Source organism: Balaenoptera borealis, assembly GCF_965194805.1.
Source record: "Balaenoptera borealis genome assembly, chromosome: 8".
Classification (NCBI taxonomy): Eukaryota; Metazoa; Chordata; class Mammalia; order Artiodactyla; family Balaenopteridae; genus Balaenoptera; species Balaenoptera borealis.
In genome coordinates this window covers 94,547,034-94,619,122 of record NC_138865.1, presented here as the reverse complement: position 1 = coordinate 94,619,122, position 72,089 = coordinate 94,547,034, and the positions used below count along the sequence as shown (strand labels likewise).

At 35.3% G+C, this 72,089-nt stretch overlaps 3 protein-coding genes and 2 pseudogenes across 5 annotated transcripts in view; 2 read left to right on the top strand and 3 right to left on the bottom strand.

The window, feature by feature from the left end:
- Window positions 1–698: 698 nt before the first annotated feature.
- Window positions 699–10,624, bottom strand: LOC309634231 (olfactory receptor 13D1-like; annotated as a pseudogene). The gene is made up of 2 exons (XR_014249594.1): window positions 6,963–10,624; window positions 699–6,635 (listed from the first exon to the last, which is right to left on the bottom strand). The product of XR_014249594.1 is annotated as an olfactory receptor 13D1-like (transcript).
- A 5,038-nt stretch (window positions 10,625–15,662) lies between these two features.
- On the bottom strand, window positions 15,663–30,117 carry LOC309634221 (olfactory receptor 13C8-like). Its single transcript, XM_082404176.1, is given in 2 exon segments — window positions 15,663–22,595; window positions 22,599–30,117. Coding segments are annotated over 2 exon segments (960 nt in total). The 5' UTR covers window positions 22,812–30,117; the 3' UTR covers window positions 15,663–21,848.
- Window positions 30,118–39,352: 9,235 nt separating this feature from the next.
- LOC309634227 (olfactory receptor 13C3-like) lies at window positions 39,353–42,612 on the top strand (annotated as a pseudogene). Its single transcript has one exon. The product of its transcript is annotated as an olfactory receptor 13C3-like (transcript).
- Window positions 42,613–53,619: 11,007 nt separating this feature from the next.
- Window positions 53,620–54,586, top strand: LOC309634222 (olfactory receptor 13C4-like; the record flags this gene model as incomplete). Its single annotated transcript, XM_082404177.1, is given in 2 exon segments — window positions 53,620–54,270; window positions 54,272–54,586. Coding segments are annotated over 2 exon segments (957 nt in total). The 5' UTR covers window positions 53,620–53,628.
- A 5,238-nt stretch (window positions 54,587–59,824) lies between these two features.
- Window positions 59,825–72,089, bottom strand: part of OR13F1 (olfactory receptor family 13 subfamily F member 1) — a 14,585-nt gene continuing 2,320 nt past the window's right edge. The window contains 3 exon segments of the mRNA XM_082404192.1: window positions 59,825–60,216; window positions 60,220–60,405; window positions 60,409–72,089. The exon segment at window positions 60,409–72,089 is cut by the window's right edge and continues 2,320 nt beyond it. Coding sequence (XP_082260318.1) covers window positions 59,830–60,216; window positions 60,220–60,405; window positions 60,409–60,672 — 837 coding nt within the window. The 5' untranslated portion in view covers window positions 60,673–72,089 and the 3' untranslated portion in view covers window positions 59,825–59,829.

Below are 72,089 nucleotides of genomic sequence, written 5' to 3'. Positions count from 1 at the left end.
GCTACTCCAGGTGAAAATGTGGACAAGTGTTGAGTTGGATGGTGGGTCATATCAGTGTGATTTAGAAGAAGCCAGTTTTCTTTGATATCCTGAGGAAATTCCAATACTTTTTCAAATCTTAGAATATCAAAGCTCTTGATTTCTAGTGTAGACCTGCATTTATGTCTTGTCTCTGTTACTGACTAGCTTTGTGACCCTAGTGATCTGAGGAAGCAGAGGATTGGGAGATGTCAGAAGGAGGTAACATTATCTTGATTTTCCTTGGCTTTCTCCCAAATTTTTACTCTTATCTGAAGAGAACACTTCTAATTTACAGCCCAAGATGAATGAGAAAGTGTGTTCAGGAGTGAGCCACATTCTAGGAAATCCAATTGGCTGGACACATTTTATATTGATGGATCTTTAAATTCAGAGGATGTTGGGGCTACAGATATTTTATGCAGGCGAGTAAGAATTAAATGTTCGTGGAATTGGGGGTATATTCATTTTATTTTTCCAAGCTTACTTTTTAATTTTAGTAGAAGGACTGTTAAACAGTCATGAACTCTATTTAGTTACCTCTAGCTTCTATCATCATTATGCACAGATTAAATCTGATGCAAAGGTTGAGACCATTGATGTATCAGATTCACACTCTGACAAAATAGGTTATAAGAACCTATTAGTTCCCATACAGCAGCTCATAGGACTTTCCCCCGCCCCCCCTAAGAATTCCAAGTAGGTGGAAAACGTCTGAAGTCAGGCATATTATGTTTGACCCACAGGCTATCCTGTATACTCAGACTCTAATTTTGTTTTTTCTCACAGCTTGAGTCCAACTGCTTCCATAAACTCTCTGGTAATACTGATCTAGGTCCTAGTCTTATATCACATTTATAAATTTCAGCTAGAAAATTAATTAAAGCAAATAGAAATTTTAATGTGCATATTTCTCCTCAGAGGAGAACACCAGAAGTGTTTTCCCGCCTCACAGGGTTGTAGAATCAAGGTCTGAAGGAAAGAAAGGCAAGTCCCCTGTTTTGATGTACCCACGTGTTCAAATTTGCTGGGCAAATACACTATCATTATAATATTGATATACTTATTTAATACTTGACCTCTAGAGGGTTTTCCTTCAGAAAGTTTATTTTGAAAGCTTTTACTGTTTTTCCAGTTTCTCAATTTTTCTTAGGATTGTGATTTGGAAAACATAAGTTTCTTGAGAAGGAATGATAACACCCCCGTGCTATCATTTAATAATAATAGTAAATGAAATAATTCCTTTCTGCTTAAATCATCCAGAAGATATTCTGTCATTTGTAACTAAGCCCTGATTGACACTTATGGCAAATGAGGCCCTCTTTGCTTTGGTTTGTTTAGTTTCATCTTCCGCTAACCTCCATATGCATCTTTAGTTAGGTTCTTGTGATGCTGAGTTATTTTCTTTTCCTGTGTTCATCATGCCGTTTCTTATCTTTCACCATTGATGTTATTTTCCTCTTCTTGGAATATCCTTCCCTATATTACTTCTCTCTCAAATTCTTACTCACAAATTAAGAATCAGTTTAGGTCTCACCTCTCCTGCAAATTATTCCTTGATTCTGAATTGCTTGTCATTTATACTTCTGTAGCACACCAAGACATCATTTTTTTTTAACATCTTTATTGGAGTGTAATTGCTTTACAATGGTGTGTTAGTTTCTGCTTTATAACAAGTCAAACAGCTATACATATACATATATCCCCATATCTCTTCCCTCTTCCGTCTCCCTCCCTCCCACCCTCCCTATCCCACCCCTCTAGGTAGTCACAAAGCACCGAGCTGATCTCCCTGTGCTATGTGGCTGCTTCTCACTAGCTATTTTACATTCGGTAGTGTATATATGTCCATGCCACTCTCTTACTTCGTCCCAGCTTACCCTTCCGGTGTGAGGTGGTACCTCATTGTAAATATAACTTTAAACATTTTTAGTATATTGTTAAGTACTCAAAATTGTATACATGTAATATACAAATGTAATAACTTTAGTAGATTTTTAGCTAATTTGTTATTGACCTCTGTTTTAGGCTGAATTGTGTCTCTTCAAAACTCTTATGCTGAAGGTATAACCCCCCATTCCTCCCTCCCCCCTATATACCTAGCACCTCAGAATGTGTCTGCATTTGGTGATATGACCTTTATAAAGGTGGTTAAATTAAAATGAGGCCGTTAGTGTAGGCCCTTATATAAGCTGAGTTGTATCATTATGAGAAGAGAAAATTTGGACACACATACATACACCAGCTGTGCTCACACACAGAGGAAAGGACATAATGAGAAGGTGACTACAAGCTAAGGAGAGGCCTCAGAAGAAATCAGACTTGCCGACATCCTTATTCTGGACTTCTAGCTTCCAGAACTGTGAGCAAATAAATTTCTATTTTGTAAGTCACCCAGTCTGTGATGTTTTGTTATGGCAGCCTTAGCAAACTAATATAACCACTTTTTCAGCATAGCTAAATTTAATGGAAACAGTTACGTATTCTGTAAATGTGTGGCTTTGTTTTAAATGTGTGGATATGTTTGTATGTGCAGATATGTGTGTATGATGTGAATGTCTATATACAAATGTAAAGATCTGTAGAAATATATCCTGATTAGAAGTGGAGTGGAGGAGTGCCAGTCATGAAAAAAAAAATATCAGAGAGTTTAGTGGTATGTTTTTGGTCTTAGGATGCTGCAATTTTTTTTGTACATTCCAAGAAGCTACAGGGTGCTTCAGTGAAACTACTCGTACCCTTTTTAATCCTTCTATTCCCTGACATGTGGTTCCTTAAATCCAAGGGTACAAATGAACTCATTAGCACTTAGAAAGAAAAGACATGATATTTATATTATATAATTTGTAATACCCAAAGCCCACTAAATGGGTGTAAGTGTTGAAATATGTGAAATATCTTATTATATAAACCATAATATACAAGGAATTAAAAATGTACACTCAGAATATTTCATAGCATTTGTATTCCCCCTCTGGACCAGATGGATAAATGTACAAAACTTATTTGCTTTTTTTCATGGAATTGTTAACAATGCCAGTAAAATTGTTGTGATGGCTTGGACCCAAGTTGAGGGCTGCCCATTTGTGTAGAAGAAAGAGATAGAAGATGTAATGGAATTAATTTTAGGGCATGTGAGGAAATCATAACAAAGGTTTATCTAGTCTGTCCAAAGAGTGACAACCTCATCAAGACAGGTATTTAGATTGGGGTCAATAGATTGACCAATCATTAATAATAATCTTTGAAGGCTATGGTCTGTGTCCATTGGAGGAGTAATAGAAGGGTGAGAGAATGGAAGAGAGTATCACAAGTATGCATAAGTAATAGCTAATACAGTGATGAGACTTAAGGCAATTATTAATTTCAGCTAGTCATATTCGCTCATCTGTCTTCATTCACTGTCTCCATAAGGCCAGGGTGAATCTGATCTATGGATGAAGAGATAGAAATTATCCAAGACTCAAAAGTTCTATTTCTATGTGGAACCCTTCTAAGTAAAGTTTGTATTCCTTTTAAAATTTTCTGTTATCTGGCCTTGGGTTTATTATCTCCAAGTGGATACTTTTCTGCAACAGACTTCACCAAATATCTATAAGCCTGTGATTATGCCTTCACTTTGTGAAGACCTCTTAAGGCTTTTGATAGGATTATGGGCATTAATATTGTGGTTTTGTTGGCCTGATTTGAGTAAACTTCAGTAGTACACATACTAGGTAACTGTGGTTTTCTCATTCTTTTATTGCCTATGACTAGTATTTCATAATTGGTTATTTTAATACATTTAATAGTAAGATGGAGTTAACATTACTTATTTCTTATTAAATGCAATAAAAAGGAGAGATTGGAAGTCAAGGTTAATGGTTTATTCCATATAGGAAATAATCAATTCCTTTTAAAGTCAACACATAGAATGCCTCTGTATTAAAGAAGCAATTGGAACATATTATGATAAATAAAAAGGTTTGTGAACAAAGTGAGAAGCAATGTTCAGATGGGAATGGGTATTAATTAAAAAATCCTATTCATTATCTCTTCCACTGAACCCTCATTAGCACAATAAAATAAAATAAATCACAACCTGATCCTCAATTAAAGTCATAAAGCATATTATTCTACCTAATATTCTACATACTCGTGTTGAAGAAATAAAGATTTGTGGAAAAATATTTTCATGTCTTATTTACTATATCACTACTTGTCAGTTTAGTTATTGCTGCAACAGGAGTGGTAATGTGGTATTATGGAAAATCATGGGCAGTACAACCAGGGAACTCAGGATTGAATTCCTGTTCTTTCACTCTGAGCTGTGTGACCTTGGAAAACTGAACTTGACCTCTGTGTGCTTTGAAGACGGATACAGCAATGTCTGCATTATGAAGTTGTTGTGACAATCAAATGAGAAAATAAATTCAAAACCAGCAACCGGGGGCTTCCCTGGTGGCGCAGTGGTTGAGAATCTGCCTGCCAATGCAGGGGACATGGGTTCGAGCCCTGGTCTGGGAAGATCCCACATGCCGCGGAGCAACTGGGCCCGTGAGCCACAATTACTGAGCCTGCGCGTCTGGAGCCTGTGCTCTGTAACAAGAGAGGCCGCGATAGTGAGAGGCCCACGCACCGCGATGAGGAGTGGCCCCCGCTTGCCGCAACTGGAGAAAGCCCTCGCACAGAAACAAAGACCCAACACAGCTAAAAATAAATAAATTAATTAATTTAAAAAAAAACAAAACAAAAAACTTTGCCTCCAATATAAGAGCTTATTTTGCGCATAAACTCAAAGATGTAAGTTCCTCATCCTTTCCTCCAGAACCAGTCTAGCTGCCAATTTTCTCATAGCTCAGTGGACCTCTGTATTCTTCAGTCTTTGAGCATGGTAGGATTGAGCATGAGTGTGACTACTCCATAGAACAGGGCAATCAGTTTGTCAGAAGCAGAGTCTTTGGAATTTGGCTTCATATACATTAAGAGGATTGACCCATAAAACACAGTCACCACTGTTATGTGGGCTGAGCAGGTGGAAAAAGCCTTTTTTCTTCCCCCAGCTGAATTGATTCTTAGTACAGTAGAAAGGATGAAAATGTAGGAGATACCAACAGTAATGGAGCAAACAAAAATATTACATCGCTCAACATTTTAGTAATCACATTCAAGGAAATATCTGTGCAAGCCAGCTTGACAAAAGCCAATATTTCACAAACAAAATGATTGATGACATTTTTTCCACAGAAGGGTGACCGTATTGCTACAATTGTTTCTGTCAATGAGTTGAGAAAGCCCAATCCCCAGGAGGGAGCTGCCATCTGAATACAAAGTGCCTTGCTCATGATGATGGTGTATCTCAAAGGGATGCAGATGCCTACATAATAGTTATATGCCATCACTGCTAGGAGCACACACTCTGTAGACCCCATAGTGTAAGAGACAGACATCTGAACAACACATCTAGTGAAGGAGATGGTTTTTTTCTCTGATAGAAAGTGTATCAGCGATGAGGGGATAAAGGAGGATGTGTACCAAATGTCAAGGAAGGAAAGATTACCAAGGAAGAAGTACATAGGGGTGTGAAGGCAGGAATCCAGGAGAGTGAGGATGATCTAGGTGCTGTTCCCCAGGAGGATTACCAGGTACATCACCAAGCACATCACAAAAAGGAGTTTTTCGGCTCTTGGGTACTCAGAAAGTCCCTGTAGAATGAACTCAGTCTCTGTCCGATTGGTCCTGTCCATTTTACTTTTTAATACCTGGAGTAATCCAGAAGAGATGTGGGTTTAAGGAGTCTATGTAGTATTATCATACAAAGTAAGAGATAATTAGAGGTAGGGCAACAAGTGTGTCAGTACTAGCTGGAGTGGGTTTACAATTGTGAGTTTAGCTTTTCAAATTCCTCTTCTAGCTCATAAGTTAGGGATAGAAGACATGCAATAATTACATTGGTAGTTTATTAAAAATACAGACTTCTGTATTCTATATCCTGAGATTGTGATGCACAAGTTCTGAGTCAGGGAAGAACTATTTGCATTTTAATAAACATTTGTTATTTCTGATTCAGTTGACCCACAGACTTACTTTGAATATCATTATTTTGGAGATAGCATGCTTAATCTCTTAAAAATATCGATTTATTTTATTTTATACCATGCCAGTCATTAACAGTAACATTGGTTTAGGGTTTTACAATTTATGAATATGCTCACATGTATTACTTATTTTATCATCACTATAATTTTTTGAGGAAAATAAAGTTCATAGAGGTAAAAGTATTTTAAAACACAGTAAGTGGACAAGCCACTATTCAAATCTACATTTTCTGATTTACATCCCCCCTTTTTTATTTGCATGGTTATTGCCCTCCCAAAATTATGCAAGTTTTCTAAGGAGTGGGAATAAGGCATCTTTTAAAATAATGCCCTCCAGATGTTTCTGTTGTGCAACTGAGGAAGAGAACCACCCATCTAGGGGAGTGTTTCCAAGTTTTAGTATACAGATGAGTCACATGGGAAATCTTTGAAAAAGATTCTCATTCAGTGGTTCTGAAGTCAGTTCTAAGATCTGAATTTATTAACATGTCTCCAGATGCTGCTGATGCTGCTTGTCTATAAGCACATGAATAGCAAGGCCTTTTATTTATTTATTTATTTATTTATTATTTATTTATTTATTTATTTATTTTTGGCGGTGTTGGGTCTTCGTTTCTGTGCGAGGGCTTTTTCTCTAGTTGCGACGAGCGGGGGCCACTCTTCATCGCGGTGCGCGGGCCTCTCACTGTCGCGGCCTCTTCCGTTGCAGAGCACAAGCTCCAGATGCGCAGGCTCAGTAGTTGTGGCTTATGGGCTTAGTTGCTCCGCGGCATGTGGGATCTTCCTGAACCAGGGCTCGAACCCGTGTCCCCTGTATTGGCAGGCAGATCCTTAACCACTGCGCCACCAGGGACGCCCCAGCAAGGCCTTTTAGACCATCTCTCTCTGATACCATTGGAGCATGCCATTGGTGTTTCAGTTGTATGTGGGATTGTAATTGAGTAGCAAACAATGCAAAACTAAACATTTTGGTGAGCTTTCGGGGTGAGACTTCTGTATAAGCGTATATTGCAATTAGCTTTGGTTTCTTTAGATTTTAGAAATACAAACAACCAAATTACACACAGACGATTTTGCCTTTTATCTGTCCCTATGAAAGTCATTCCTCTCCATTTGCTGAATTCGCAATTAGGCTCAATATTTTCCAAGAAAGGAATTTGATATCAGTTCAAGATCTGAGTTGTGCTCTGTAGAGTATGGAGAAAATGATTTTAATTTGAAAAAATTTAAAGAGTAGATATTAGTAGGTGACCTTCTTCTTTATAATAAATAAATAAAAGAGCATAATTTTGAAAACACCTCTTCATCCTCAAAATATTCTATCTAGCTTAAAAAATATCCCTAGAGGAAAAAAAATTGATCCAATGGATGGGTTTCTATTTAGGGTTTTACAACAGTAGCTATGTTTCTGGTATAGGATTGGCCATTTCTCTCTGTGATAGTCATTTGCCAACAGGTTATGCTGCTTTCTGTGAAAACTCCAGTTTACAATGGTGAGACAATTCAATCAGCATAATAGAATATTTATATATCTATTGGCTATGGAAAGGAGGACTCTCATCCAATTCAAGCTGTACCCTACTTTGTAGGTATACATTTCAAAGAGGGTAGGGAGTGTTGGGTAGGCTGGGATATACTTTTACTTGGTATTAAGATTGGAATTTGATTGACTGTAGGTGCACATATCAATCTACTCTTTCTCTGGGAATAAAATTCTGATAGAGGCTTTGAAGAAACTTAGTCATCTGGGGTCTGTATGTACTGAAGTTTTGAGAGGAAAGATGTGAATCAGGTCAAATGCCCTCTCTTTCTTTTCTAGGAACATCTTTTAAAAGCTGATTTCTCTTTGGAAATTACTTATAGAAAATAATTATGGTGTACATTTGGTATCCTAACAGCCCTTAGATAGTTGCTGCAAAAAATTTCACTTGCAAACTTTTTAAAGAGATACCACCAATCTGCTGTAATGCTTTCAAATGGCAGGGCGGGAGGTGGGCGGGGAGGAAAATGGATAGTAGAGAGGGGATTGTTTTCATTCCTCTTGCAATGCTAGTGTACCTTTTAAGAAGCAGTCGACAAACACTCTGTTTAATTGCATTGTGCCTGAAATGTTTTCCCCATTTAACTTTACTTCCCTAAATGGATTCCCAGAATCTGGGAAAAAGGGAATGAAGGTTTTTAAAAGATTTTTGGTAGTTTCTAATAAAATCGCTTTCCATGGTATCTGTATATTGGGTAATTCCATTTTTACTAGATCTTTAGCATTATTGGAAGTTGTCTTTTAAAAGAGTTTTTCATTCTTGTCTAATGCTAGGAGAATTGTTAAATAATTATAGTACATTCATTTGATGGGCCATTATGCACCTATTAATATGACATTTGTGAGAAATTTATACTAACCCAAGAATGATACTTAAATTATTTAAAATGATTAAGTGAAAACAGAAACAAAACAGTTACAGCACTGTTTGCAAAACCAAAATCTAAACCAAGATAACCTACACAGAATAGAAAGACTGGAAAGAAATATCCAAAACATTAATGGTTATTTTAGGGACCTTTCTTCTACTTTTCTGAATTACCCAAACTTCTAAAATAAATATACAGAAAGGAAAAATATAATTAAAAAAACGTTGAAGCAGGTGTCCAATAATGTTAGGAAGATTAATGCAGAGCAAAAAACTGTTAAAACAATTTAAACAGTGCAGTGATTGTCTTAGGTGTCTAGAGACTACACGTTGAGGCTGAGTTGTACTGGTGTGCCTTGTCCAGTTATGCATAGGAACCCCCTATTTCTGGTAGACCTAGAGCAATTATAATCCCTACTCTGAAAATCTTGCAGGTTAACAGTGTTTATTGTTTTCAGGAGGTAAACCAAGATAAAGAACTTGAGTTCTTGACTTAATCGTATAGTCTCAAAAGAGATAGCAGACCATCGGTGCCTAGAACAGAATTGTCACTAGAAGGTGAAATTCTTATTTGTTAAGGCTCTGAACTGGCCTGGATCCTAGCTGTCCTCTAATCCCTCTCACCCAACTCCTGTTCTTTTAGAAGTAATCACTCTGTGGTTCAGTGCTGTGGGACTTCATCCAGGCACCGTTTTGGTGTTGTAACAGACCTAAAGGAAAGTCTGTGACTTTTTTTTATCCAAGCCAGAAGTCAAGCTGTGTAATCTTCTAGAAAGCCTCTAACTTTCTAGAATTTTTTTTGCTTTGTTTTATTGACTCGGCTACTTAAAGATCTAATATTTAAAGTACTAAGATTTTTCAGTGAAAAACAGATACCATCTATACTCTAAATTCTCACTAGAGGAAATAATTTTGTTATCCTGTCCAGTTCTTCTAAAAAGATCAATTAAGACAATTGATATTTTGCCAAGATAAATGGATTTGCCAACTCTCAATTTATAGCTTTTATAAACTGTAATCTTCAATTAATATACCACAAGGAAAGATGTATTATTTTAGCTCACAAAGAGGAGAGTAAGTGACAACATGTGAGGTCCTCTTTATTAGGCACTTCATGTAATTTTTATCATTTAACTTTCAGAATAATCCAAGTATTATTATGAATTTTTTAACAGTGAAGAATTTATTTTGAGATTTTAAAGGTCAAGTACAACTTTCAATATCTTATCGTTGGTAAATACCAGAACTATTATTTAAACCCTTATCCTTATGATCCCCAAGCCCCCATTTTTACCACTAAGTCACAATGCTTACTTGTTTATAAATTTTTAAATAAAAATCACAATTTAATATGATGCACTCAAGGACCCATATGATATATATACACATTAAATATGTATTTGCCTCTTTTGAAAACATTGAAGACATTCATTGACTTCCACTTATGAAAACATTATCCCAATAATGAATTCAAATGAAAAACATGCCCAAAATTTCTTTCAGATTTAGTGTAGAGAATTAAGATCTAGGTTGTGGAATTTGATTAATTATATAAATGAGAGCTCAAAAAATTTTAATATTTTTTCTTTTGCTTTGGCCTTCTAGGGCTCAGACTAACACTCATAATTAATTCTGCCCTCTGTTACATATTTTTTGTTTCTAATCCTATTTTTACCATAAACATGTTTATCTAATGTATCCTCAAACTCTTACTGAGCATAGTTTATGTGTGAATAATGTATAAATCACCAGGGGCTCTTTCTCCAGATACTTTTTTCTTAAGATTTTAGTGAACTTGATACTTCTCAATACTCGAATACAGTAGCCATTAGCCTGTTATTTATAAGGGTCTGTTGCATTGCAAACAGCTTTCTTTTCCTCACTAGTCTCTTCCATGGAATATTTTGGGATTTAAAAAAAATTAAGTGGTATCCTGGTCTTGGAGATGTTGCCTGGGTTTTTATCTTTTTTTCCTTTACACATATATAAATATGTATATATGTATTTTCATAATCTCACTAGCAATGGTCACCTCAACTCAAAAGTTTTTGTATTTATTGATAGGATGTTTTTCTTGTGAAATAATTTAAATAAAAACTTCTCTATCTTACTTTCTGACTGAGTTTTAAAGTCATTTAAAGTCATTCACACCATTCCATTCTATTAAGTAATAGAAAAAATTCCCAAGAATTTGAATTTCATTTGCATTTTTCAAATAAGACCAGAAGATTCTCAACTTGAAAAACTGTTGCCCCTTCCTAAAAAGAAATGTGAGAAAGAACAGCCACAATCAGGCAATTTGTCTGTACATGAATATTCTTAAGAGGCATGAGGGAAATAAAAGATATTAAAAGAAGATCAATGATGCAACTCTAGTTTCCCAAGATTTGTCTTAAAGTTAACACTTACTCAAGAGACTCAGCTTCTTTTGGAAGCTAATTTAGCACTGATTTTTATAAACTTCTTTAGTCCCTAAGGTTGTGAGTCAGGAACTTAGGAGTCTCTAGAGATAAAGTTCCCTACTTCTGCTTGTTCCAAAAACCCAGTTATCCTGAGTTAACAAAAGCCTTCCCCAGCCATACACTTCTTGGAATAGTCCTTGAACTATTTGATGACCTCAACATATATTGGGGCTTAAATCAGAATATGTCCAATAGTTCTCAAAAAAGTTAAACTCTCCCCAAGAATTTGTTTTTCTTCTTATTCCACAAATAATACTAGTTCAATCCTAATAAAATCCTAAATAAGTCATTCTACCTCTTTAAACTATTTTTATCATCGATATTTTTGTTAATTCTCAATCACACACAAATAATTTTTCTTTATACCAGTATGGATAAATTTTAATTAGAATTTGCCATTTTAAATCAATAATTTTCTGTGACTTTTCAGTCTTTATTACTTTCCTTTTTAACATTTGAAGAATAATCAAGGCTTTAATTTTAATATTGTTGGATAATTTAATTTGTTTTTAATATTTTGAGATTTTGTTATAATGACCATTGCTATCTTTGTATCAGGCAGTCTAATCTGCTTTTCCTTCTACTGGAAATAACTTAATCTCTAGAGATGGGATTATAGAATGGAAAGATATGAATTGAGAGAATTCTTAGTACATATGAAAAATTATTTTTCCAAACTTTAACATTTTATCACCCTGCTACTGCAGTATTTGCACAGACCATTTTTTATATATTTTCTAGAACAAGAGAAGGTGTTTATTCTTTTCTATTTGTATAAAACATTACTTTGTTGTAATTTTGTTTTTATAAATTTATTTATTTATTTATTTTTGCTGTGTTGGGTCTTTGTTTCTGTGCGAGGGCTTTCTCTAGTTGCGGCAAGCGGGGCCACTCTTCGTCGCGGTGCGCGGGCCTCTCACTGTCGCGGCCTCTCCCGTTGCGGAGCACAGGCTCCAGACGCGCACGCTCAGTAGTTGTGGCTCACGGGCCCAGTTGCTCCGCGGCATGTGGGTCTTCCCAGACCAGGGCTCGAACCCGTGTCCCCTGCATTGGCAGGCAGATTCTCAACCACTGCGCCACCAGGGAAGCCCCTGTTTTACTTTTTATTCCTATGATTGGTAGTTAGATTGACTATTTCCCTTATGTTCATTTATTATATTTTCCCTTTTATTATGCATCTATACTGTTTGCTTAACTATCTCTTGGTATTTTGATAGTTTTCCTCTAAATTTGTATGAACTCTTAATAGAGTAACATTTTAAAAATTTTCTGCAAATTTCCAATTTGTGGTTTTCCTTCTTATTTTTGACATGCTATTTAAATTTTCATTAAGATTGTCATATTATCCCTGAAAAATATGAATGAAATTTTCTTCTATGGTTATATTTGGTTTTGTTTTACCATAACTATGTTGTTTTATGTCTAATGCATGGAACAGATTGATATTTTAAAAATATTAACTAATTTTTCCAAAATACTTTATTAAAAATATGTCATGCTCTTTTCCCATTATTCATTTACCAAGTACTTTTTGAGCACCTGTTATGGGGCAGGCAATATGATCAACATTGGGATGAACTTGGACGTAGTTGATAGAAAAAGACAGTTTCAAAAATTTTTAAGATAAACATGGGAAGCGTTATAGGTCATAAAATTTCTATGTTTATCTGTAATTTACACCCTCTTACATTTAACATTAAATCATAAGCATTTTTTCACGTATCATCAAATACTCAGGGAACATGATTATAATGCCTATATATTACAGAAGATGTTATGGAAAAACCCAAATGAACTTTTTGACCAACCCATAGTGTTCTATTATATTCATGTTTCAAGATTTATTTAATCTGTTTTCAAATAATGGACATCTACCTTGCTTTCATTTTTTTAAATATAAACAATGCTGCAATGACAATCCTAATTTATTCTTTAAGGGGAATGCTATATTTCATTTATTTTGGAATAATCTCAATCAAGGTAAAGATAATTTAATACATACTCTTATACAATCATACTAGTGGAATAGTCAAATTCTAAATGATTGCATCTCAGATCTGGAAGTCATCTTAAAATTAATCTAGTTCTAACCCTTATGAGGTTACAGAAACACACCTATAGTGTGGTTGATGTTCGTTTTACTTCTGCCCCCCAATTCAGTGATGGTTAGAGCACTTTATTCTCTCAATGAGCACTCATTATTAGAACGTTCTTTACATTTAACTATATATATAACTCTCTGTATGCAACTCTCACCTTTCCTTGTGGAACAAGAATAAGTATATGCTCCTTTTTCATGACAGCTTTTTGAGTACTTCCAGATTGCTGTTTCTGAGTCTTTCTTGTACCAAGCTACAGTATTTTAGTTTTCAGCCATTCCCCATGTGTTTTGTTAAAATATTTAAGAACATGTATTGCTGAAGAGAATATTTTAGGATTGTGAGATTCTCTGTGATAAATAAGGACCTCATGTATGCATTATACTTCTGGTTACTGGTTTTGCCTGATTCTACTATAGCAAAGCATTTTCTGTCATTTAGGAGACAGAAGAGTGAGATGGTTGAGAACATTGGATTCTGGAGTTAGACAGTTCAGCTTTGTCAGGCACTATCTCTACGACCTCAGTGAGGTCACTGCACCTCTCTAAGCCTCAGTTTCCATGTCTGTAAAATGAGGAACTTAAAAATACCTGATATTGTTATTCTGAGAATTAATGAGGCAGTACATATGAAGAATTTAACATAGTTATGGATGCATAGTAGGTATTCAATAAAGGTGTTTGCTATTCTAATTATACAGATGATATATATATGCATCTTGTAATTATAAAAAGAGAATGGCTATGGAGTTGGATACACTGGATCCCAGTTTCCTGACCTGTAGATTGGTGATCTTGAATAAGGTATTTAAGTTGCAGAATGAGTATTATAACTACCTTGTAGGGTTGGTATGTGATAGAGTACTTATGATTGTTTATATTTAATAGGCATTCCATAAAAGACAGTTGACATTATTATATTTGATTACTGGTCAGTGAGTCTGAGTATAGTTTGCCTACTGTTGATGTTAGAAATAATCACTTTCAATTGGTTTGGGTAAATAAAACAGACATATAATCATCCTGTTTCAGTAAGCTATAAAAATCAATAGAAAGAGTATCAAAATGAATCACTACTGCCAAAAAATGGAATCTATTCCTTAATGAATTGGGGAAAATATGAATTGCTTGTATAAGATAGAACTATATAACTTATTGAATTTAATTACACAAAGTTTTGTGAAGTCATTTAAGGTAATTGCATCAAAATTAGAGGAGGCTTATTTTTCTTGATAAGTATATTTAAGTCAGTTTACCTCAGCAGGTACATTGGCAGACCAAAAAGCTGTGGGAGAAACAAAAATGAGTAATGCATAGCTCTGATAAGCCATGAGCTCCTGAGTGAAGTGGCATTTCTGCAACAACTTCCTAACTGGTCTCTCAGGTTTCACTCTTGCCTTCCTTCAGTATATTCCCAGACAATGGTATGGTGGATGTTCTTAAAATGTGATACAGATAACACCATTACTCTGCTTACTACATAATATGTCATCCCAGCTGGGTTTCTATTCTGATTCATTGTTGCCTATGCCTTACTTGTCAAGTATTTTTTTAAATATCATCCCTTGTCAGAGCCCGGTTTCACATTCATACTAAACTGGGAAACGGCCATTACTGGATATCTTGTGAGGGCTATCTTGTAGACAGTGAAATTTATCTCAAGATGAGAGAAGATGCTGCTGCAATACAACTACGTGCTCTCTGCTTTCACGTGCAGCACAGGTTCTTATAAAACAAAGTGAAAAAATATTTGCAAGAAGCAGTGCTCATATTTTCAAGGGTTAGAGCTGTCACTCCCATGCTCATATTTGGGTGTTTCATTTGCATCCAGGGCTGAGGTAGCACATTCTACTTCTCCTGAGGCTTTGGGTAGAGTAGGGGTGAGTGAAGTACAGGGTATGGCAGGAATATAGGAGTTGGCAGGTCAGCATGGCCCAGTTCCCTTCCCGCTGCAGATGCGTGTGTTGAATGCCAGAGGGACAGTTATTGATCAATTTTTAGTTGTGATGAGTGATAGGTAATGTTAAAAATGATATATTTATTTAAGACTTTCAAATTTGAGTCCTCTAAAATTACTTGCAAATTGGAACAAAGCAAAGATAAAGTGGTTTGATCAACCCTAGTGCCCTTGCTTACATTTGCATTATATTTCATAAAAATAATTCTCTCAGTGGATCCTCTCATGGATATCTACCATGTAGCTACTGTTAGAAACCTTGGGCATCTATATATTAAAATTTCTGTAATAGATGCTTACATATCTAGGTAGTTTGTTCATCTGTATTTTCCAAAAAGGAATGCTGATTAGGTTGCACCCCTGTATTACTATTTTTATTTATTATTAAAATTTCATTTATTATTTTATTATTGTTTTTATTTACTTACCATTCGTTGTTTATTTGCCACTTATCTCTAATTTCCTTTCTTAGAGTTAGGATATTCCCTTTTAGGCATCATAAGGCTCTCCCTTTTGTGATGCTGGTGACTCTACAGAACCATGCCTCTCTTTCTACCTTTTGAATGGCTACTTGCCTCTGCTTTTAGTGGTTCTACTTCTTTCTTCCCTAAAAAAGTTGGGTGCAGTTAGTAATGGTTGTTCAGCTTTTCATATATACTGCATAGATATTACCTATAATATCCACATCAAAAATATCACCGTCCACAGCCTCACACTGAATGCTCATCAGTAGTGTTTAAATTTGTATCTTCGTATACTAGCTAGATGCTATCAACCTGGTGATCTACTGTCATCACAAAAAAACCTGGTTATAGTTGCACTCTTGCTATTCCTCCAGTTCCTTGATTTTTTAAAACTAAGACCCTTTCTCTAGAGTGAGAGAAGTGCTGTAAAATGTGGATAAATGAGCTAGTATATTTAATCTTCACAACAAATCAGAAAGCTGAGGTTCAGAGAAGTTATATTACTTGCATAGGCTATAGATTAGTAAGGTAGATATGGACATGAGAGTCCAATCCAAAAAGCTTGGCTGCACATGCAGTCTCATAACCAGTAATGTTTTCTGCCTCCCTTGATAAACTAAAAATTCTCACACCCTAAAAATTCCCCTTCCTTAAAGTTCATCACACTGACAACCCATGACCCTAGGTTTATTCAGCAGTTTTCTGGTTATTTAAAACCCTTTGTTCCTGGTGATTACTGTCTGTTACTTGTAAGTACAGGGGTATCAGCGAGTTTCCCAAGAGCCTGATGCTATACTGGGCTCAAGACAAAGTCAAGTATTATCCACACTTTTTCATGGCCTTTGCCATAATCACTGAGGACTTGGTCATCATTGTCTCCTGAAATCACCTATATATCCAGTTAACTGCTTTGGAGAAATTACAAGGTTAAATCCATTTAGAATATTTTAACTTTCTTGCCCTCTAATATGTTTAGATTAATTCTCCTGATTTAGATACAACTGGGCTTCAGAATATTTTCTTCTGACTAGTAGGCAATAGAGGAAATAATATGTCTCTATAGTAAAGACCATGGTTTGAAAACTAGCTTTCCCACTTAGAACCTGTATGATCTTATCTTCTCTGAATCTTAATCTCTTCAACTATAAATTAAGAGCAAGGAGATATACCTTTTAAGATTACTGTGAAGATTTAGTAAGAAGTAATAAGATGTGATATATAGCACAATACCTTGCATATTGGCATTGCATTCAAATTCTCTAGATAGTTCCTTATCTCTATCTTCCTTTTTGTTTTCTTCCTTTTCTCTTCCTTATGAAGCCAAGTTTCCTAAAGGAATTCTAGTAGGAACATCTCCCTCAAAAAACTGTTTTCTTTTCTGTATCTAGTAAATTTTAATTGCAGTGTTTAATTATATTTCATTTCTTAGGAAGGTTGATATTGAAAATATTTTACAAAGACTATGGAACAGCTACCAATTAATTAGAATGGATACTAACTATAAACAACCAGTGCAGTTATACCAGTGGGTATAAGCTCAGGTCTGGTTTTATGAGGTTTTAATTTTTTGGTTGTAATTTTTTCTCTGATCTATAAGCAAAGCTGAAATTTAGCTGGCACATTACTATGGCCACACTGATTATTTATGGTAGGCATTCATTCTGACTTAATGGAGCACTTGCCATAGACATTGTTAACTATTTTGAATTTCAGTGGTACTCATTAATCATTTAGAAGTGTGTTTTAATCATCTCAGGCTATGGAGCTTTTTAATTAATTAATTACTTTTAATTTAATTGAGAGAATATGGACTGTTTAATATAATTTCACTGAAATTTGCTGATTCTTGCTCTCAGCATAACAAAATATCAATTTTTATACCTGTTCCACATGTTATTTAGGGTAATGTGTATCCCATAATAGTTGGGTTGTTAAAGTTTGTTAATCATTTTATTCAAATCAAAAACTTTCCACATCCTGATTGTGACTTTAGATATTCTGCCTTTCTGGAATCAGGTATTCTGTAAAGTTGGGAAAATAGTAGCTCCTTGAAGAGTTTTCATGAGGATTCAATAATACGATCTTGGTGAATTGTTTTGGAAACTATGTACCTTTCTGAAGTTATTTCTTCCATTCATTTATTTATGCATTAATTCAACAAATTTATAAAAATAGCATACTATGGTGCCAGGTATGGAATTTAGGTGGGTGCTAGGTATGTGTTGGTAAAAGAAAAGAGTTATTTTTTTTTTTAATTTTTTTTAAATTTATTTTTATTTATTTATTTTATTTATGGCTGTGTTGGGTCTTCGTTTCTGTGCGAGGGCTTTCTCTAGTTGTGGCAAGTGGGGGCCACTCTTCATCGCGGTGCGCGGGCCTTTCACTGTCGCGGCCTCTCTTGTTGCGGAGCACAGGCTCCAGATGCGCAGGCTCAGTAGTTGTGGCTCACGGGCCTAGTTGCTCCGCGGCATGTGGGATCTTCCCAGACCAGAGCTCGAACCCGTGTACCCTGCATTGGCAGGCAGATTCTCAACCACTGCGCCACCAGGGAAGCCCAAGAGTTATTTTTTTTTTTTCTTTCTCTCAAGGTCCTAAGTTTATCCCTTCTCACATGTATTTCAGGATTTGGTGAACTACTCAATGTTTTCTTTTCATACAGTCATATGATAATCATTATTTGTCACTTTAGAGCATACTAAAGAGGTTTCTATAATCTACATTTTAGACACAAGGAAGGAACTGTAAAGGAAATGCAAATCTCTTGCCCAATACCTGTTATTCAATTGTGTATGGAAATGACAATCTGACCAAATCTATTGCTTATGCTCCATCTGATTCACTACGTTTCTCAAGCAGAGAATTGCGTATTTTATTGTTTTTAAAGATACCTCAAGACAAAGTAAATACTTAGCAGAAAGGGCTATTTATTTACCAGAAGTAAAAGCTGAGTGACAGATTCAAACCTCTGAGGAGGTGGCACTGGTAGGCTACTGGTTTTGGCTTATAGAAAAGAAGAAATAAAAACTGAAACCAATACTGGAAGCAACTAAGCATTTGCCATTGTTGTGGTGAAGAACCATAGCTGGAGTGATGCTGACATGAACAGAAAGCTAATAGGGAGGGTCAAATCCCTTAATCCTCATCCAACCTTCCATTCTCTTGCTAGCAACTCTTTGGGAAGAATTTAACAGAAGCTGGCTAGCAAAGAAGAAATGTGGTTTTCAGTGTCTCAACCCTAACTCACAAAGAAAAGCGAATTTGAAGCTGAGAGACAATAGTTTAATAGCATCAAAATTACTCTGTAAAAAAGTAAGGATGAAAATCTTGTGTCTACTCAAAGCTTTATGATCTATTAAAGTACACTGAGCATTAATAAAAAATCACCAATGTTTATTGGATATTTAGGGCGTTCTAGGCACTATTTAGTGCTGAGCATGAATTAACTTATTGAATATTACGAAGAAATAGTAATTACCTGTTAGCAAGAAAGGAAGATATTAAGGGCTTACTTTTACAATTTAGAAGTAGTTATAGTCTTTTACTTTAGATGTGTGTTCTATATTTCAACTCTCATTGACTCCTCAAAGGGCTAGAAGAAAGGAGTGCTTTCTTCTATTGACATATCTGACTCAATTCCTTCAATGGAAATGGGGTTTCCATTTCTCACTTTGGCACCAATACAATGTCTACACTCTTCAGACAATAGAGATTATCTCAATTTGGGGCTATCTTTCTCTTATCCTCCAATGCCCAAAACCCTGTAGCTCTTCAATTCATTGAACAACTTGACTCTCTTTTGCCACTTCTTATCCTCTTATTGAAATTGTTGTCAGTTACCAGTTCTATCTAGTTCTTCTTCCACTTAGAAGCTGTGTGATTCAATGCAGGGTAAGAAAAAAGTCCTTATTATGACCTGGTCTCTTCTCAAAATCCAAGAGGAATTCTCTGCTACCTTGTCACCTCTGTTTTATTGGGTTAAAACTTAGGGTGCATTACTAGGGGACTCTTTCAACTTAATCTCATTATGTACCAAATCCAGAAAAGTTATGGTATATGATAAATAAAACCTCTTCCTCTACATTATGATACACATTATATAAAAAATAAAAGGTAGTAATTTATGAAGGGAGATCGTATGACAAAATGTCAATATAGTTAACTTATAAAATATTATATTGAATTAGATATCTTTTTGAAGAGCCACTGTTACCTCAGATATGACAGATATACATTTATTTCTATGTTTATACATGATGTGGTTCATTTATTTATGAAAAATATTTATTGAGCACCTATTATATGTCAAGTCCTCCTCTATGTCTTTGAGGTGTTGTAGGGTAATAAACAAGTTCCTACTCACCATATAAGAGAGCTTTATGTCTTGGTGGACATAAATAGTAAATAAATGAACAAATTAAAAGTAAATATATGATATATGTGCTAGTTGATAATGACTCTGAATAATTAACAATGTACTTATTTTAGGTTACAAAGTGCCTTCTATTTTTTAATTTTTTATATATTTATTTATTTATTTTTGCCTGCGTTGGGTCTTCGTTGCTGCACGCGGGCTTTCTCTAGTTGCAGCGAGCGGGGGGCTGCTCTTCGTTGTGGTGCGTGGGCTTCTCATTGCGGTGGCTTCTCTTGTTGCGGAGCACAGTCTCTAGGCTCATGAGCTTCAATGGTTGTGGCACGCGAGCTCAATAGCTGTGGCTCATGGCTCTAGAGCACAGGCTCAGTAGTTGCTCCGTGGCATGTGGGATCTTCCTGGACCAGGGCTCGAACCCGTGTCTCCTGCATTGGCAGGCAGATTCTTAACCACTACGCCACCAGGGAAGTCCCAAAGTGCCTTTTAGAACACCTTTTGCCTTTATTATTTTCTAAAGGTTTAAGAGTGATTATGTTTTCCTAGGACTTCCTAAGTGATTTTCAACATATTCCATTTCCATAATAGTATTTTTTAAAACCACGAGCAGTGGTTTTAATTTCTGCAGTTAGAACAAAAACTCGTAGTAACAGCAGCAACCAAAATATTTTTATCATATAGTTTTTTTAAACTTTTAATTTTATATTGGAGTATAGTTGATTAACAATGTTGATTTAGCTTCAGGTGTACAGCAAAGTGATTCAGTTATACATATACATGTATCTATTCTTTTTCAAATTCATTTCCCATTTAGGTTGTTATATAATATTAAGTGGAGTTCCCTGTGCTACCTAGTAGGTCCCCGTTGGCTATCCATTTTAAATATAGTAGTGTGTACATGTCAATCCCAAACTCCCTATCTATCCCTTCCTCCCACCCTTACCCTTAGTAACCATAAGTTTTTCTCTATGTCTGTGAGTCTCTGTTTTGTAAATGAGTTCATTTGTATCATTTTCTTTTAGATTCTGCATATAAGTGATATCATATGATATTTCACTCTCTCTGTCTGACTTATTTCACTTAGTATGACAATCTCTATGTCCATCCATGTTGCTGCAAATGGCATTATTTCATTCTTTTTAATGACTGAGTTAATATTCCATTGTATATATGTAGCACATCTTCTTTATCCATTCGTCTGTCAATGGACAAAACTCTTAGAGGAAAACATAGGCAGAACATTCTCTGAAATATCTTTTTCAATCCATCTCCCAGAGTATTGGAAATAAATACAGAAATAAATGAATGGGACCTAATTAAACTCAAAAGCTTTTACACAGCAAAGGAAACCATAAACAAAATGAAAAGACAACCCACAGAATGGAAGAAAATATTTGCAAATGATATGACTGACAAGAGATTAGTCTCCCAAAATTACAAACAGCTCATGTGGCTTTAATATTATTGAAACAAACAACCCAATCAAAAAAATGGGCAGAAGACCTAAATAGACATTTCCCCAAAGAAGACATACAGATGGCCAAGAGGCACATGAAAAGATGTTCAACATCACTAATTATTAGAGAAATGCAAATCAAAACTACAATGAGATATCACCTCACACCAGTCAGAATGGTTATCATCAAAAAATCCACAATCAGTACATGCTGGAGAGAGTGTGGAGAGAAGGGAACCCTCCTACACTGTTGGTGGGAAGGTAAATTGGTGCAGCTACTATGGAGAACAGTATGGAGGTTCCTTAAAAAACTAAAAATAGAGCTACCATATGATCCTGCAATCCCAATACTGGGCATATACCCTGAGAAAAACATGGTCAGAAGGGATACATGCACCCCAGTGTTCACTGCAGCACTGTTTACAAGATCTTATAGTTTGGAATGACACGTGGTGAATTTGTTTTCACATGGTAATTTTCCCTATTTGAATTTTGTGTCTGTAGCAGCTTTGAATACTGAGTCTCATAGTGTAAATCAGTACTCATATTCCATCAGAGAAGTTTTTCCTACCCAGCATGCTCTTCACAGCAGCCTTTATATCCTTATTCCTCAGAGTGTAGCTGAGAAGATTGAGCATGGGGGTCATCACTCCATAGAAGAGGGAGATGAAGGCCTCAATGATGTCTTGATTATCTGTACCAGCAGAGCTTTTAGACTTGGGCTTTGCATACATGAAGAAGTAGGTTCCATAGAATATAATGACCACTGTGAGGTGGGCTGAACAGGTGGAAAAGGCCTTACGTTTTCCTTCCGTGGAAGGGATCCTTAGAATAGCAGCAACAATAAAAAAGTAAGAGATGGAAATTACTAGCAATGGAATAACTAGAACAATCAGATTTGAGCCTCCCATGCTGATCACATTAATTGAAATATCAGCACAGGTCAGTTTTAGGATAGCCAGAATTTCACAGGCAAAATGATTAATGACACTGTTAGCACAGAATGGTAATTGCTTTGCAAGAGATGTCTGCACCACTGAGTCAACAATCCCAGCGACCCAGGATCCAGCCGCCATGGGCACATAAGCACCTTTGCTCATGATGACAAGGTATCTCAGTGGGTAGCAGATGACCACGTAGCAGTCAAGTGCCATCATGCCTAGAAGCAGACACACTGTAGGCCCCATGGCAAAAGAGAGAAACATTTGTACCATGCATCCAGAGAAGGAAACCCTTTTCCTTACTGTCAGAAATCTGTCAAGAATTAATGGGACAGAGGAGCTTGTGTATCAAATGTCCAGAAAGGAAAGATTACAGAGGAAGAAATACAAGGGGGTGTGCAAATGAGAATCATAAATGATTACAGAGATAAGGACTCCATTTCCTAGCAGGATCATCAGGTACATCCACAGAACTAGCACAAAGAAAACTGTCTGGAGCTTTGGGTGGGCAGAAAGCCCAACCAGGACAAGTTCTGTCAACGTGGAATCATTGGTCTTTCCCATATTGCATGTATCCTTTCTCCAACAGCACTCTATGGATGATAGAACAGATATTAGTTAATACAGTGTCTGCAAGAGCTCCTCTTTCAATAATCATATTCTTTGTTACTATAGTTCTGTGTTTGGATGCAACAGCATAACTCTGGGACAAATTTCTTACTGTAAGCCCAGGCCACTAGAACAGGAATCCTAACCTGATTTTCTCAGGGTTAAGAGAGAACACATTTGATTATAGGATGTTTGGGTCCCAAAACAGTTTATTGCCGTTTCTACTTGTTCTACCTGTTAACACATTGACTGCAAATCAGTGATCTATAGTCTGGGTGCAGCAGGCAGATACGCTTTGTTTGGCAGTGATTCCTGCACTGTGTTTTAAATTTGAATTACGTTTTAAAAATGAACATTTTAAAAGTAGGAGATATGGCATAAAATCTATTTTCAGCTTGTCTTCAAAAAATTATAATATTTGAAAACATTGGACTGGTTTCCATTATGGAGCTCAGTTATAACTGACCCACTGGGTTTGAAGCATGTTCTCCATTCTACCAGAGAACCCTCCTCTCTCTCTTCTTTGCTTGTCACTGGAGATGACTATTAGTTGCCAGTTAGCATGTTATTCTCAGTTGATCTCAATTCTTTATATTAGCTGATAGGATTATATATGTATTTGAATTCTTGACCCATGGCTGCAGGGCCAACTTATCCACTAGGCACAGTAGGATCCTATGAAAATGTTTTGATTTTTTAAAAACATTCAAATTAAATAATGAATTTTAATGTTTTAACACATAATATTAGTATATTTATTTTTATACCAATATAGATGTAAGATGTAACTTTTAATATTATTTCATGGGAGAAAGGGCCCATGAATGCAAAAATGTCTAGGGCCCATCACAGTCATAATGCAGTCCTGTGTGGCTGAGTCTCTTTTTAGATCTCAGTATGGTCCTCTGGTGGTATAGGTAGTCATTGCTTCTTGCCTCATTGAGGGCAGTAGCCACACTGAAGGGGCATGTCATTGTATTAGTCCAGTATCTAACTACCTCAGTATGATGAGGAATTGTGTGTTCAAATAAATATTTTTTTTTAAAACAGAAATGAATTGAAAGTATTTAGAAAGCCAGTTTTATTGTGAATAGAGTTGTATTACTGTGTATTGTACGCGCCACATAATTTATTTTTACCTTATGCAAGAACTATCATTTAAGGAATCAACTGTAGTTAACAGTGCTTTTATTCAAAATACATACATTTAACTAAACCAGTGACATGCAACTATCATTTTTTTCACAAATAAAATTTATAAGAAGCATAATATACAAAACGAAAAAAAAAGAGAGTTTCTGTGGTTGAAGTTATACTGGTTTGGAGGGAAGGAAAAAGCACTATCCCTTTAGTATCTTACCCTTCCTCCTCCAATTTGATTTTTATAGGATTCCAAGGGCCATAGTTTGAAAACTACCAATGCAATAAGTTACAAGTAATATTAATAATCTGCATTTTAAATATTTTTATTAGCAACAGCAATTATAAAATAATAATATATGTATTGATTACTTTATTCCAGTTACATTTCTAAATGCTTGTATTCATAACAATCCAAGGAAGTGAGGACTATTATCGTATGACATATGGGTTATCCTTCCTTAAATATTTGGTAAACATCAGCAGTAAATCATGATATCAGTGGACTAAAGAAAATCAAAAGCAATTATTTCAAGATATGTTGGAAATAAATTTGGTGAAGATCAATTCATAATTTTTATATAAACTATTTGAAGTTCACAAACAGGAGGTAACTTCCTAATCTTGAAAGGAAACTTTCAATACCAATATACCAAAAATCTATAGGAAATTACTATTTATTAATAATTAATTGAGACAGTTTATACATTCTCATTAAGATCTGGATTAAGATAAGGATGCCTACTTTTACAGCTACTAGTTAACATAGACTTAGTAGTCCTGGTCAAAATCATAAGACAAGAAAAAGGCAGAAATAACAATAAAAAAAGATTTAAAGATTTATAAGACCTGATGAAAAAATTAGTAAGACATGTAGATATAAGATCAATGGAAAAATCAGTAGTTCTTTTTATATTAGTAATAAATGATTAGCAAACATAATAGAAATAAATATAATAAAAATAACAAAGTATAAAACATCTGAGTTTCATCCTAACAAAGCATGTACAAGACCTTTACAGAAACCATTTAAAAATTAAAATAAACAGCATATCAAAATATGAGTAATTCAAAGGTATAATATGTTAAGAGATGGGATAAAAATATAAGGCTGCCATTTTTCCCCCAAATTAGTCTATACATTCAGTTAAATACATTCAAAATTTTAGATGGATTTTTTTTGAGAAATATGGTTAACTGTTCTAAAACTTATATGGAGGAATAAAATTGTACAACTTGCACACAATTTTTTAAAAGAAAAGTAGGGGGAAAATCCATATTTGAAACGTACAACAAAGCCACTGTAATAAAAATATTATAATAATGCCTCAGGGACATTTAAATATTGCAATAGAAAAGAGATCTCATATATAGACACATGTTTATATGGGAATTTGAAATATCATAAAACTGTCACCCTAAACTAATGGGGAAGTGATAGCTTAGTAGGTCATGTTAGGAAAATGTCTTTATATATGAAAAATCTAGAATTTGATCTTTGGATTATCATACATACAGTTGGGAACCAGATATATTAACAATTTACATGTGAAAAATTATTAAATTAATAAAAGAAACAATATAGAAAATATTGGGAACTCTGAGGAAAAAAACTTTTAAAACATAAAGGCTTAAACTAATAGAAAATTGGTCAAAGGATATGAATCAGTGATTCATAGAAAGGTTTTCCTAAGTGGCTGACAAATACATGGAGAGATTCTAACACTTAGAAAATCTGAAAAATGCTCATTAAATGTTCAAAGTCAGAAAAATTATCATTAAGATAGCCATAAAATATTCATTTTCTTTAGAAAGTAGATATCAACTGTTGGCAAGCATGTGGGGAGGTAGAACTCTCATGGGAGTGTACACTGATATACTGGAAAAGTCTCTGGCTGTATTAAAATTGGGTGGGACCCAGTGATTCCAGTTCTGGGAATATGTCTCAGGTAAGGAGACTGTAAGGGGACAAGCATGAGGATGCTCATCATTGCATTGTTTGTGGCAAAAGGAGGTTGGAGGCAACCTTGATATCCATCATCAGAGGAATGGTTCTACCACACATGAGTAAGCATTATGGAACAGTTTGCAGAAGTGAGGAGAAAATGAACTAGATGTCCATATAGCAACATAAATAGATCCCTGAAAAAGTGTTGAAAAAAGTAGGCAATGTTGTGATTTATAGCACAGTAAAATTTATATACAAATTTAAATCCATATTTTACAAGGGTACATGCATTTTTAGGGACAAAGCAAAAACATAGTTGTGGGTTGGGAGGAAGTGTTAGTGGAATCAGTGACTATGGGAAAATATAGGTGGCTTTTTAAGGATTGAGGAAAATAATGTACAGAGGAATAGAAAATAAAATACAGAGGAGCATGATTAACTAAAGCCTAAGTATAAAAGGAAACAGACAAATAAAAACACATATAAAATCAGAGAGAGCAATATAAGGCATATGCTAATGAAGGAGCTCTGATCAGAAATGTAGTTTAATAGAAGAGACTATCATAAATGTAAAAGAAAAGGAAAATTGAGTTCTCATACCATAAAAACAACACATAATGGATTGGAAGAAAAAAAATGAAGGCACTTAAAAGAAAAATAAAATAGGTTAGAGCTTAGTTAGACAAGGCATTTTTAAAAAAATAGAGTTTTCAATCTAGTTAAAGAAAAAAAAATCAGTCATAAAGTGCTTGCTTAGCATGGAGAATGAAAGGAACCCTGGGAACTTCCTTTCATTCAATGCTCATCCAACAGATTTTAAGTCAAGTATAACCTTGGAGAGGTTATACTTAATGTAGAGATTGATGAATCTGGCATTCCTTTTAGCCTGATTCCAGTAAATATGCTATTCATAGAAGTAATCCCCTTGATTTGACCTAGTTTTCCCCTTCTGATGAGAAGCAGACATCCAGGTCACCTGTATAGAAGGAAAGAATGGACTGAGCAAAGGAACGAAGTGGCTCTTCCACTTTGGCCTATGTTTCTCATTGTAAAGGATGGCACTCTGCTTCATAGTAGTATCTGTGAGCTAGTGTGAATCAACCTTTGTGAACGAGATCTAGCTTCTTGTTTTAACAAATCAACTTTGAGTCTTGTAGGGCTAAGGAACAGAATGTGGACCTTGGTTAAAAAACAGCAGCAACAACAACAACAAAACACACAGTATTGCTGTCTGGTGAGGTCTGTTGGCAGGAAGCCCGACAGCTTCTCTTGGGGGAAGCCTCTGAATCACTGCACATGTTTTATTCAAACTCTAAGAGTAAGTACAATCAGACTTCAAAGAAGGGGAGATCCTGTGAGAGAGGGCTAAGGCAATATTTCATTGCATCAATTGAGTTTGACCTTGATCAGCTGAGGAGGAACAGTCTTAGGTAATGGGCTGAAACCAAAATGCATCAGTGGTGCTTCTGGACAAGAAAACAATGTACATGGCTGCAATAGACAGAACAAGAAAGAAAAAGAGGAACAAAGATTTGCCAGTTTGTGAGGTATATTAAGTGGAGTATTCAGGAATTATAATTTATTCTCCAGGCGACTTGGAACCTTTCGAATTTTGACCGAGGGAGTATAGAAGATGAAAACTCAGAAAAAAGGTTAATATAGAGGCATTCTTCAGGGTCATGTGCTTTTCTCACCAATATGGAACTGTGACCTGTGCTTGGTGGGTCTGTAAACATTGTTTTTCAGGACAATCATTGGCTCCTCCTCTAGCTTGTAGAGAACCTGAATCAAAATTCATCTTTGTATGGAACTAGACAAATAGTAGTTCATTTTAGGTCAAATTTGGTATCAAAAAGTTTTAATTCCCTTGGCAAAAACACAGTCCTCCCATTTCCTGTGGATTCTCAGCTCAGTCCTGTAACAATCTGTGAAAATTAAAGTGAATCCAGCATCAGTCTGAAGTGACACTAAAGCTCTGTTGGGTCCTTTGCAGCTAAGTCTTAACTGATTGCTTTAGTTATTAAAGTAACCAAAGTAATAATAACTGCTTCATTCTGCCTGGGTTTTTCAGTTTTGTTTTGTTTTGTTTTTTTTTCACTTCCAAGAACGAAGGGGACTTCAACAGATACCCAAAGAAAAAGAAAAACATCTCCATTTATAAGTTGAAAAATTGATGCCCTGGGGGCCATAGGAACCTAACCCTTCTACTATTCCTGCTTTTTTTTTTTTTATCTTTTACCCCCTACTCCTAGAAAACTTCTCTTCTAGAAGTAGTGAGTTTATGGAGGTATTGCTCACTGGGTGAAAAAAAACATGTTCATTTTGTGGTCAGTTTTCCTCCATACGCCCTAGGATATGTTGAACATTATAAGCAATAGTAGTCAAATGTACATGAGCTTAAAAAAATCTGGCTACATCTCTTAAGAGCTCTGTGACATTATGCTCACATTTTTAAGCTTTTCTCAGCAACTGTGGGCTCACCTATATAATGGAACAGCCTGTTCTGAATTTAACTGTTATCACATATACTAAGTTTATGGCTTAGATTAGGAACTTAAAACACATTTGACTCTTACTGGGGTCATAATTAGTTGTAATTAAAAGAGTATGAGGCCCAAAATTACATTCTTAAGAAACCTAATTTCAAATTCTAGATCTTTCTCATGCTAGGGAAGTGAGGGCTGCCTACTTTTCAGAGTCTAGGTTTACTCATCTGTAAAGTTACCAATAGCTTCTTCATAGATCCCATGAATGAATCCAATGATATCATACAATGAAAGTGCTTTGCAAGTGAAATGCAATATCCAAATGCTTGTTCATTAATTCATTCAACATATATATGGCAATGGCTTAGTGTGTGCCAGGCAATATAATTAGGGATGGTGGTGAGCAAATGAAGTCATTACAACATTTATTTTTCTCAAGACCAAAGGATTTTCTTTATACAAATATTTTAGTATATTTGTTAAACAACTTTCATATGACTTTACAGTTTGAAGCTTACAAGGAATTTTCCCAAGCTACTGCCTTATTTTAGAAACAAGGAAAGCAATTCTGCGAGAAGGTAAATTACTTGCTCAGTGTTCTGTGCCTAATTAATTGTGTATAGGAAGCAAGTGTTGACTGGCTCTAAAGCTCACACTCTTTCCAAAATGCTGTGTTATCTCAGACAGGAAAAGTTATGCTGTTAATCTTACTGGTTTTAATGGCAATTGGAGAGAGGCTAAATTAAGTAAACTTGGAATCCAAACAGAATGACAGATGTATGGAGAACGGGACAGCCACAAATTTGTTCCACTAAGCCGAATTTCTCCTACAAATTATATCACTTGGCACAATGTAGGAATAGATGCTCTTTTTTTTCTGGAACATTTCTGTCATACAAAGTTAGTAGATTAATCCAGGTCACAAATAATCAAAACAAGAGATAAAGGACCTATGGTGGATTTTTGCTTCTACATAATTTATTCTCTGGAGTCAAAGCTTACTCTGGAACTCAGGGGCACTAGGATAAAGAGGGACTGACTGATTACAGTGATCCTGGCCCAAGGAGCTTCCCGAAAGGGTTCATGGAAGAGGTGGTTTGTGTTTATTTGTATTTAGAGGGTTAGATATAGGGATCATATTTTTGTCTTAATTAATTTGAATTCAACAATTATTTTGAGTATAATCATTTAGGTGGTATGGTATCTCAGCTACGTTTAAAAACGTTTTAAAAATATATTTTTTATTACAGTGGTCATAGCAACTGCTGATGACGGTCAAATGATTGCATTGCAGTTCCATACATTTGGGACAGAATTAATTTTTTCAGCAGATTATAGGTCCAATAATAGCATTCAAATTGTTTAGATGCTAAAGAAAATAACAGATAACACGTCTGTTTTGCAATAATTTCTCTAAGATCACCAATTAAAGGAATCTAATGCTCTCATTCTATCTGCTCTGGGGAGGGGAGGAGAGACAGAATAAATGTTTCTGAAGAGGCAGATGTAGCAAAGAGCACTGAATTTTATTTTAGAGTGCCTAGATTTGAAACTGAAAGATTTGGAACTTCTTTTTTTCTCTTCTTTAAATGAAGCCAATTCCTACCTAAGATCTTTATTGTGAAAATTACCCAGTAAGGGTCTAAAATATAACACGAAGCTTTATGACACTAAATAATGAAAACTTGACAAAGTTAAAGCATATAAAAATTGATATCTTACCCTTAATTTGAAAAACCACATTTACAACAGAAGAATATGGAACATTATGACATTTATGTAAATCTGAGCCTGAGGAATGGTTTCCTTTCCTTGATTTGAGATCAATATTCCTTTGCTTTACAGCCTCAAGAAATGCTTTCCATTTTATGTAATAATTTTCAGGATAAAGAGAGGGGATATTAGTGAGCATTGGATAACAAGTAAGGTGCTGTAATTATTTTCTTCAAGTTTTGACTTATCATTAGTTTATTCCTCAGGTAAAACTGATAGATGAATCTATTTAAAATATTCTGACTCTCAGGTCCAGAGTTTCTAGTTCAATCTCAGAAAAGAAATATGTGAGATAACCCAGAGATTCTTGGGGCCTTTGGGTTTATCTAACTGCTCCTCTACATTTTGAGCTCCAGAAATGTCCTCCAAAAGACCAACCATTAGCATAGCAAGGCAGTTTAAATGCATTTTGGGGCAAGCCAGGGAAGGGTCCAATATTTGCAACAAACTAAAATTAGGAATGTAAACATGGAGGATTATAAACTTTCCAACACCCCAGGGGGAATGTAGTTAGACCCAATTATATAATTGGTATGTTCCTTTTGTAATACAACTCAAACATGAAACATATATCACTTTCTACCTTCTCACAACATTTGAAGATTTAAGACCCAAACAGAAAAAAGTCTTTAATAAGTATTGCTGTTTTTTTGGGAGAAATTATCTGAAAACTTTCCACAATTAATTGTGTAAATTGCCTTCATTTGCATAGTGCTTTCAAATATCTAATGTGTTTCTCAGAATACTACCATGAGTTAGTACAGTTATTCCTATTACACAAATTTAGAGCCTCAGACTTCGAAAGTTGAAATATTTTGCTGAAGTTTGTCCAGCCAGTGTATGAGAAGGTAAAAAAGATCTCAAATTCAGCTTTTGTGACTCTTGCCCCTGCAATCTATTTGCAGCACTGCCCCATCTAGCACTGATAAGAGCCTGAAATGAGCTGTTAGAATTTTGCATCCCCACCCTGCAATGGATGCAGGAAAGTTAGGTTAGAAGGATGTAAACAATTGAAAATGACAAATGTCAATAAAAAATTAAAACTGAACTTTATTTTCCCTCTAGGTCCAAGTCAGAGTTGAAGCATATGGAACAGAATGTAACCTTTTATGAAAAACAATTCCTCTTTGACTTTAGTAACAAAGATTTGCACTCAAACTCAACCTTTGCTCCCGAAATGAATCCTCCTTTCTCAATAACTTTCTGTTAAAGCTTTTTCAGATAAGCCTGCTTTTTTAAATTGGTAATTTCCTCTTAACCTACGTATTTTTTCTAAATTTAGTTCACTCTAAATGCTATAATTTATGCTGCACAGGCATCTGACATTTAAAACCAGAGAATAATAAATAATACTAATTGAGTTGGGAGCAAGGAGCATTTTTCTATGCACTTTTCATGTATTTCACATATCTGATCCTTATTACAATCTTATGAGATGTATGCTATTATTATCTTCATTTTAACAGTTGAGTAACTGAGGAACAAAAAGATATTATCATTGCCTGTGAGGTGTGTGTGTGTGTGTGTGTGTGTGTGTGTGTGTATACATACATATATATATATATCACATATATATCTATGCAACAAGTTTCCCTAAAGGGACTGAAAAATACTTAGGGCAGAAAACTTTCTATTTTACTTTTCTGTATCACAGCACTATCTGATGATGTGTCTTGAGAATGGTGGACACTCAGAGTATATACCTGTAAACAGATGGACAATTTTTCACTTAGTTCCTCAAATGCTGTCTATAGTTTGTATATTATGAAGTTATGTGTTGCTTTACTATTTATAGTTATTGCTTGCAGTAGTAATTTCTACTAAAAGACCACCACAGGAATAAAGGATGTTGAAAGGAGGCAGGACTTGATTCCTCTTTCCCGAACATCTTTCTCTCTGTTCAACCTGAAAAACTCAAAATCTATATATTTTATGTGCTAGTCTGCATTTTTATTGACATATAATTGACATGTAATATTGTGTAAGCTTGAGTATGTTGATTTGATACACTTATATATTGTAATAGCAATACCACTTAGCATTAGCTAACACCTTCATCACATCACATAATTTTTTTTTTGGTGGTAAGACATTTAAGATGTAGTCTTTTAGAAACTTTCAAGTATATAAGAAAATATTGTTAACTATAAACACAATGCTGTGTATTAGATTCCCAGAATGTGTTCATCTTCTAACTGTAAGTTTATATGCTTTGACCAACATCTCCCCAGTTCCCTCATTCCATAGCCTCTGGTAACCACCTTTCTACTTTCTGTTTCTATGAGTTCAGCATTTTTAGATTCCACATGTAAATGATATCAGACTATATTTGTTTTTCTCTGCCTGATATCTCACTTACCATAATGCTCTCAAGGTCTATCCATGTTGTCCCAAATGGCAGAATTTCCTTCTTTCTCATGGCCTGATATTATTCCATTTTCTATATGTACCACATCTTCTTTATCTGTTCACCCCTTGACAGACACTTAGGTTGTTACCATATCTCAGCTATTGTGAATAATGCTGTATTAAACATGCAAGTACAGATATCTTTTTGATATCTTGCTTACATTTTCTTTGGAGGTGTACCAAGGAGTGGGATTGCTGGATCAGATGGTAGTTTTATTTTTAATTTTTTAAGGGATCTTCATACTGTTTTCCTGGTGGCTGAAGCAATTTATATTTCCACCAGCAGTGCACAGGCCTTTCGTTTTCTCCACATCTAACACTTGTTCTCTCTTGTCTTTTTGATGGCGGCCATTCTGACCGGTGTGAGGTGCTATCTGATTTTGGTTTTGATTTGCATTTCCCTGATGATTAATGATGCTGAGCATCTTTTTGTGCACCTGTTGTCCAGTTGTATGTCTTCTTTGGAAAATATCAATTCAGTTCTTCTGCCCATTTTTTAATTGGACTGTTTACTTTTTGTTATTGAGTTGTATGACTTCTTTATATATTTTGGATAATAACCACTTATCTGATATATTGTTTGCATGTATTTTCTCCCATTACGTAGGTTGTATTTTATTATGTTATTTCTTTTGCTGTGGGGAAGCTTTTTTGTTTGATGTAGTCCCACTTGTTCATTTTTGTTTTTGTTGCTTGTGCTTTTGGTGTCATATGCAAAATATCATTGCCAAGACCAATGTCACAGAAATTTTTCCCTATGTTTTCTTCTAAGAGTTTTATAATTTCAGGTATTATGTTTAAGTCTTTAGTCTATTTCAAGTTAAGTTTGTGAGTGGTGTAAGATTGTGGTACAATTTCATTTTACTGAATATGGTTATCCAGTTTTCCCAGCACAATTTATTGAATAGAGTATACTTTCCTTATTGAGTATTCTTGGCTCCCTTGTCAAATATTTTTTGACTGTATATGTGGGGGTTTATTTCTGGGCTCTCTATTCTATACTATTGGTCTATGTGTCTATTTTTATGCCAGTACCATACTCTTTTGATTACTATAGTTTTGTAGTATAGTTTGAAATTGGGAAGTGTGATGCCTTCAGCTTTGTTATTCTTTCTCAGGATTCCTCTGTGTGTGGTCTTTTGCAGTTTCATACAGGTTTCATGATTTTTTTCTACTCCTGTGAAAAATGCAATTAGAATTTTTATAGGGATTGCATTGAATCTATAAATGACTTGGGTAGTATGGATATTTTAACAATGTTAATTCTTCTGATACATGAACTTGGAATATCTTTCCAATTGTATCTTCTTCAATTTCTTTGATTTCATCAAGGTCTTCTAGTTTCACTTTCTTGGTTAAATTAATTCCTAAGTATCAATATTTTATTGTTTTTGATGATACTGTAAATGGGATTGTTTCACTTATTTCTTTTTCAGATATTTTATTGTTAGTGTATAGAAATGCAACTGATTTCTGAATGTTAATTTTATATCATACAATCTTACTGAATTCATTGCTTAGTTCAGTTTTCCGGTTGAGTCTTTAAGATTTTTTTGTATATAGGATGATATCATCTGCAGATAGAGATAATTTTACTTCTTCCTTTTCAATTTGGATCTATTTCTTTACTTGCCTGATTGATCTAGATAGGACTTCCAGTACTGTGTTGAATAAGAGTGGCAAGAGTGCGTACCCTTGACTTGTTCCTGATCCTAGTTGAAACACTTTCCACCTTTAAATATTGAATATGATATCAGTTATGGTTCTGTCATGTATGGCCTTTATTAAGTTGAGATATGTTCCTCTATACCCAATTTACTGATGATTTTTTAATCATGAGACGATGTTGTACTTTGTCAAATTCTCTTTTCTGCTTCTATTGAGATTATCATGTGATTTTGCTCTTTTATTCTGTTAATGTGGTGTATTGCATTCATTGATTTGTATATGTTGAACCATCTTTGCACCCCAGTGATAAATCCCACTTGATCATGGCATATGATCCTAATGTGCTGTGGAACTTGGTTTGCTAATATTTGGTTGAGAATTTTTGCATCTATATTCACCAGGGATATTGGTCAGTAGTTTTTTTGTTTTTTTTTTTTTTCTTGTAGTGTCCTTATCTGGCTTTGGTGTGAGGATAATGTTGGCCTCCTAAAATAAGTTTGGGAATTCTCCTTCCCCTTTAATTTTTTGGATGAATTTGAGAAGGATTGATATTAATTCTTTAAATGTTTGGTATAATTTACCAGTAAAACCATCTGGTCCTGGGTCTGTCATAGTTGTGAGGTTTATAATATTGATTTAATTTTCTTACTCATTATTGGTCTGTTCAGATTTCCCATTCTTCATGATTCAGTCTTGGTAAGATATTTATTTCTAGGAATTCATCAATTACTTCTATGTATTTCTTTGCTATCATTTGTAATGTCTCTTCTTTTATTTCTGATTTTATGTATTTGAGTCTTCTCTCTTTTTTTCTTGGTTAGCCTAGCTAAAGGTTTTATAAATTTTATCTTTTCAAAAATCCACCTCTTAGTTTGTCAATCTTTTCTCTTGTTTTTCTGGTCTTTATTTCATTTATTTACACTCTGTTCTATGTGTTCCTTCCTACTGCTAACTTTGGGTTTAATTTGTTCTTTTTCTAGTTCCTTGCAGTTAAAGTTAGGTTATTTGAGAACTCTTTTTTCCCTTAATATATGCATTTATCACTATATACTTCTCTTTAAGAACTGCTTCTGCAGTACTTTATAGGTTTTGGTACATTGTGTTTCTATTTTCATTTATTTCAATATATTTTCACTTCCCTTTTGATTTTTTTCTTTGACACTTTGGTTACTCATGAGTGTGTTGTTTTGTTTCCACATGTTTGTAAATTACCCAGGTTTCCTCTTGTTGTTTTCTAATTTCATACCATTGGGGTATGAAAAAAAGATACTTGGTACCTTGGTATCTTTAAATATGCCAATAATTGTCTTGTAGCTTGTGCTCGAGTTGTTTTGTGATCTATCCTGGAGAATGTTCCATGTGCACTTGAGAAGAATGCATATTCTGCTGCTCTTGGATAGAATGTTCTCTATATGTCTGTTAGGTCCATTTAGTTGAAAGTATGATTTAAATCCAACCTTTCAATATTAATTTTCCATGTGTATGATCTATCCATTGCTGAAAGTGGGATATTGAAGCCCCCTACTATTTTTGTGCTACTCTCTATTTCTCCCATCAGATCTGTTAGAATTTACTTAATATATTTAGGTGTTTTTGATGTAGGGTGCATATATATAATTGTTATATTTTCTTGATGAGTCCACTCCTTTATCATTATATAATGATCTTCTTTGTCTCCCATGACAGTTACTGTCCTAAAGTCTATTTTATCTGATATAAGAATAGATGCCCCCAACCTTTTTTGGTTTGTATTTGCATGGAACATATTTTGCCATCCCTTTAGTTTCAGTTCATATGTGTCCTTAAAGCTGAAGTGAGTCTCTTGTGGGCAACATATTGTTAGGTGTTGTTGTTTTTTTTTTTAATTCATCCAGCCACCCTGGCCTTTTGATTGGAGATTTCAATCCATTTATTTAGAGTAATCTTTGATATGTAAGGACTTACTAATGCCATCTTATTAATTACATTATGGCTGTTATGTATTTCCACTCTTCTTTTTTCCCTCTTGCTGCCTACTTAAATGGATGGTGATTTTCCCTATGATATGCTCTGATTCCCTTCTCTTTATCTTTTGTGAATGATGATAGGTTTTTATTTTGTAGTTACCATGCAGGTCACATAAAACATATAACAGTCTGTTTTATGCTAATAGCAAATTAACTTCAGTTGCATACAAAACTCTACCCTTTAATTCCCCCCTTTTATGTTTTTAACATGACAATTTACCTATTTTTATGTCATGTATTCGTTAACAAATTATAGTAGCTATAGTTATTTTTAATGGTCTTTTCCTTTAGTCTTTATACTGTAGTTAATTGGCTAACATACCATCTTGTTATGGAATTAGAATTTTATGACTGACTATATATTTGCCTTACCAATGTGTTATCTGTTTTTATATGTTTTCATGTTACTAATTATCATTCTTTCATTTCATCTTGAAGAACACCTTTCAACATTTCTTGTAAGGTGAGTCTAGTGGGGTGAACTACTTCAGCTTTGTTTGACTGGGAAAGTCTTTATTTCTTTTTCATTTCTGAAGAATAACTTTGCCAAAGTTCAGTGTTAATATCTACAATATAACTCAATAGACTTTCCTAAAACACTTTAATTCGATGATGAATTATTACCTATCTGAATTCACGCCTTCTTCCCCTCCTCCTCTTCCTCTCCTTCCCTTTTATCCCTCCTCCTCCTCCTCTTCTTCTTTAATTTTGTGACCTTAACCATATGAATTCCCTTTTGTCCTGTGAATTTATTTATTTTATTGCTTATTGGTATCTCTTTTCATTCCAAAAAAGATGATGCCTTCCTGAACCAAATTAACTCATCTAAAAGGATGAATATAAAAAAAGCAAAAATGTTAAATGAATGCATTTAATTCACAGCAAATATCTGTTTTATTTCATTTATAATATCTAGATTATTTTCAATTCAAATATTTCATTTTGGTAATTATCATTTGAATAGTAATTCTTGACTTTGAATTAACTTCATTTTGGTAATCATAATTTGAACTAAAAAGCTCTCACATTTCATAAAGTTACTTTGGTGAACATTTGCCCCTGTTTTCATATGTTACATGAGTAGGAGAATGTCATTTCATTTTGGAGCTTTAGTTCAGCCACAGTTTGTTCCCATCACCATTCTTAATTGTGTCTGTGGGACGCTGTCCCTAATGTACCAGAAGTTTCTCCATTCCACAGGTCTCTCATTGCAAGTTTAAATTGCTTTGAGAACTGGGGAACAATGAAAACTGTTGCATAACAAATATTTATTCTTCCACATCTGTGGGATCTGGCATTGTTTGTTGAACCTGACCTTAATTAAGAATGCTGCCATAAGTACAAAAAAGGAAGTAATGAGTTCTTTTAGGAGGTGGAAATAATTTATCAGTGTAATGGTAAGTGTTGAATATCATGAAACTGTACCTTTTCAATCTATAGTTAAAGCTATTATTCAGTATTAATTTTTAATGTGAATAACCTGATGCAATATAGGTATCAATTTATTACCACCAAAATACAGCTGAGAATCATTATAATTATTATTATTTCATTATTATTTGTACAATGTCTGTTAATCCTTAATTTCCATATGGTATCACATAGTTTCTTTAAAATCTCCCTGCAAGGAAAGTAAGGCAAATATCTTTATCACTATCTTACAAATGAGAAGACTGAGGCTATAAATTAGAAGCATAGAACCTGAAACGAAAGACTTTGATTCTAGTCTGAGATACTTTTCCACTATGCTAAACCTGTATCAATAAATGTTAGATGATCCTCTGTACTTATAATGCATAAACTGGTAATTATTTGTATAAGATGGCAGCTTGTTAATACTGACTGAAAGATATTTTAAAAAATTAAAGCCTGCTACAGATGAACAAATGTGACATATTAAAGTTTTCCTGATAATTAATCCACAAATGCTGCACAGGGAAAATGCTTAAGAGTTTAGAAAATAAGCCTTCACCTATTCAGTCAGAACCCATCTATTATGTGCTACCACTGTATTAGGCTTAGGTGTAGAGGGATGAGCAAGACAGGCAAGCTCCTTCCCCCATGTCTCTTGCTACCTCACAGTATAACAACATAAACAGTTTAAAGCGCTGGGAGCAGAAGTAAACCAAAGGTAGCAAGACAAGCCTGGGTCAAGGTGGGTTTGACTTAGTGAGGGGATTCCTGCCTAGGAGGGAAAGGCTTGGAGCAGATGGCAGGGAGAAGCAATTCAGGTAGCCTCAGATGCATTGTCATTGCAGTTGTCTGGAAGAGGAAGCCAACAGGCTCTCTAGTCCTGGACCCAAAGGGCCTGGCTAGAACATCTTCATGTGTCCTGGTAAATCTTGCTGTCTTCTTCCATTTGCATTACTGACTGGCCTGATCAAGGGTGCTTATGTCCCTTATCTAGTACATCCTCTGACCAATTTCTGAGCCCTCTTGGGGAGAATTTTGATTTGTCATAAGAAGTAGTGTAGAGTAAGTATTGAATAATTGCCTCCTTTCTCTGGGCACTGTTGAATGAATGTAGTCTTTGTGACCCTTACTTCTCTAAGGTTCTCACTAACCATTCCCTGCTGTTGACACATGATTTCTATACAAATTTTAATGCTACCAGTTAGGCGGGGTAGTAATGTAAAGACAATGGACTTTGGATCTTTCCTCTTCCTGTTATTAGTCATGTGACACCAGCCAAGTGAGCTAATTTCAAGCCTAAAATATGACACATAAGATCCTAAAGTAAGATTTGGCAACAAAAATGAAGATTTCTCCTCCCTCTTTTCTTCTTTAAAGAAAGTTCTGTTCTTAAGAAGAATAAATAAAAATTTACAATCACATTTGCGCTAAAGTTTTCATCTCCAAAATTGTGATTTTATATTCCCTTATTGTCTTTCTCTTCAAAGTTGTGATATTTCTCTTGTGTATTCTTAATTAAATTATTCCTGTAGTGCGAATCCCTCCTTTGAGTTGGACTTTAGACTCTAAGTAATATCTGCTCTAAAGTAATTTCCCCAACTTCTATCACATGGCAAACTAAGTGGCAGAATGGGGGAAAATTGGCTGTAATGAAATTCTTAACACTATTAGCCCACGTGAGGGCTAAACTTGTGATTTTGACCAATGTCAAATGTGGTGGTGGTTATGGAAAGGTCAGTTTTCACATACAATCAGTAATGTGACAAACCCATTAATCTAAATATCTTAATTCCTTGTATTATGTTTCTGCTAAAAATCTCATAAAGTCCTACAGTGTGATGTCAAATTTGGTGGGTACTAACATCACAGGATCCAAGCGTTCAACCCACGTTCTGTGCTTTCTAATGATAGACTCCTTCCCCACCAAGAGATGTGCCAACATAGCACAGAGAGATCAGCTCAGTGCTTTGCGATGACCTAGAGGGGTGGGATAGGGAGGATGGGAGGGAGGCTCCAGAGGGAGGGGATATGGGGACATGGCGTATGCATATGGCTGATTCGCTTTGTTGTACAACAGAAACTAACACAGTATTGTGAAGCAATTATATTCCAATAAAGATCTATTAAAAAAAAAAAAAAAGGCGTGCCAAATTCTCTGACTTTAGAGCCTCTCTGTGCACCTGCCATACTTTCCTTCTGAGATGCGCTTGCCACCACTCCACCACGGAAACTCCCTTGTCCAAAAAAGATGTGCTGCCAATCCATTTACTCCTAACTTTTGCTCACCTTCTCACTTTTTGAATACTCCCCTTCTTTTCTTCCAAACTTGTCTAATTCTTTCCCAGCTTCCAGATCCAGCCCATTTCTGAAACTCTTCCTGAATTCTCCTTGGTGTGATTTATTTCTCATAAACTTCTTCCTTATGGGAAAATCTATAAATTTTACTCAAGCTACGTAATGTCATTATATTTATAATATATTTTATATGTACTTTTCCTATATCCCTAACTGAATTTTGCGCTCTGTAATGGGAGGCACTTTATTCTTTTATTTATCCTTACTGTGCTTGGAATATGACTGGGTTCAAGATAGACTGTCAGTAATATTCAAAAGCTATTGTAGTAGCCTGGCACACATTTAACCTGCTTTAAAAAATGCTTCCAATAATATTTTTTCCTTAAGACTATTTATTTAACTCTTTCAATAATATTTTTTTCTTAAGAGTATATGAATATTGAACTTTCTCTAAAACACAAAAGGAATATGTTCTTGTCATTTTCCAGTTTGGTATGCCAATCGACTTAATAAGGCAAAAGAAAATCCATTTGTATCAGAAATATCTGGATAATCTGCCAGCTCAGTGTAGATTAAAGGCTTGCTACTCAAGTGCTTTCAAGACCTGTTGCGTAAGTATAACCTGAGCTGTTATGAGAAATGAAGACTCTCAGGAGCTGCCCCCAAAACCAAAACAGAATCTAAAGCTTTTCAAGATACTCAGGTGATTCATGTGTATATAAAAATTAGCGATGCTGTGAACTACACTTGATCTGAGCTTTGAGCTCTACTTAACTGTTTACTATGAGGTTAACCTTGGAAAAATTTCATGTTTTAATATTTGAAAAAAATGGGAGTAATATAAACAATGATTGTATTTTGTTAAGCATAAAGTAGTAGTACATACACACATGTGTATACCTATTTATATAAAATATTTAAACCTTCTTGCTGATTTCTTAGGTTGACTTAAGTGAGTAAATTATGAAGATACACTCTGAAGCCACATAATGAAAATAAGTGAAGAGACTATGTAATACTCTCCAAAGACTGTGTGTGACATTCATGTGGACCTGATCTATGCAATGGTCTTGTCACAGGAACAGTCACACAAGATACTAAGAGGAGCTGGAATGAGATCAACAACTATCTACATTTAAACAGATGTTAAATTTCAGTTTATGCTATTCAATTTATTATTATTAATGTCTATTAAAAAATTAAAGTGCCTAATATAAAGTATGCAGTGTCAGGTGTAGAAAGAAATATGCACCAAAAAAATCAAAGTTGCTGTGAAATTTTGACCATCATGAATTGCAGAATCATATTTCCAGTCCTTGTTGAGTAGTCTCTTGCCATCTCCACTGCTTACTTTCTGGGGCAGATGAAGTCAGGCTTATAGTTGCTAATTAGGAGTTTTAGAAACCTCAACCCGGGAACAAGGCTTCAACAGCAGGAAAGGTTACTTCTGTATGTTTGCTTGATCATAGGTAGATCTTCACATATTGGCAATGGGCATAGGTACTTCCATCCTTCCCAGTTTTATTGTATTCTAGTCATACACATTGTTGAAGATAGCTGGATGTCAGAGTTTCAAGCAAACACTCCTTATAATACATTCTTAAAAAATCAATTGTTCAGGTAATATGTAACATGTAACATTTGTTCCTTGGCAGTGAATGTATTTTATATTAGATCTTCCTTTGACATACTGAAAGTGGATGACATGGATAAAATTAACCAGACATTTGTGCTAGGATTTCTTCTGGTCTTTCTGGATACCCAAAGATTGAGATAGTTGACTTTGTTCTAATTCTAATTATGTATCTTGTGATTCTAATTGGCAACGGTGTTCTGATAATAGCAAGCATCTTTGATTCCCATCTTCACACCCCAATATACTTCTTCCAGGGAAACCTCTCTTTTCTGGATGAGCTTAATCTCAAAGAAAAGGAACATTTCCTTCTCTGGATGTGCAGTGCAGATGTTCTTAGGATTTGCAATGGGGTCAACAGAATGTTGCTTCTTGGCATGATGGCTTTTGACTGCTATGTGGCCATCTGTAACCCTCTGAGATACCCCGTCATCATGAGCAAGGTGGTGTATGTACTGATAGCTTCTGTGTCATGGCTGTCCGGTGGAATCAACTCAGTTGTGCAAACATCTCTTGCCATGCGATTGCCTTTCTGTGAGAATAATGTTATCAATCATTTCCCATGTGAAATATTAGCTGTTCTCAAGCTTGCTTGTGCTGATATATCCCTCAGTATCATCACCATGACAATATCAAATATGGCATTTCTAATTCTTCCATTGCTGATCATTTTTTTCTCCTACATGTTCAGTCTCTACACCATCTTGAGAATGAACTCAGCCACAGGAAGACACAAGGCTTTTTCCACCTGTTCAGCATATCTGACTGTGGTAATTATATTTTATGATACCATTTTCTTTATGTATGCCAAACCCACGTCTCAAGAACTGCCTGGAGAAAACAATTGCAAACTTCTGACAAGCTCATTTCCCTGTTTTACGGTGTAGTGACACCTATGCTAAATCCTATGATCTATAGCTTGAGGAATAAGGATGTAAAAGCAGCTGTAAAATATTTGCTAAACCGAAAACCTATCCAATAAGTATTTCAGAAAATGCAGATCTTTGTGTAATAGGCACAAAGATGGACTTATAGCTAAATCAGTAAGAAGCTTTGAGGAAACCATGGTTAAGGAGAGATATTTTTATTTTTCCCTTCACTAACCTTACTCAGCTAGAATTACTGAGAACTGTAGTTTGCTATAAACTCAGCTTCCAGTGTTTTCAGATCTCACAAGTACAATGAATTTCATTAAAGTCTCATCCCAGGTGGTATCTGAAATGAGTGTTTCTGGTGTACTGTACAGAAATGTAATAGAAAACAGTTACACATAACTTTGGAGATAGAGGGGCAAGAGTACAAAATCTTCAATTCCACAAACTACCTAAATGACATTGGATAGTCTATTCTTTGTAAATCATAGACTTGTAATAAGGAAAGAGATAAAACCCGGTACCAGTGTCATTATAATTTCAATAAGTTGGAGAAAACACCTAGCATAGCACCAACTTCATAGTGTCCTAAAATTTCAGATTTAAAGTTGGCTCCAAATTGAGGACTAAAAGTTACTACTGAATACCTCTTTTACCCCGAGCTAATACTTATGAAAGCTAGATATCTCCCCCTAAAGGTCACTCTGTTAATATAAGTCACACCCTCCTTGCCCCTCCCCCCATATCACCATAAAGAGAAGTTCGGGCCAGAGGAAGAAATAATCAAGGGAGTGTTCTGCCTTATGTGGAGTGTACAGTGCTTGGTGGGAGGTGTTGCACTACAGTCCCTGGGGAAGAATGGGAACGTTTTTTGTTCTAATCCAAGCCAAGTGAGATGGTGCTGCAAAAGAGCTCTTAAGGCTTCGGGTGCTTGCAAAGAAAGAGAGTCTGGCTTCTGGCTTGATGAGTGGAGGCCTGCTGAGCTCTTGAGGCTGCAGACCAGAAGAGGAGCTAGTGTAGAAGAGGAAGGAAGGTGGATATTCTAAACCAAAAGATACACAAGAACATTTCAAATCTGCTTGAGATGTTCTTACAGGCTCAGAAGGAGTGATAAAGTCCATGACTGGGGAAATTAAATCAGTTCTTGTCATTCTCTAATGAGTTGAAACTCCTTAGTAAATCTATTTTTTTTCTTTTTCTGTAGAGTCCTCGTCTAGAAGGCCAGTGCCTAGCATAGGGTGTCTTTGGGCCACACCATCCAGCTTCCCCATGGTCTCTTAGCTCATTATGATAGCTGGGTTTTGACTTCATTTTCCTACCCAGTCTTCCTTTTTCCTACTTGTTTTAGAGCTACACGACCCCATATCTCCTACTCAGAGACTTCATTCTTTGCCAGTCTACTTCCTTCAGGTTGACCCAGGTTTCTGCCTAGATGATCTGGTCACTAAATTCTGCTTCTCTGCCACTGTCCCACCAGAATGAGTGCTGTCACTGCAAAAAACTTCCAGATGCTGTTCTCTCTCCTCTGGGTTGGATCACATTGGTGTTGCTTTTGGTTCAGAAAGGCATGTACCCGACCCTGTGGCTGACAGCTTTTGAACTTCTAGTGCTTCTCCTCTACCCTCTCACTAGAGGCCCTGCATTTGTATCTGATCCATGCTTAGTTCTCTTTAACTTTTGTTCTATGACAATGTTTTAGGCATATAAAAATATTATTTATATTGTTTTAACCAACTCCTTAGCACCTTAATTTTTAATTTTTTCCCGCAATACCAAGAGTGTCAACATCTAATATGCAGGCTTATATCAAGTTGAACTCTTCATCTGCTAAAATATTCCATAGGTATATAAAAGTGGATGCTATAGGGCTTTGATATAAACAAGCGTGCTCATGTTAATCAATGATCAGAAAATTGACAGATTTGATAATAAATATCTTTCCCTGGAAAAATCAGAAAATCTCCAATAGATTATTAGGTGTATTATTTTCTTATTAATAAATAAATTTTTAATTAAAAATATCAAAAAGTATTAAAAAAATTGTCATCTCCTAAAGCTACCATTTAAAATATTTCTTCTAGTAACTAGGAGTCATACATTCAACATGTTTGTATTTTGATTTATCACTTAATATGCTATGAACCCTTGAGGTTAAAGGGTTTTTTTGTGTGTGTGTGTACAACACCTATGGTTTCAGAGGATAAATTTTAAGAAGTGAAGTTAATAGAGAAGGGGGTATGAACATTTTCAATTTCTAGCTAAATTACCCTCTACCCACCCTTAATACCATCATAGGAGTTTTCCCAAATATGTTTACAGCTCTGTTTACATACATACATACATACATACATTTATATCTCTATTTATCTATATATACACACACGCTTATGTATTTTTTCTTTAAAGCCTACTTTTAGAAATACTTATTTTCAAATACTTAACAGAAGAGCAAGAGTAATTTAACAAAGTTCCATATACCATTCACATGGCTTAAAAAATTACCAACACATGGTCAGCCTTCTTTCATCATTATGTATCTTCCTCATCCAGATTATTTTGAAACAAATCCTAGGCATAATTACATCAGTTTATCTGTCTATCTATAAATACCTATATATCTAGTATATATTTATAGATATATATGTGTAATGTGTAGACATACACTAAGTGGCAAAAATCCAAGTGCCACTATTCACATGATAGTCTACAAGAATGCACCTCCTGGAGCGCATAAACTATAAAATAAATGATGCTGTCTCCAGTTTAGCAATAGGACGATGCTGGTGATGACTGTAAGCCACTAAAAGGGTGCATGAGCCATGTAAAATACATTATTTCTCGATCCAGTGGATTGTTGCCATGAGATAATACAGGCTGTATACTACCTGACTTTCTAAATTTCAAGGGAGCTCAGTTTTTAAAATTAAACACTGCAGCACTTACCCAGGGTTGGACATTTTACAGAACACATGAGGATTCAGTGTACACTCATGTAAGGCTAATGCTTCCTATAACAGTATAGGATATGGTCCTGCAGGAGGAAGGAATTTCAGGCCAAAAAGGAGAGTTCTGAAACTTCAGTTGTACCTGCTAGGCCAATTTTGAGGAACTGTCTCTTAGAATATTTCAGTCAATGTTGGTTTATATACCCAACATATTGCCATTAACTGCTTATTGAGTTTGAGTACATATTTTGAACCCAAAATGTTTATTTCTCCAGGATGCTATCATATAGATAGTAGTAACCTCCAAATATACGTTAGCTATAGCATGCCAAAGAACTTCCCATAGGCTCCCTTTTTATATCAGCAATCACTTTCCCTTCTTTCCACCTTTCATTAATTTTTACCCAGATTATCCTCTTTGGGGTAGAACTGTTAGCTTCAGCAAGAGGACTGATCCATAAAGCTAGCAGCAATTTAAATACAGTCAATGATTTCCCCCTTTATCTTGTGTATTATATAGAACAGGGTTGGATAAATACAAGCATATTGGCTTGCCTCATTAACAGGTAAGAGAGAAACAGAACCTATTAATCCCATTTTTAAAAGGGTAAATAAAGAATGATCTGTATTATTGTAGCAGTGTGGGCAGTAGTACCTAGATGTGTTGTCATGGTATCATGTTCAGCAACTGATCCATGTCCCATTAAAACAGGATCAGGCAAAGAAAAAGAAAATTTTTAGAAATATAGAAGTTTCTATAAAGCGCCTGTATCATTCGCACAATTTTCCCCATGTCTTCCCCCCAAAACATCTCAACAATATGGCCAATAGATCTTCCTTTAAGTCCACATATATCATGTCTTAACACACATTCATTCAGCCCTGAAAAACCTCTTTTTAGTCTCCTATCACCCTCCAGTTTTGTAAAAGCAGGGTTTAAATGATCCATTTCAATTTTCATTAGTCCACATTTTGTGGATAGGGATGTAGATGATGTCTAATGGTTTGTAACTTGTTGGATTTCACTTTGACTTCCTTAATTAGATGACCAACATTCAAATTCCTCTTGCTGTAGGCCTTAAGTAGTGGTTGAGGTATTTGCATCATTTGCCAGGTATGCAAATCCAAGAACAAACAAGAAGAAAATGTGTGTCTGTCTTAGTCAAGACTCATTGTTATTTACCCAGAAGGAAGGGTAATGGACCAATGTAATCCACTTGCAACTGAGACTAAAGGCAACCTTTTCTGCTGACAACCATAAAAATTGTTAGGTACATATCCAGGTCCCGAGGGAATCAATGAGATGCATATTTTTTGCACACATTACTGCGTTGCTTGAATGCCTCCATGCCTTCTCATCTCCTGTTCCCCAAAAGGCCACTTTCAAAAAGAGAATAAAGGCTTCCATTTGTTATTTCTAGTCCTTTTATGAATTCGTAAGGAAAATCCATATCTATGTCTATGTGATAGACATAGATATGCCGTGCTTTGATTATCCCTCAAGTCCATAAAGTGTCCCGTAACATACAACCCCATATAGGAGAGCTTTATCTTCCAGTCATGTAAAGCCTGTATTTTCAGACCATATTGCTAGTCCATTAGCTTCTGTCTGAAAATAGGTAAAAATTCATATTATGTCATTGTCACTATCTGGGTCCTCTGATGAATAAGGAAGACTGTTTTTAATTCTTCCTAATTAAATACTAACAGTGACTTTGGAATATTATTTCATCACTTTTACCTCAGTTTACTCATTCATAGAAAGGGAAGTCTTACTAAACAATATTGTACAGAGTTTTCCAGCTCTAAACTTCTGTGATCTTATTAAAAAACCCTAACATATTTCCATTTGAATTTAATGTACACATAGTATGGTTTGTGGTGTGAGTGTGTGTGAGTGGAGAGTTGTGTGTGTTTGTGTCTGTACACATGCATAAATACTGCTCTTTTTTTCTTAAGTAAATTTTTATTGCTCAGAATCCAAATATTTTATTAAATTTTTTTCAGCTTTATTGAAATATGATCGACAAGTAAAAATGTATATATATATTTAGGTTGTAAAATATGATTTTTATGGTGTGTAACATGAAGATTTAATATATGTATACATTGTGAAATGATTACCACAGTCAAGCAAATTTAAACATCCACCACCTCACATAGTTAACTTTTTGTGTGTATGTGGTGAGAACACTGAAGATCTACTCTCTTAGAAAAGTTCAAGTATACAATAGAGTATTCCTGACTGTAATCAGCATTCTGTAAAAGATCCCCATAACTTATTCACTTAATACCTGAAAGTTTGTACCCTTCGACCAACATCTCCCTATTTACCCCACTGCCCAAACTTTGGCAACCAACATTCTACTCCCTGGTCTTATCAGTTCTATTTTTTTTTTTTAGATTCCTATCAGTTCTTTTTTTTTTTTTTTTTTAAGATTCCACATGTAGGTGAAATCATACAGTGTTTGTTTTTCTGCGACTGATTTATTTCACTTAGCGTAATGTCTCCAGATTCATCCATACTATCATAAATGGCATGATTTCCTTCTTTTATATGGATGCATAATATTCCATTGTATATGTGTTTTTATATATACATATGTATATATATGTACATATATATCATATTTCTTCATCCATTCATCAATCAATAGACACTTAGATTGTTTTCCATATCTTTCCAATGGTGAATAATGCTGTAATGAATATGGGAATGCAGATACCTCTTCAAAATACTGATTTTATTTCCTTTGGGTAAATACCCAGAAGTGGGATTGCCAAATCATGAGGTAGTCCTAATTTTAATTTTTTGAGGAACATGCATATCATTTACCTTAATGGCTGTACCAATTTACATTCCTACTAGCAGTGTACAAGGGTTCCCTTTTCTCCACATCCTCTCCAACACTTGTTATCACTTGTCTTTTTGATAATAGCATTATAACAGATATGAGGAGCTATTGTGGTTTTGATTTGTATTTCCCTGATGATTAGTCATGTTGAGCACCTTTTCATGTACTTGTTGGCCACTTGCATATCTTCCTTGGAATAATGTCTATTCAGTTCCTTTTCCCATTTTTTAAATTAATTTTTTTTGCTATTCAGTTGTATGCATTTCTTATATATTTTAGATATTAACCCCTTATCAGATATATGGCTTGAAAATATTTTCTCCCTTTCCATAGGTTGCCTTTTCATTTTATTGATAGTTTTCTTTGCTCTGAAGAGCTTTTTAGTTTGATTTAGTCCCATTTATTTATTTTTTGCTTTTGTTGCTTGTGCTTTTGTTTCACATACAAAAACTCATTGCAAAGACCATTGTCAAGAAAATTTTTTCCTAAGTTTTCCTTTAGGAGTTTTATGGTTTCAGATCTTAAATATAAGTCTCTAATCCATTTCAAGTTATTTTTTATATATGGGGTAAGATAATGGCTCAGTTTTATTATTTGCACGTGAATATCCAGTTTTCCCAACACCATTTATTGAAGAGACTATCCTTTCCTCAAGCAATATTCTTGTTGTCCTTGTCAAATATTAGTTGACTGTATATACTTGGGTTTATTTCTGGACTTATTCTGTTTCATTGTCTGTGTGTCTGTTTTTATGCCAGTACAATACTGTTTTGATTACTGAAGCTTTGTTATATAGTTTGAAATCAGGAAGTGTGATGCCTCCAGCTTTGTTCTTCTTTCTCAAGATTGCTTTGGCTACTCAGGGTCCTTTGAGGTTCCTATGAATTTTGGATTGATTTTTCTGTTCCTGTGAGAAAACCATTGGAACTTTTATAGAGGTTACATTGAATCTGTAGATCGCTGTGGGTAGTATGGACAGTTTTAACAATATTAATTCTTCCAATCCATGAATATGGGATATTTTCCCATTTATCTTTCCAATTTCTTTCATCAATGTCTCATAGTTTCCAGGGTACAGATCTTTTACCTCCTTGGTTAAATTTATTCCAAAGTATTTTATTGTTTTTAATGCTATTATAAATGAGACTGTACTCTTAATTTCTGTTTCTGATAGTTCCTTCTAAGTGTACAGATATTCAATTGATTTTTCCTGAAACATGGCTGAATTAATATATTAATTATAACAGTTTTTGGTGGAGTCTTTAGGGTTTTCTATATATAAGAACATGTTATCTGCAAACAGGGATAATTTAACTTCTTCCTCTCCCCTGGAGAAGAAGCATTTTATTTCTTTTTCTTGCCTAATTGCTCTGGCTAGGACTTCTGGTACTATGGTGAATACAAGTGACAAGAGTGGGCACCCTTGTCTTATTCCTGATCTTAGAGGAAAAGCTTTTAGTTTTTCATTGTTGAGTATAATGTTAGCTATGGGTTTATCATATATCCCTTTATTACATTGAGTTTCCTTCTTTTTATACCTCATTAATTGAGAAAGTTTTTAATCATGAAAGGGTACTGAATTTTTCAAATGCTTTTTATGCATCTGTTAAGTTGACAGTAGAGTTTTTATCCTTCATTCTGTTAATGTGGAGTTTCACATTTATTGATTTGTGTGTGTTGAACCATCCTTGCATCCCAGGGATAAATCCCACTTGATCATGGTGTATGAGCCTTTTAATGTGCTGTTGAATTCAGTTTGCTAATATTTTGTTGAGGACTTTTGCATCTATATTCATCAGGGGTATTGGTCTGTAGTTTTCTTATAGTGTCCTTATCTGGCTTTGGTATCAGGGTCATGCTATCCTTTTAAAATGAGCTGGGAAATGTTTCCTCTTATTCAATTTTTTGGAAGAGTTTGAGAGGGACTGGCATTAATTCTTTTTTAAAATTTTGGTAGAATTCACTACTGAAGCCATCTGGTCTAGAGTCTTCTTTGTTGGGAGGTTTCTGATTATTGCTTTACTCTCCTTACTCATTGTTGGTCTGTTCAGATTAACTTACCACAATCAAATACAGAAATTTTACACTTTACCCTCCCTTCCCCCACTTTATGTAATTGATGTCAGGTTTTACTTGTTTCTCTTAGCAAATTTCTGTGGTATTACTTATTCTTACTAGTTCTGTCTTTTAATTTATATACTAGTATCAAAAGTGATTTACATGCCACCATTACAGTATACAATAGTCTTTGTTTGTATTTATATTTAACTTTAGCAGTGAGAGTTATATTTCATATACTTGTATGTCTCTGGGTGGTTATAACTGCCTCCAGGACCTTTGTCAATATTTCTGGTGCTAGGTCAAGGGTCAGCTTCATTGTTTGAAGACAGCTGGCCTATTATAAGGTGCATGGATGCATGTAGGTCTCTGTAGGTCCTTGGGGGTCTCCCATTAGATCACTGGGCTAGTCCCTGGATGGGGGATTGCTCCCAGACCATAGCTGTGAGAAGTGGAAGCCAGTTTATAGCGCCCTTTTGACATCTGCAGTTGGATCAATGTCAAGTGCCTACCTCCAGAGACACAGACATATGTGTCCCTTGGCAGGTACCTGCGTGAGCAGGAATACTCTCTGATTATGACTGTGAAGGGTTGGAGCTGGGTTACAGGACTGCTTCAAGACCTGTAGTCAGACTGAGGTTGGCAGGTACCTCCAGGAGCTCAGATGAGCATGTCTTCAGGCAGGTTCCTGGGTGGGCAGGGAGTTCCCAGCCTGAAGCTGCAAGAGACTGGAACAGAATTACAGGGCTGGTTAAGGATCTGCAGTCAGATGGAAGTTGGAGGGCTTGCAGTGGGGTACAAATGGGCGTGCCTCCTACCTGGTCCCTGGATGTCCAGGACTATTGGCCAAGAGCAGCTGGAGTCAGGTCATGGGTCACCTAAGGGTCCACAGCCGGGATTAAGGTGGGCAAGCCCTGTTACCTGGGGCTTGGAGTGGTGTGATTCCTTCTGGGTCCCTTGGCAGATGGTGCTGGTGGCTAGTTCAAGACCAAATAGGGCTGTAGCCAAGTCCAAAAGGGCATAGGGCTGTTTCTGGGTCAGTAGCTGGCACCACAGTCTGCCAGCAGCAAGTCTCCTACTTGAGCATGGGCCTGCCTTCTAAAAACAATCCTCCAGAATCCAAATATTTTACAGTAAACTGTAACATCTATTGGAAAGTTAAAGTCAGAATCTAAGTGTTAATATCTATAATGTAGCTTAATAGACTTTCTGAAACACTTTAATACAACAACATGCTATCTATGTGTCTGAATTCGTGCCCCAAACTATCCATTCAGGACTTTTAAAACTTCTTTCTGGCCTCGAACATATGAATTCACTTTTATCCTATAAATTTATTTATTTTATTTCTTATCTGTCTGTCTTTTCCTGTCAAAAAAGGTTGGTATTAATATTCTGTATGAAATTAGCTTATCTAAAAGAATGAAGATAAGTAAAAAAAATTAAATGACAATGCAATTAATTCACAGAAAATATCTATTTTATTTCATTCATAATATCTAGATCATTTTTAAGTCTAGCATTTCATTTTGGTAATTATCATTTCAATTAAGAACTTACTTTGAATTAACTTCATTTTGTAAATATATTTTAAACTAAAAAGGTCTCACATTTCATAAAGTTAGTTTGGTGAACATTTGACCCTGTTTCCAAAAGTTGCATGGGTGGGAGAATGTTATTTCATTTTTGAGCTTTAGTTCAGTCACATTATATTCCCAACACCACTCTTAATTGTGTATGTGGGACACTGTCCCTGATGCATAAAAAGTTTTTCCATTCCACAGATCTCTCATTCCAACTTTAAATTGCTTTGGGAATGGGGGAACACTTACAACTGTTGCATAACAAATATTTACTCTTTCACATCTACGGAATCTGACATTGTTGAACCTGACCTTAATTCAGAATGCTCACATCAATACTAAGAAGAAATTAACAGGTTCTTCTAGGAGGTGGAAATAATTTCAGTATAATGTAAGTCTTGAATATCATGACACTATATCTTTTCATTCCATAATTAAAACTATTATTAAATATGGATTTAAAATATGAACAGCATGAGGCAGTGCAGTTACTAATTTTTTATTACCAAATACAGCTGTGATTTGTTATTCAGCATACTTTGGGAGTTTATTAGAAATGTAGAGTCACAGGGCCTGCACCAGACTTAGTAAAAGAAAATCTACATTTTAACAAGATACCCAGGAAATTTATACATATGAAGAATTTGAAAAACTGAAATAATTGATTCTTCATAAATCCACCAAGGCCAAAAATTCTGGGTAGTTCTTGGTGGGAAAACATGATATAATAACTTTTGGTGTTGTAGCCCAAAGAGCTCTAGACTTCATTGGCAAAGATCTGAGCTTCAAGCTCCACTGTTTACTTATAGGCTGGATTACTTTGGCCATATTCTTTCACATTTGAGAAAAAAATAGAGATAATGAGATTAATTTTTTTGTAAAGTATAAAGTGCTACACACACATACACAGATATATATTTAAGCATTATTACTGTTTTCTCAGGTCCACTTAAATAAATAAATTACGAAGAATAACTTTGAAGCCACAGAATAAAACAAAAGAAGAGAGACTATTTTTCTTCAAAGATCTCCACTGTATACTTGCAGAGTTAGTTCACACACTGGTCTTGTAATGGGAAAGACTACGAGATCAACAACTAACTAGACCTTTGAACAAATGTTCAGTTGCTGTGTGTGTGGTTCTGTTTACTATGATCAAATGTCTGCCCTATAAAAATACGCAATTTAACAGACTGAATGGAGATCCAGGGTGTCAGGCAGACAAACAAAAATGCATAAAATCAAACTTGCTTTAAAATTTTCAAAATTTCTGTTAAACACTGAATCAAAATTCCAGTCCTTGTTGAGTTGTCTTTTGCCTTCCCCACCACTCTGTCACTGAGCCTAACTAAATGAAGTCAGGTTTGTCATCTGAAATATTCTAAGGCTTTTAAAAAACTCAACTTAGGGTGTCTTCAACAGTGGGGAAGGTTGCTTCTGAATTTGCTTCTGATCCTAGGTAGATCTTCAAACATTAGACACAGGGCATTGAAATCTCAATTTCCCAGTATCATTGTATTCTAGGTGCAGACGTTCTTGAAGATAACTGAATGAAAGAGCTTCAAAGAAAACATTCTTTCTATTTCACTCTAGAATAATGCCTATCCAAGAAATTTGTTACATTTGTTGTTATTTGGCAGTGAAAATGTTTTATGTTGGTATTCCTTTGACATCCTGAAAGCTGGGATATGGATAGAATAAATAAGACGTTTGTGAAAGAATTCATTCTTCTGGGACTCTCTGGTTACCCCGAACTTGAAATTATTTTCTTTGCTCTACTTCTAGCTTTGTACCTACTGATTCTAATTGGCAATCATGTTCTGATCATAGCAAGCATCTTTGATTCCCATCTTCACGCTCTCATATACTTCTTCCTGCGCAACCTCTCTTTTCTGGATGTCTGCTATACATCCTCCTCTGTTCCCTCAACTTTGGTGAGCTTAATCTCAAAGAAAAGGAATATTTCCTTCTCTGGATGTGTAGTGCAAATGTTCTTAGGATTTGCAATGGGGTCAACAGAGTGTTTCTTCCTTGGCATGATGGCTTTTGACTGCTACGTGGCCATCTGTAACCCTCAGAGATACCCCGTCATCATGAGCAAGGTGGTGTATGTACTGATGGCTTCTGTGTCATGGCTGTCTGGCAGAATCAACTCAATTGTGCAAACATCTCTTGCCATGAGATTGCCTTTCTGTGGTAATAATATTATCAGTCATTTCTTATGTGAGATACTGGCTGTTCTCAAGCTAGCTTATGCTGATATATCCCTCAATATTGTTACCCTAGCAGTGTCAAATATAGCTTTCCTGGTTCTTACCCTGCTGGCCATTTTTTTTCTCCTATATGTTCATCCTCTACACCATCTTGAGAATGAATTCAGCCACAGGGAGACACAAGGCCTTTTCCACCTGTTCAGTGCATTTGACTGTGGTAATTATGTTTTATGGTACCATCTTCTTTATGTATGCCAAACCCAAGTCTCAAGACTTTCTTGGACAAGACAATTTGCAAGCTAGAGACGGACTTGTTTCCATGTTTTATGGGGTAGTGACCCCAATGCTAAATCCTATAATCTATAGCTTGAGAAACAAGGATGTAAAAGCTGCTGTGAAATGTTTGCTGAGTCAGAAATCTGTTAACCAATAAGACCAAGGGGAAATGTGGGTGTTTAGTGTGTAAAGACTAGACATGGCATCATTGGGCAATCATTGACAACCTTCTTTGGGGAAAACAAAGTTATATAGAGAGATTTTTATTCTTTGTTCCACTGTCTCAGCTTAGCTACAATCCCTGAGAACAGTAGTCTGCTACAGACTCAGATTCTAATAGATTCTGATCCATATTTCACAAAAGCAGTCGCTTTAGAATCTTATCCCTGGTGATATCTGAAGTGAGTGTTTTTGGTGTACTGTCTGGCAACACAGTGGAAAATATCACACATACTCTTCAGAAATAGTGAGGCAGGAGTATAAATTCTGCTCCATCACAAACCAGTTAATATTGGGAAAGTTATTCACTTTTTCTAAAATGTAGTTCTCTTACTTGAAAAAAAAGAGTAATTAAACACTGCTCTCAGTGTTATTGTAAAGATTGAATAAGTTGTGCAAAACACCGGGCATAGTGGCAATTCATAGTAATTCCCTTTGTAGAGGATGTTGCTTGACTTTTTCTGTTGACCCAGAATTTAAGTATTGAAGTGGAGACTCCAAATTGAAGATAAATGACACCAAGTAGCACTTTTTATTTTTTAAGCTACCAATTGTTAGAGTCAGGCATCTCTCCCTTGTCTTCCTACTGGTATCAACCACCACTCTTCTTTGCCTCCTCTCCCCACATATCTATATAAAGTAAACATCAAGAAGGGGGAAGATAGAATCAAAGGAGATTTATACATCATGGGAAGTGCTCAGTGAATTGTGGGAGGTGTTTCACTACTGTTCCTATGAAAGAATGGGAAGACTGTTCTCATCCAAGACAAGTAAGGTAGTGCTGCAAAACCTATTGAGGTTTTGGGTGCCTACAAAGAAGAACTGACATTTGGCTTGATGAATGGAGACTTGCTGAGCTTTTTCTCTCTAGGCTGTAGACTAGCAGAAGAGCTGCTCTAGAAGAGGGCTGGGGGATGGGTGTCTTAGGGCTGAAAATAACCAGAAAGTTTTTAGTTTGCCTGAAATATTTCTTTCGACTCTGAAAATCTGAAATTTGTGACTGGGAAGAGAAATTCATTTCGTTTTATACTTCAGTGAGTTGAAACTCCTTAGGAAACCTATTATAGGCTTTTTGGATGGTTGGTTGGTGTTTTTTTTTCACTTTTTGTAGATTATTTTTCCATGGCTGAGCACAGCATATCATTGGTCCATATCACCAGCCATTGTGACAGCTGATTTCAGCCTTATGGTATTAACCTAAATTTTCTCTTCCCTATTGGTTTTGGAGCCATAGTATGACCCCAGACATCCTACCTGAGAACTGTACTCCCTGCTAATCTACATCCTTGGGTAAATCCATGTTTTTGATCTATGTGATCTGGTCACTAAAATCCTGCTGCCTGTCTTCTGTCTCACCTGGGTTGGAGCGTTGTCACTGCAGCAAACCTGTAACTGGGCGTCCTCTCCTCTGGCTTGTATCACAGTGGGTGCTACTTTTTTTTCTATTTAGACAGGCATGTACCAAACCCTTTAGGTGAGGCTTTTTAACTTCTCCCAACTCCACTGGGATGAGCCCTACATTTCAGTCTGATCCAAGTTTGTTTCTTTTCAAACTTTGACCTATGCTACCAAGGTTTTAGCACATGTCTGTATGTTCATGGTTCTACTTCTATTGTCCCAGCTAATTCATTAACACCTTAATTTTTTCCCCCACAAAGCAAAGGGTGCTAGCATCTCATATGTATGTTTATATCAAACTGAATGCTTTATTTACGAAAATTGATTAAAATTATTCTTTCTGTTGCTATGTAAAAAATTGGTGCTATGTTGCTTCAATTTTGACAAGTTCTGCTCATGTTGATGAATGCCCAGAAAATTAACAGTTTTAAAACTAATCTGCCCTCCCAAGAAATTGAGAGGTCTCAAAAAGATTGTTACATGTATTATTTTGTGATAAATAATAGATATTTTAGAAATTCAAAAAACTGTGGAAGACTATAAAGAAGAAAATATTGTTACTACTGTTGCTACCTCCTACAGGTGACCACCATTAACATTTTTATTATTTATCTTATTAATTTGGAGTTTAAAATTAATCATTTTAATGTTGACTTATTTTGGTGCACTGTGGTACATTTGAAGTTGCTATTTTGAAAGTTTTTTTAATGTGTGTACAACTCATTAGGTTCCACAGAATAAATTTACTACATAGAAAATGAATTTACTATAGCAGGTGATATGATTTTTTAATTTCTCTTGTTAAATTATATGCCCCTCCCCCCAAATCATATTACCTGCTGTCAGTGTCACTGTACATGTTTCCTCAAACTTTTGCAGCTCTGGTCTGTGTGTGCATGTGTGTGTATACAAATATAAACTTTTAATTTTGGAAAATTTCGAATAACCATAAAAAGAAAGCTATATAATGAAACCTCATATACCAGTCACTCTGTTTAAAGAATTGCTAGCTCATTGTTTCACCGATATCTATACCTACTCCCTCCCTTTGTCCAGATTTTTAAGCAAGTATTGGATATATATGTGTGTGTAAATAATTTTAATTTTGAAATAAGTTCAGACTTATAGAAAAGTTGCAAGAATCATAGAAAGAATTTTCTATAAGCCTTAACCCAGCATCTTCAGATATTATATCTTACCACATTTGCCTTATCATTCTTTATATATATATGTAAGTGTATAAATATATATATATAGAGAGAGAGCTGTTTGCAGTAAGGTACAGATATTATGTCTCTTTACCCCTAAATATTTCACTCTGTCTTTCTTAAAAGCATTCAAAGACATTTTTTTAACCATAAACAGAATATAATTATTGACATGGAGAAACAATACTATTTAATTTAGCAGTCAGCAAAAAATGACCCTGGGCCTTGGCTTGCTACCTATATTTGTGTGGTCCATGAGCTAGGAATGATGTCTACATTTTTAAACTGTTGAAAAGATTAAAAGAAAAATAATACTTCATGGCACCTGAAAATTATTGGAATATCGAACTTGAGTGTCCATAAAGTTTTTAAAGACCTTTTATTTGATGATAATTATAGACTCATAGAAAATTACAAAAATAGTATATAGAGTATCATGTACCCTTCACTCCACTTCCCCCAATTTTGATACCTTATATTATAGAAGTACAATATCAAAACCACAAAATTGACATTGGTTCAATACTATTAACTATACTACAAAACATATTCAGTTTTCACCGTTTTCCATGTATTCATATGTGTGTGTGTAGTTCTATGCAATTTTATCCTATGTACAGATTCTTGTAACCACCACCATAATCGAAATATATACCTTTTCCATAACTACCAGGAAACTCCCCTTTTGCTACCGTGTGATGGTTAATTTTATGTGTCAATTTTGCTAGGCTATGGTACCCCATTGTACATCAAACATCAGTCTAGATGTTGCTGTGAAGGTAGTTTTTAGATGTGATTGACATATAAATCAGTAGACTTTGAGTAGAACAGATCACCCTCCATAATGTGGGTGGACATCATCCAGTCAGTTGACAGCCTTAAGAGAAGACTGAATGGTAAGGAATGGAAGGAATTCTGCCTCCAGACTGTCTTCAGACTTAAGACTGCAACGTTGACTCTTGCCAGAATTTCCAGCCTGCCAGCCTTCCCTGTAGTGATTGTAGAGGTTAGGTGGGTAATAGGGTTAACAGTTCTTCATCCTCTTCAGCCAAATAACATCACACCATGGTCGTTGTTGTCTGGTAGTGAAATGGAAGTAAGGACACAAATCAGAATAACTGTTTTGCTTTTATTATGATACAAATCCCCAGTCTCTACCTTTGGAGAGATTCTGAATTAATAGAACTGTGCATCTAATACCTGAGAAAGAAAAAATTTTCTCATGTATACTAAGGGTACTTGGATTAAGAACACCAGCACAGTTCCTATACATTGAATTCTTTCCTCCGACATGGTTCCTTCATCAATCCATTCACCCTCAACTGACTAATTCCTTGAAAGTTCTGTCTTGTTCAGAATGGGACCTTCTGTTATAATTATCTATAATTGTCTCGCCTTCTCTAAGTCTAAAATTTAAGGGGATTATGTCAATGCTAGCAAGAGTCACCTTCTCCATAGAATAAAGCCATCATCCACATATACCCCAAAGACATCTCTCTGATAAAGAGGAAGTAATGTACATGCATTGGCCTCATAATTCCCCAGCTCCAGTGAGGGTGGAAAAGACAAGGAAAAACTGGTTAATATGCAATATTGGTGTAATTACAATTTATGTAATTTTGCTCACATATGTCAAATATATCCATGAATCTTTTTGCACAATATGTGTGTACATTAATAAATTGTTTCTTTTGCAGTGTAATCTCTACAGGGTAGAAATCTGTTGTTTCTTAGCCATAATTGCTCAATTCAGCATGCTCTAAGAAAAATAAGTAACATGGTGTGTGTTGTGTGTGTGTGTGTGTGTGTGTGTGTGTTGATGAATTCACTTAGACATTCAGAGTACAATATTAGAGTACTTTGACCTTATAACCATGGATACTTTAAGATCTCCTGAATGCTATTCCTTTACTCCACTTTATATACAGGATTACAATGCACAAATCCTTGTCATGATGTCTTTGAACATACACAGATATTTACTCATCCCCCACATATACATCCTAAATAAATACAGTCATTCATGTAGTAGTTTATCACATCTAACAGATTTCACATTTTAACATTTAGAGTAGGAAAATTTCTAAAATTAATGGTGTCTTGGTTTTATAAACTAATACACCTTGAACTATAGCCACACTTACATAAAAATACGATTTCTTCATAATTTCAGGCATAATTACAAATCATATGAGGATAAATTATTTCAAAATATACTAGGCTTAATATCTTCCACTCTTGGTATATTAGTTATTGTCATGGTGCTGCTAGAGTTGAACACTTAAATGATATAGCAAATTAAATATGAAAAAATCATCTAATTTTAATGTTATATTAATATTCAATGAATGCTAAATACTTCTCCAGAAACATGATTCATTCTACCTAAATTATTTATTAATATCAAAAGTTTTATTTGCAAGGTAAATCAAGATACTGGACTTAATGTTGAACTCCTATAGAAAATGAGTATTTTCCAGGGTTTGGTTTATTCCAACTACTTTGCAATTTTCTGGATAATGTTGGAGATTATCCAGATGAGTGTGCTTGCTCCCATATTTTCTGAAGATAGAAATTAAAACATTACCAAAGAATTTCTAAACAGCAATTTTTTCAAAGCTGCTTTCACCTCTTTGTTTCGTAGACTATAGATGATAGGATTCAATATGGGGGTTAACGCACCATACACCAAAGTCATAAATTTATCTATTTCCTGTGAATCTACAGATGAGGGCTTCAGGTACATGGAGAGAACTGTCCCATAGAACAAAACCACCACAGTCAGGTGGGCTGCACATGTTGAAAAGGCTTTGCTTTGACCATCCACTGAGCTGATTCTCAGGATGTTGGAGAGGATGAAAGCATAAGAGATACAAATTAAAAGCATCAGCATAGGAACAAGAAGTGCAGTGACCACCAGCATGATTAACTGCGCCATGGAGGTGTCCACACAAACAAGTTTTCAGACAGCCAGAATTTCACAAGCAAAATGATTGATGACACTATTACCACACAGAGACAGCTGCAATACAGACACTGGTTCCACCAGGGCAGTGAAGCAGCCTGCCACCCAGGAACCAGCTGCAATCTGCACACAAATCCTCTTGTTCATGATGATGGGGTATCTCAGGGGGTTGCAGATGCCCACATATCAGTCATACGCCATCATGGACAGGAGCACACACTCAGCGGAGCCCATGGCAAGAGAGAAGTACATCTGAGCGGCACACCCTGAGAATGAGGTAGTGTTTTTCCCTGAAACAAAGTTTATCAGCATTGGAGGAAAAGCAGAAGAGGTGTACCAGACATCTAAACAAGAGAGGTTGCTGAGGAAGAAGTACATGGGTGTGTATAGGCTGGAATCCAGGATGGTGATGGAGATCAGAATTATATTACCCAGCAAGGTGATCAGGTACATCAGCAAGCACAGCACAAATATGATGACCTCAACTTTGGGGTAGTGGGAAAATCCCAGGAAGAAAAAAATTGTTACAGATGTCAAATTTGCCTAGAACATTTTATTATGTCATGGTCATTTGCATATATGCATAGAATGATTAACATTACATATTATATATAAAACATAAGATCCTCTCCCTTTATATTTTCTGGTATTTTTTCTTCACATCAACTTGTAGTCTGTGCTTAAATGCTTCTCTAGCTTGGTGATAGCATTAGTAATATATATTTGAAGGAATTTGTCATCATCAATAAGGAAAATTTCAATCAGGAAGTCAACAAAGTATCTTCAAGGTGTTATTTTTGCTGCAAGACTTTTTAGGGCAATGTTGGGGAATGGCAAGGTTTATTTCATAAATATCATGAGAGACTGAGGAAAGAAACAATCTTATGGGGTCTTTCTTTTTCCAAAAGCACATTTGTAACTGATCTAGGGGAAGCCATTGGTTTACCTCTGAACCATTGGAATGGTTTTCTTCCCCTAGCTGGGTAACAGTCTTCTTACTTAGGAAACTTTTCTGCTTTCCAAGTTCAGTACCTTCCGCCATTTGTAGGGTTCTCTCCAAAATAATTTGGGAGATTCAGTTAGTAAAAAACAGATTTCTGCAACCACAGATTAATTAACTGAAAAGCTTGAAAATTTAGACAAAACCTAGACTTTCCATCTCAAACCCATAAAAATGCTGATTTACTCATGATGGGACATATAGCCGAGATTTCCTTCATATGGCCAGAATTGTCCTGACATATGTGCTCCAGAAACATCCTCCAAAGGACCAGCCATTCACACCGTAAGGCAATTTAAGTTTTTTGTTGCTTGTGAAAAGTTTCTAATTCATGCAGCAAATTAAATTTAGAAATCTATTTGTACAGTATTAAAAAGTCTGAAACTCCAGGGACAATCTCCCATAGATCCAATTATAGTCAGTAGCTGATCTGTTCTAATTGTTGTGTTATTCAAACAAGAAATTACCTTTTTCCTGTCTCTGCTGACTTTGGGAAGGGGAACTTTGCTCTGCTCCTAATTGTGTTATTAAATCAGTCAATCTGGTTTTTAATTCTCACTGTTTCCCTCTTTGTTTGACTATGGCAATGTCCTTGCTTTTCTTTCCTCATTTAGACAAGATTCACTGCAACCATAATAACAAATGGTTGACCAAAAGGGAGAAAAGAGGTTGACTGACATCTGGCCCAGAGTCCCATTTCCAACTCACTTGTTCAATTCCTGTAGACCAAGGCTTATATGGCTGGAAGTAAATCATTTAGGTTGACCTGATTGTGCCTAGGGGGAAGGGTCGGAAGATAACTGTACTTTAGAGATACACTCACAAAGTTAAGATGGAGGCAGTGGGACTTCCTTGGTGGCGCAGTGGTTAAGAATCCGCCTGCCAATGCAGGGGACATGGGTTCGATCCCTAGTCTGGGAAGATCCCACATGCTGCGGAGCAACTAAGCCGGTGCGCCACAACTACTGAGCCTGCACTCTAGAGCCTGTGAGCCACAACTACTGAAGCGCATGCACCTAGAGCCCGTGCTCTGCAACTAGAGCAGCCAATGCAATGAGAAGTCTGCGCACCGCAACAAAGAGTAGTGCCCGCTCGCGGCAACTAGAGAAAGTCCGTGCAGCAACAAAGACCCAACGCAATCAAAAATAAAAAATAAATTAATTAATGAATTAAAAAAAAAATGGAGACAGTGACTAAGACTGAGGAAGAAGGTTGCCGACCTGACTCCCTACTATGTATAAAGTACCAAACCATACTTCTGCTTTAGAATTACCTTGAAGCACACTGAAAAGAAGAGAAACTCAGAACCTCCATGATATTTTCTGTCTGAAAAAGAAATAGCCAAAATTTTAACAAGTTTCCTGATGCTTATGAGTCTGTATTCTTCCCTATCTCCAATAATAGCAATAGCATTTACTCACATACTTAGGCCAGTAATCTAGAAGTAATCCTTGATCCTTTTCCCCCCTCTTATTCCATACCCAGCTCAGAAGGAAGTCTGTCAGATCTTCCTGAAAAGTACATCTTAGATTTCCAACTTCTAGTAACGATGGAGTATCTTGTGGCAGAGTAGCTTAGATCAGACTAACTCTCCTGCTACTAACAATTATAAACTCTGAATCAAATATAAAAAACGACTGTTTTATGACACTGGAGAGTGATCAAAAGCAGGCAGAACAGGAGGGAATCCAACCCCTGAAAGATGTGAACCAGACTGGGTGATCAACAGGGCACTCCTGAGTCCATATAGCAGATGATACTCAAGCAGAAAGTAGCAGTCTTGATATGAGGAATCAGATGAGCATTTGGGGCTGCCAGAGCAGCTGGAAATTTAGGGATACATCCTGTAAAAGAGGGAGCCATAAAGGAGGAAACTAAACTCTATGTAAAATCTCTCGTCAAATCCTTGACTGACCACTGAATTGGGCATGTAGAGAGTGAGACTTCTTAGAACCCAAGGGGAAGTGACAATTGGAAGACTAAAGAGTTGAACAGAGATTTTAATAAAAAGCTCACATCTTGGGAGACTGAGTTTGGCATTCAAGTCCCACCAAAAAGAAGGGCTTGGTAAATACTTCTAGATTTCCATTGAAACCCAGGTTGTTTTTCCATGCATTAGACAGGCATATTGGCCCAAATAATGGGTGTGGTCTTAAGTGAGATTTGCAGTTACCTCACACAGAGCATTTAAGTTAAGAAGCATCTTAGTTTATACCCCAGCACATTGTGTAGCATAGGAAATATTCTTCAGGGAGTCATGTATTATAGAAGAATCTGTAACCACAGAAGGGTTTTTTACTATAAGTGATTTTTATCCAGGGACACTCTAGAAAGGGCATTGAGTAGATATGGTCAGTTCAGTCCCACAAACATCATTAGTCTCTGCTCAGAAATCCAGTTGATAAAGGGCCTATACCGGGAAACCTGTCTTTTTTTCTCTTTCTCCTAAGAGATTCCACCTGGTAAAGAAAGTGAATGGATCACAGCCTAGTTGCTTTAACTCCTTCATCCTTGGGCAGATAGAAAATTCCTGTCATAAGGTTTTTACACTTTACATTAAGTGATTTAATATTAATTCAACATAGAATGAAAGAAATTGAGGAACCATACTGTAAACCCAAGAGCAACCACTATAAATCCTAAAAATAAATTTAGCTTAAAAGCTAATAAAGGAGATACAATGAAATAATAATAATTTAAGACTTCATTAATCCAAAAATACAGAAATAAAAGAAAACAAGTAAGAAAAATGGAGGGGACAAATAGAAAGCAAATAGTAAGATAATGGATTTAAACCAAACATATTGATAATTACATTAAATATAAATACTAAAAACTCCAATTGAAAGACAGAGATTGACAGACTGGATATAAAAAAGGAAGATACAACTTTGTTGTTTTAAAAAATACACTTTGGACAAAGATACAGAGAAGTTGAAAGTAGAAGGATGGAGAAAGATATAACAATCAAAGACTAAATAAAAGCTGGAATGGCTACATTAATTGCAGGCAAATTCACTTCAAGAAATAGAATGTTGCCAGAGATAAATGATAAAAAGGTCAAAGCATCAAGAAGACATTAAAATAAAAGCTAAATGTATATGTAGCTAATAGCATAGCTTCAAATCTATGAAGCAAAAATCGACACAACTAAAGGGAAAATAGACAAATCTATAATTATATCGGGAAATTTTTAACACCCACCTTCAATAATTGGTAGAGTAAGTAAACAAGAATTCAGTATGGATTCAGAAAATTGAAAAATACTATCAAACAAATTGATTTGTTGACATTTGTAAAACACTATTCAACAGTTGCAGAATATACAGTTTTTTCAAGTGAGTATGGAACATTCACCAAGATAGAGATATGCTGGTTCATAAAACAAGTCTCAATAAATTTCAAAACACTGAAAACATACAGAAAATGTTCTCTGACCACAACAAAATGAAATTTTAAGCCAACATCAAAATAATAATTAGAAAATTCCAAAATGCTTGTAAATTAAGCATTTTATTTAGTGCACTCCTAAATAAACAGTGTGTCAAAGAAGAAATCACAAGGGAAACTAATATTTTGAGTTGAATGATCATGGAAATAGAATATGCCAAAATTTGTGGGATGCAGTAAAGCAGTGTTTAGACAGAAAGGAATAGTGTTAAATGATTATAGTAAGATAGAAGAAAAGTTCTTAGTCAGTTATGTAAGATTTCAACTAAGGCTGGAAAAAGAAGACCAAAGTAACTCAAAGTAAGTAGAAGGAAATAATGAAGAGCAGAAACAAATGAATTAGGAAACAACACACACACACATAAAAACAGAGAAATGAACAAAGCCAGAAGTTGGCTATTTGAAAAGATTAATGAAATTGATAAACCTTTAGCTAACTCATTAAGAAAAAAAGTGAAACAACAAACTAAACATTTCAGGAATGAAAGAGGGAATATTACTGCAAAAGAGACAGCTTTGCTAGTGAATTTTGTCAATTTAAAGAGTAAACAATATTAATCTTACAGAAACATTTATATGAACTCAGAAAAGAGGATAAACTTCCATATATCAGGAGAGAACACCTATGAACCTTTTTTATGAGGCCAACATAATCTGGTACTAGCAAAACCTGACAAGAATATTATGACAAAAGAAAATTATAGACCAATATCACTAGTGGATATAGACTCAATAATTATTAATAAAATCTTAGCAAATAATATCCACCATTATATCAAAAGGGTATTATATCATGAACAAGTGGGTGTCATACAAGAAAGGAAAGATCAGTTTAATATTTGAATATCAACCAATTAATTTCATCACATTAACAGAATAGAGGGAAAAAATTCTTATGACCATGTCTATAAATGCAAATTTAAAAATTTATGAAAATTCAAACCGTATTTATGATAAAATACTCTCTGTGAACTAGTAGTAGAAGGATACTTTCATAAGGACATCAGCAATATAGTAAACTAGGAGTTTCCAGAGCTTGTCGCCTCACAGAAACATCAGTTTGAACAACTATCCACAAATGAAAATACCTTCACAATAGCTAAGGATTCCAAGTGAGAGATTAAAGATGGGTAAAGACTTCTGGGTTTTCGTTGAAACCCAGCACAAAAATAAGAAAAGACCCATTAAAGAGGGTAAAACAATAGTTTTGCATTACCCATGTCATCCTTCTCCCAAGCCCGAGCAGTGCAGTTCATAGAGAGACTCCTACTTCATGGAGGAAGAAGAGTGTAGTGTGTACCCTACTTCGTCATGAACCCCAGCACCAGGCTCACCCCAGTGAACCCTGGCACCATGCTAGCACCTGTAATCCCAGGCTTGCCCTTCCATATCTAGGCTCCTGGCTGCCACAGTGCCAGTCCAGGACTGAAGGCCCCAGGCTTCAGGTCAGCCCCCGTGGACCCAGGCTCAGTGCCTGCCTTGGTGACCCAGCTTCCAGGCCTGCACCAGGGTTAGGTTGGCACCTGCAGCCCCAGGATCCAGACCAGCCCCTGCTAATAATTTCAATAGATGCAGAAACATGTATTTGACAAAATTCAACACACTTTTCTGATAAAACTTTTGACAAATTATAAGACATATACCTCAACATAGTGAAGGCCATATATGACAAACCCACAACTAACTTCATATTCACAGATGAAAAGCTGAAAGCTTTTCCTCCAAGATCAGAAACAAGACAAGGGTTCCCACTCTTGCCACTTCTATTCAATATAGTACTGGAAGTCTTAGCCAAAGTAATTAGACAAGAATAAGAAATAAAAGGCATCCAAATTGGAAAGGAAGAAGTAAAATTGTCTTTGTTTGCAGTTGACATTTTCTTATATATAGAAAACCCTAAAGCCTCCAGCAAAAAAGCAGAATTAATAAACAAATTCACTAAAGTTGCAAGATACAAAAATCGACATACAAAAATCAGTTGCATTTCTATACACTAACAATGATCATGAAAAGATATCAAGAAAGCCATCCAATGTATAATAGCATCAAAAATAATATAATACTCATGAATAAATTTAATCAAGAAGATGAAAGATATGTACACTAAAAATTACAAGACATTGATGAAAGAAATTGAAAAAGAAAAATAAATGGAAAGATATTCTGTGCTCACAGATTAGAAGAATTAATATTGTTAAAATGTCATACCACCCAAAGCAATCTACAGATTCAATGCAATCTCTATTAAAATTGCAATGGAATTTTCCGCAGAAATAGAAAAAGCAATCCTAAAACTTATGCAGAACCACAAAAGACCCCAAATAGCCAAAACAATCTTGAGAAAGAACAAATCTGGAAGCATCACACTTCCTGAATTCAAAATATACTACAAATCTGTAGCAATTAAAACAGTATAGCTGGCATAACTAGACATATAGACCAGTGGAACAGAACAGAGAGACCAGAAATAAATCCATACATTTACAATCAATTGATCTTTGACAAAAATGCCAAGATCATACAATAAGGAAACGATGGTCTCTTCAGTAATTGGTGTTTGTAAAACTGGATATCCACATGCAGAAGAATGAAATCGGACCCTTATACCATCTACTAATATCACCTCAAAATGGATTAAAGACTTAAATTAAGACTTGAAACTGTAGAACTACTAGTAGAAAACAGGGGAAAAGCTTTCTGACGTTGGTCTTAGCAAAGATTTTTGGTTATAACTCCAAAAGGACAGGCAACAAAAGCAAAAATGGACAATTGGGATTGCATCAAACTAAAAAGTTTCTGCACAGCAAATAAACGAATAGAGTGAAGAGTAAACCTATGGAATGGGAGAAAATATTTGTAAACCATACATATGATAAGGGGTTAATATAAAAAATCTAATAGGAACTCAAATAGCTCAATGGCAAGAAATCAAATTCCCTGTTTACAAAAATGGGCAAAGGACCTGAATAGATATTTTTCCAAAGAAGACATACAAATAGCCAACAGGTACCTGAAAAAAATGCTCAACATCACTAATCATCAGGGAAATGTATATCAAAACTATATTGAGATATCATCTAACATCTGTTAGAATGGCTATTATCAAAAAGATGAAGGATAAGTATTGGTGAGGATGTGGAGAAAAGGAAACCCTTGTGCACTGTTGGTGGGAATATAAATTAGTACTGCTATTACGGAAAACAGTATGGAGGTTCCTCAAAAATTAAAAAATAGTACTACCATATGATTCTGGGTATATATTCAAAGGAAATGAAATCAGTATCTCAAAGAGAGATCTCCATTCCCATGTTCACTGTAGCATTATTCACAATAGCCAAGATAATGGAATCAACCTAAGTGTCTATTGATGGATATGAATGGATAAAGAAAAGTGGTATATTCGTAAAATAAAGTATTATTCAGCTTTAAAAGAGAAGAAAATCCTGTCACATGCTACAATAAGGATGAATCTCAAGGATATTATACTAAGTGAAATAAGCCAGGCACAGAAAGACAAATATTACATGATCTCACTTATATGTGGATTCTAAAACAGTTGAATTCATAGGATAATAGAATAGAATGATGCCAGGCGCTCAAGATTAGAGAAAAATGCAAAGATGTTGGTCAAATGGTACAAAGTTTCAGTTATGCAGGAAGAATAAGTTCTGGAGGTCTAATTACAGCATGGTGAATATAGTTAATAAATACTATATTTTATACTTGAAATTTTCTAAGAGAGTAGATCTTAAATGTTTACTCCACATACACACAAAAGTAACTATATGAGGGATGGATATGTTAATTAACTTGATTGTGATCATCATTTCACAATGTATACACATTTCAAAACATCACATTGTACCTTATAAATATATATACCTTTTATTTGTCAATTTTACCTATATAAAGCTGGAAACAAATAAAAATAGTACTTAACAACAACAACAACAACAACAAAGGATACTGCCAAAGCATAATAAAGGACATCTATGGAAAACTTCAGCTAATATCAAACATAATGAAAGAAGAGCTGAAATGTTTAATTTAGAAAATCATGATATTTGAAATTTTCTTTTAATAGATATTGATGTTTTGGGATCCTATCTAAGAAATGTTTGTCATCGCCAGGGTAAAAATGATATTCTGTGTGCCCCACGAGGTTTTATAGATTGAATATTTATGTTTAGGTCTATTATCTACCTCAAATAGATTGTTGTATATGGTGTTCCAGCATTTATTGAAAAAACTATCCTTTCCCCATTGAATTACCTTGGCATCTTTGTTGAAAATCAATTGATCATATATGTGTGTTTCTTTCTGTACATCTTTATTCTGTTCATTGATTTATTTGTCTTTTTTTATGTCACTACTGCAATGACTTGATTATTATAGATTTATATTGAGTTTAATTATGAGGTAGTGTAAATCCTCCAACTTGATTCATCTTTTTCAAGATTGTTTTGGCTCTTCCAGGTCCTTTACATTTCCATATCAGCTTAGAATCTTCTTGTCAGTTTCTCCAAAATTTCTGTCTGGATTTTGAATGGGATAACATTAATCTGTAAACTGACTTGGGAAGAAATGATATCTAAATAACATTGAGTCTTCTAATCCATGAAAAGGTATCTCTGTAATAGGTCTTCCTCAATTTCTCTCTACAGTGCTTTGTAGCTTTCACTATAAAAGTCTTATACATCTTCTGTTAATTTTCTCTCAGTTGTTTTATATTTTTAACGTATTACAAATGATGTTTTAAAATATATTTTCCAATTGTTTCTTGTTGGTAAATAGAAATGCAATTGGTTTGTGTGACCTGACACAACCTGATAGCTTGGTAGGTTCTCTTATTAATTTTATTAGTTATTTTATGGATTCCTTGGGATTTTTTTATAGTTATTTATATACACAATCTTTGTGAAAAAGACAGTTTCCTTCTTTCCAATTGTAATGCCTTTTATTTCTCTTGCCTTATTGCACTGCCTGGGACACCCAATATAACGTTATACAGTAGTGGTGATAGTGGATATTCTTGCCTTGTTCTTTTCTTAAAAAATTTTTAAAGAATTTATTTTATTTAAGTATAGTTGATTTACAATGTTGTGTTAATTTCTGCTATACAGGAAAGTGATTCAGTTATATATATATTCTTTTTCATATTCTTTTCCATTGTGGTTTATCACAGGATATTGAATATAGTTCCCTGTGCTATACAGTAGGACCTTGTTGTTTATCCATTCTACATATAATAGTTTGCATCTGCTAATCCCAAACTCCCAGTCCACCCCTCCCCCACCTCCCTCCTCCTTGGCAACCACAAGTCTGTTCTCTATGTCTGTGAGTCTGTTTTTGTGTCATAGATAAGTTCATTTGTGTCATATTTTAGATTCCACATATAAGTGATATCATAAGGTATTTGTCTTTCTCTTTCTGACTTCACTTAGTATGATAATCTCTAGGTCTGTCCATGTTGTTGCAAATGGCATTATTTCATTCTTTTTTATGGCTCAGTAGTATTCCATTATATATATGTACTTCATCTTCTTTATCCATTCATCTGTCAGTGGACATTTAGGTTGTTTCCATGTCTTGGCTATTGTGAATAGTGCTGCTATGAACATAGAGGTGCATGTATCTTTTTGAACTAGAGTTTTGTCTTCTGCATAGATGTCCATGAGTGGGATTGCTGGATCATTTAGCAACTCTATTTTTAGTTTTTTAGTTTAGAAAACAGTTTTTATACTGTTTTCCATAGTGGCTGCACCAGTTTACATTCTCAGCAACAGTGTAGGAGGGTTCTCTTTTCTCCACACCCTCTCCACCATTTGTTATTTGTAGATTTTTTAATAATGGCCATTCTGACTGTGTGAGGTGGTACCCCATTGTAGTCTTGCCTCACCTTTCTCTAATAATTAGCAGTGTTGAGCATCTTTTCATGTGCCTACTGGCCATCTGTATGTCTTCTTTGGAGAAATGTTTATTTAGGTCTTCTACCCATTTTTCAATTGGGTTGTTTGGTTTTTTTGTTGTTGAGTTGTATGAGCTGTTTGTATATTTTGGTAATTGAGCCCTTGTTGGTTGTATCATTTGAGAATATTTTCTCCCAGTCCATAGGTTGCCTTTTCATTTTGTTTATGGTTTCCTTTGCTATACAAAAGCTTGTAAGTTTGATTAGATCCCATTTGCTTATTTTTGCTTTCATTTCTATTGCCTTGGGAGACTGATCTAAGAAAACATTGGTACAATTTATGTCAGAGAATGTTTTGCCTATATTCTCTTCTAGGAGTTTTGTGGTGTTGTATCTTATGTTTAAGTCTTTAAGCCATTTTGAGTTTATTTTTGCATATGGTGTGAGAGTGTGATCTAACTTCATTGATTTACATGCGGCTGTCAAGCTTTCCCAACACCATTTGCTGAAGAGACTGTATTTTTTCCATTGTATGTTCTTGCCTCCTTTGTCAAAGATTAATTGGCCATAGGTGTGTGAGTTTATTCTTGGGCTCTCTATTCTGTTCCATTGATCTATATGTCTGTTTTTGTGCCAGTACCACACTGTTTTGACTACTGTAGCTTTGCAGTATTGCCTGAAGTCTGGGAGGGTTATGCCTCCTGCTTTGTTCTTTTTCCTCAGGATTGCTTTGGCAATTCTGGGTCTTTTATGGTTCCATATAAATTTTAGGATTATTTGTTCTAGTTCTGTGGAAAAAGTCATGGGTAATTTGATAGGGATCGCATTAAATCTGTAGACTGCTTTGGTAGTATGGCCATTTTAACAATATTAACTCTTCCAGTCCAAGAGCATGAGCTATCTTTCCATGTCTTTGAATCATCTTCATCCCTTTATTAATGTTTTATAGTTCTCAGAATATATGTCTTCAAACTCCTTGGTCAGGTTTATTCCTAAGTGGTTTTTTTTCATGCGATTCTAAAAGAGATTGTTTTTTTTACATTCCCTTTCTGATATTTTATTTTAAGTGTAAAGAAATGTCTTGCCTTGTTCTTGATCTTAAAGTCTTTTAAGTGGCTTTATCTTGTTATTTCTCCTTGCCCATGTCCCTACATTCTGCCTCCTTTTTTCTAGTCTATAAATGGAAGGGACTGAAATATATCATCTTTTTTAAATTTTGAACTGTGGCAAAATTGGTTAAATTTACCATCTTAACCAATTTTAAGTGTACAGTTCAGTTGTGTTAAGCATATTCACGTTATAATGCATCAGATCTCTAGAACTTTTTCATCTTGCAAAACTGAAACTCTGTACCCACTATACAATAATCCCTGTTGCCCCCATCCTTGGCAACCAACTTTCTATTTTCAGTTTTTATGAGTCTGACTACTTCATCTGAGTGGAAATCATACAGCATTTGTTCTCTTGTGACCAGCTTATTTAGCATAATGTCCTTGATGTTCATTCATGTTG